A 72,089-nucleotide genomic window follows, 5' to 3' on the forward strand; every position below is an offset into this window, starting at 1 on the left:
AAACAGGAAAATATTTTGCTGCTGGGGATTTGGGGATTTGTGTGCTCAGGAAGGGCTGGAGGGGGTGGTTTTTTATGCAGCATGGAAACACTCCCAGCAATTCTTGCTCCCACTGAGTTTGTGTCATCCTCACTCTGTCTAGAAACAAGTAACACGTGGCTTCCTAGGCACAGAAATGGTGGCAAATCTATAATTGCTTTGATTAAGCTGTTCTGTAGTATTAGGACCACCCAAAAGATGGCACTAAAAAACCTTTAGTCCTGCTCACAGGCACTCCCCCCCGCCCCCCAAATTTGCTAATAATACTCAGAAATAGCTCACTAGCTTAATTCTGTAATTTTGTGTGCAAAAGTAGGAATCGTTTTAGATAATTCTATGTTACACCAACAGGAAAACTGGGGAGACTTTTATGTAAGCAGGTAAACTTTGCACTGCAAATATGACTGCCCTGGGCCCACATGAAAGCATCCATGTCTTTGTAAACATGACAATGTGACATTTGGTGAGCTGTGAAAATGGGTTAAAATTACCCAGGAATTAGGCACTGCACCTTAAAATATTTGTTTCTTTAGAAGCTGTACATTGACCTTTATAAATCTGTGGTTATTGGGCCCAAGATATTTTTATTTATGTGTGTGCATTATGAAGCCATCCTACCAAAGGCGTGGAGCTACATGGAAGGACAGGTGTTAGCAAGGGGCTGACTGTCACTCCCTTTTTGAATGGGTGGGGCTGATTATTTAGATTTTTAAATTTGCTTATTTTCTGCAGTAGGAAGAACAAAACATGTTTTTGCTAGTCACTTTTCATTTTATGATGTAATATTTGAAGGAGTAAAAAAACCACCCCTTTCATATTTATAACCTCTAAACATTCAGAAGTGGCCTCTAATTTATACCAAACCATAAAGATGAGAGTGTTCACAGAAAATGCTAGAGGAGGAATCCTCACATCCTGTGGGAGTAATTTTCTACAATTACTGCAGTTTCATGATTTTAATCAAATACATGTTAATAATAAATGATACAAATGAAAGAACACTGAGCACCACCTTTGCTTGGAGCAGAAATCATTTGGGTAGCAAAAGAAGTTGAGAGATCCAACACCTTCCACAAATATTTGACTCCGCTTTTTATGAGGCTCCTCTTTTGAATGTGGTTGCCTGTAAAACTACAGCTAAAGTAGGAGGATGAAAAGAAGCTTCCCAGGAACCAGACACAAAAATTTGCACTGGGTGCTCCAAAGCTTGTCCCCTCCATGAGTTCAGTAATTCACTCACTTCTGCCTTTTTTACTGCCTAACTATTTGGTTGTAATCAAAATAAGAAGTTTGGATGTTGGGGTTTTCTTCAGGGGATGAACTGGAGCACATTCAAGAGAACTGAGTGCCACCTGCAGAAAAACTGCACAGGCATGAAAGCAGCAGCTGGCTCAATTACATTTATTCACCATGGAGTAAAGAAGGCAAAAGAGGAGAGACAGTGGAAATACACACACAGCAAATGGGTGAGGAGCTGGGTTCCCTTTGTGCTGGTAGCACAGCAACAAGAGTTCCTCACCGAGAGATTCTGCACAATGCAGAGCAGTCAAAGCCTCTGTGTGTTTCATGGCCACATTTTGGATCTCACAGTCCCAGCTCCTTGAAAATAAAGGCTTGCCAATATTGGATGTGCAATAGGGATACTGAGTTCCAATAACCACAGCAAATATGTAATTCAATTTTGTGTATCAAGGCCAGGTGAAGCAAATACTTGTGCATCTCTCCAAGGCCTTCCTAATTTGATTTTAAACAACTTCATATTTTAATTATTAAAAAAAATCTGAAAATAAGTCACAGCATAAAAATTAGGTCACTCTGCAGGAATATATTTTGTGCAGGGGAAGGTGAGCAAAGCATTTTTCTGACAATCATTGCAACCTTCACATTCTGAGGGGATCTGAATGCACTGCAGATATTTTCTATAGCAGAGAGGAGGTACAGTTTCTTACTTTGGGCTCGAAGATAACTTTGCAGTGAAGTAAGAGCTGGAGGACGTCAAGGGGAGGGATGATAGGGAGGGAGAGAGGCTGAATTGGAACATTACTAATTCTCACAATGGTAGCTCAGTGAAAAAAAATGCTGCAGAACAAACCTGCCTTCATCCAGTCAATTTTTGGAAAGAATTATGGCCATTTGGAACTGAGTTCTTACTTGAAAACTCTTTGGAAACAGGATACTGCTCCCAAGCACTTTGAGCCCTTTGAGACCTGGAAGGAGATTCATCTCACTCGGCCTCAGACATCTGCATTGTGCCTGTCTGCATCTGACCCCCATGTCCCTTTGTCACTGGAAAGGAGCACCCATTGGGAATGTGCAGTCCAGCTGACCCACTATGGACATCCACTGCAGGCTGAAAAGAAGGGCAGTGAGTGAAGTTCCCATTCTCTCCCTGCTGAATCCAAAAGGTACCTATAAACACTGTTGAGAGGCACATCCAAAAGTCCTGGGAGAAATCCCTTCCCCAGTGTCAAAATATTTTTTTTAACATTCTTGGAAGTCCATTAAACTGTTGCAACTATTTTATATATTCAGGCTTTAAAAAATAAATAAGAGGAGCAGCGTAATGCAGCCTTGGCAGACAGCATGCCACTGGAATAAATTATGACAGCAGTGTTTGTCTTCACAGATCTACTCTCAGAAAAGTCAGCCATTGTTCCACAATGCAGCTTGTAGAGCAATCTGAGCCCAGGGATGGGTTTGTGTGATCAAAGGAAGATTTTTTTATCTATAAGGGCATAGACCACTGGGGAGAAGCAAGAGCCTGTGAGTCACTGTTCATTTGATCCTAAGGTCAGGGGCAAAAGCCACAAGCATTGTACCTCTTAGGCGTCTGCTTCTCAGTCCCGTTTGATATATTCAGTGCTGTTTAATATCTTTATTGATGATCTGGATGAGGGGATTGACTGCAGCCTCAGTCAGTTGCAGAAGAAACCAAGTTGGGCAGTTCTGGGCCCTGTACTGCAAGAGGGACATGGAGAGGCTGGAGCCCAGAACAGCTGAGGGAGCTGGGAAGGGGCTCAGCCTGGAGAAAAGGAGCTGGGAAGGGTCTGGAGCCCCAGGAACAGCTGAAGAAGCTGGGAAGGGGCTCAGCCTGGAGAAAAGGAGCTGGGAAGGGTCTGGAGCCCCAGGAACAGCTGAGGGAGCTGGGAAGGGGCTCAGCCTGGAGAAAAGGAGGCTCAGGGGGGGACCTTGTGGCTCTGCACAGCTCCTGACAGGAGGGGACAGCCAGGGAGGGTCAGGCTCTGCTCCCAGGGAACAGGGACAGGAGGAGAGGGAATGGCCTCAGGCTGCTCCAGGTTGGACATCAGCAGGAATTTCCTCATGGAAAGGGTGCTCAGGCCTTGGAAGGGGCTGCCCAGAGAGGTTTGGAGTCCCCATCCCTGGAGGTGTCCAAGGAAGGCACTCAGTGCTCCAATCTGGTGACAAGGTGGGCATCAGACACAACTTGGACTCAAAGGCCCTGGAGGTCTTTTCCACCTCAGTGATTCTGGGATTCTCTGTCAATTAGCAAAGGTACCTGGTTTGACTAATTAAAGGTTCTGTAGGCAGGGCCAGTGCTCCTGTCTGCAGTGTGGAGCTGCTTCTGTGAATGCAGCTGCAAGAGGTGGCTGGAATGAAAAAATAACTGCGAATGTAAACCTGATGCTGAAAGCAGCTGTAAAAAATCCTGGTAACAGAGGAACAGTTGTTTTATATCACTATTTTGGAGCCTAGAAGCCCACGGTACATTCCTGGCTGTGGTTCTGCTCACTGTGTGACTTAAACCAGGATAATTATGACTTTTATGTCTTCCAGTTGCTTCAGCAGGGAAACAGGGGGAAGATATCTTCTGGTGCCTATTTGTCACCACTTCATTTGACCTGTGCAAGCCTAGACAAATTCTGAAATCTTGCAGCTCAGCTTCACAGTTAAGGGGAACTTGGGGATAATTCATTAGGATTAGGCTTTGAATGGCAGCACTATCTTTTAGCTAGGCTAGGCCTGGATCAACCCAGCATAACTCACCTGGGAAAAAATCCAAGTAATGAATTAATAAGTCAATCCTTGGAAATGCAAACATCAATTATTTCATGGCATCGTATGTATGAGCTTTGCCTTCTCATTTCTTCTGGTTCTCCTATTGCTGCAATGTGTAGCTGAAACTGGAAGTAAAGCTGATAATACTGACCTCAAATTTTGGATTGGACCTGTGTCTCTGCTGTTACCTTCCCTTCTATTTCCCATTGTTTCCAGCTTGTGTACTGTATGTGTGTTTGGGTGCCCACACTGTGCTTCTGCCATTTGTTTGCAAAACATCTCATTGGCTGAAGCTACTGTGGTGGAAATCATTAATGACCCCAATACGTGCAATGCCTAATTAGACCTGGAACCCATGCCTTATCTTCTCACAGGCAGCCAAAAATCTCCAAGGGACTTGAATCATGATGGTTGTGGTGCATTTTGAGAAAACTTCAAAGTTCAGTCCATATTAGAGAGTTCTTGCTTTATAAGCAGCTGCTCATTCTCAATTCCCTCCATTTTTAACATTCTTGTAAATTTAAATTCATTTGCTACACAGGGGCTTGAAAGAACAGCGCATTGAACTGTTTGCTCCAGTGCTCTGTTACAATGTTTTCCCATAATAAGAGGGCATGAAAACATCCAGCTATCTGCTGGAAAATGTACTAATTATGTTCTGAGTGGTGAAAGGTCTCAGCCCACAAAGCAAGGGACAGAAAAGCAAAATCCACATAGCTCTGCATTGGAATTACACCTAGAGGGGAAAAATAATAGTTATTAATACAGCCTATAGAAGCAATTGTAAAGATTTTCTAAAACCATGTTGTCAAACAAGAAGTTTAAGACTTACTTTGTGTCAAGACGAGGAAGAACTGCCCACAGAAACAGAGTTATGGGACTAGCAAAGAATAGGAACATTTTATTTTCAAATTCATACAGCAAACTTTGATCCTTGTGCAGGAAATACCCCAGACTTGAGAAATCCTGCCACTGACCTCGGAGGTAGAATAAAACTAGGGGAAAAGGGGAAAAAACCCACCAATTTTTTAATTAGTATTATGCCAAGACTTTTAAGAGTTTGAATTCCAAATGTGTTCTAAGAAAGGAAAACATTTTCTTTCATTGAACAGCCCTGGGGGTTCGCTACTCTTTTCTCCCCCTAAACCCTCCCTAAGAGGTGTTCTTATTTCTTGCCTCTTGCATGTATGTGTAAAAACACAAAGTCATTTGTAAGGAGTTCACTTAATTCCTCACTCTTAGCTCACATTCGTTACACATTTTGTTTGGCAGAAGGGAAGGGAAGAGTGTGCTCCAGCCAGGGAATGCTGCTGTCCACTGAAAAATGTGTTTGGATGGAGGAGCTCTTTTTCATGGATGGATTGTGGCTTTTGGCAGCAGAGGTGACAGGAAGCAGTTGCCATAACTACTATACCATTAAAACAAAAAAAAAAAAAAAAAAAAAAAAGAAAAAAGTCTTTAAGCAAAGAGCCTTTCTTGAAATGATGGTTTTACTACCAATCCTGGTAGAATCCATCAGTTCAGTATGATGGGTGGCAGGATCCTGAATGTGGTCTCCTGAGAGTATGCTCAGGATATGCTTTTAGGGCTAAATTCAGGCTTTGGCTTGTAAGGTACATAGTAGAGGAAAATACACAGACAGCCAGAAAGCTGAACATAATCTGCCTTGCGTGGGATTTCATGTTTTGGCTGGAGCCACACTCTGGTGTTAAATAGCAGAGTGAAAAAAGAGTATGTTTTTCAAAAGCTTTAAGGATGGGATTTACAAATTCACTGGAATGACATAGAAATAAAATTTACATTTTTAACTCTAAATGTAATTGTAGACATAATTTAATATTTATCTCTATTCAAGTGATGGATACTACCCAGATAAAAAGCCCAGATATAGTTGATAAACACTACAAACAACTGGAGTAGAACCCAAGGATGGTTTATACTGGGTCAAACCCAGCTGAAGGCTTTTCATCCTCAGCATTACACCACACATTATTGTCACTGGCAAATTACTCTGGCACTATTTGCATGCTGCTGGAATCTGAAAACATTTCACACTGCTAAAATAACCTCTGTCTGTTGCCATATAGACACCAATGTAGTTTTTGTGGTCCTCCAGCTACTTCCCTGCAGTGCTTTGAGCTGTGTCCCAAATGGTTTACACCACAGGACCAAGTCAGGTGAATTGGCCTCACAGCCCTGCTCAAGGACTGGCTCCCAGGCAGGATTTATCCCTTCATCCTCACAAATTTCTGGGTTCAGGACAGAAATTGTCCCTCAAGGGGCCTTTTGCAACCCTTGGTCATGATGCACCTCCAGCAGGGAGCCTCACCCCAGTCCCAGGCCTTTTCTTTTAACTCTTGGGGTTAGTCTTATTAATCAAGCTGATGCTTGAATCCTGTCTCTGAGGTGCATCATCCTGGCCTGAGCAGGTGTACAAAGAAATTCTATTTTTCCCTGCTAAACCTTTGCTCTGAAAGCCACTGTTACATTGAGAGGTACATCAGCAGTGACTGACTCACTCCCACCCCTTCAGGATTGTAATGTATACAGCAGCTACCATTGCTTCCATGCAGGAGTAGGAGCCTCCTGGAATATGTAATTAAATAAATGAACTGGGCTTTAAAAAGGCTTAAAATGTTAGACCCGTCTGGGCTGCAGGTTTTTAGTAACAATATCCATGTTCTCATAAAAAATGGGCTATGAATTCTTCAGCTACTGCTTCTAATGGAAATCCATATTTATCCTTTTGGAATCAAAATTTGTTTTCCTTATGTTTATCTGTTACATTTAAGCCTGTATGAAATGATCTTAAGCCATCTGGGCTCCCTTCTTAGTTAATTTTCCGTCCTTGCTGTATCTAATTGAAAATTAAAGTGTTTTTTCTTCTGTTGCTGCTCTATTCTCTTATTTTAGCTGTTCTGCTTTATATTTTAAAGCTTAGCCCAAGATATTGAGTTCTGTGAGATCTAAATTAACTCTCTGAGTTTTCCAAAGGTTTTGGACACTGCCTTGTTATGGCTTACATCCAGATTCAAGAGAGAAGAGATACAGTTCATGGATACTGTTCCTTCTTAGAGCTTTCCCCTTCTTTTTCTCTTTTGTAGTTGCAAATGAGAAGTAACTACACCTCCTAATTTCTTTTTTTTTTCTGATGTGGTTTTTTCCCCCCTAATCTACTTGGTATTAGACATCCTCTTTTCCATATTTCTAGAAACCTGACCAGCTCTGAAAGCAAACCAGGTGATGATTTAAATACACATTATGAATGCAGCCAAAGGAAATGGCTCCAGGGCTAGAAGATGTGGGCTCTGGGGAGAGGAGCTTGAGTCTGGGGCCATAGTGGGAAAGCCTTGAGCAGGCTGAGGCAGGCAGAGACCTTCTGGAGGCAAAGCCCTTCCACAGCAACATCACAACTTGCCTTAGGTTCTGGCTTCATCCCAGCCTGGCCTATTTTGGGGGAAAAAATAGCCAAAAATGCACAACAAACTCATCCCAAAATACAAAATACTCTGATGGAGTGGGAAGCAAAGCATCCTTTTCTTCTTTCTTCTGTTCTCTGAAGGAAAAGTTCTTCATGTACAATTCTTCAGAGTTTGATTTGATCCCAACAAAGGGGTGGTGTTGTGATGGAGATTTTTTATTCCCTGTGTGCATAGAGAGGCTGAGGTTTCCACAGCCAGGTCCTGCCGCTTCCCTTCTCCCTTTGAAACCAAGCTGAGGAGCATTACAGCGTGCCTGTGCAGCCAAGTCTGCCTGTGTATTTTGGCATCTGAATGCCAGACTGGCTGGTAATTTCCCCTTAAATCCTTTCATAGCTCAAATTCCTGTCGAAACAACCTCTATCTCTGCTTAGCCATACGGAGCCTGTCTCGGCTCTGCCGCTCCCATCATCCCTCACAAGCAATGCCATTGCACGTTGCTTTCCTTCCTCCGTGTGCAGCCTGTATTTAAAATGAAATATTGGCCCCAAACCCCCCTCTGGATGGCTGTCAGATCTTAGCATGCCACATAAATATCAGTGAGAAAACATTCCTCCCAGCCCACACAGAATGTGCCCAGTGCTGTTTGTTCTGGACTAAACCCGGCCTAGCGCAGCGAGGCCTTCGGCAAAGGCCCAGTTCCAGTGGGCAGGGCCGGCCTCAGATCGACCACTTTAAAGTGCTCTCGGAAAGTTTCCAGTGTAATTTCTGCTCCCCTTTAGTTACAGACCACCTTTAGTAGGTAGCTAGACCTGTTTGTTGGGTAGCTGCCATCTCGGCCCTTGCATGGGTGGCCTGCTGCCAGCTCTCAACTATTTCAAGATGTGAGCTCCCCGATGCTCTGGGGCACGGCAGGACCATCATGGTGATGCCTTGAGAGGTTACCTGGAACGCAGGCTGGACAGTGTTAAAGAAATAAAGTAGGGATTTATTAAAAAGGCCTTCACAGGATGCACTTTGGGCAGTACAAGAGCCTGGTCATGGCTCTACCCAAGATGGACCTAAGATGGACAATGTGTCACCAGTGTTTACACTTTTTATAAGTTTTGGTCCATTTCCATATAGGGGTTAACTGTCCAATTACAGCTCCAGGTTATGCAGTCCCATCCTCCCAGATTGCTCTCCTCAATTCTCTGTTTGCACTTTTTGGACCTGAAGCTGCAGTGGTGTCCTTAGTTCTGGGGCTGGAAATGGATTGTTTTGTCTGACTGAACTGGGAGGAGAGCTTACTAGCACTTTGTATGAAGTTCAGAATTATAAACCAATGCAGTACAGAGTCTGGAAAATATGAAAGCTCAAACTTAAGGCACAGTGATGTTCCTCTCTGGTCCCTCCATGGTTTTACAGGGTTGCTTTCCAATGGGCCTCCCTGCTGCATTGGCAGTCAGGTGCAATTTGCATGTTTTTTCTCCCCTCAAATGTAGTTTATGTGCACTAACACATGTGTATGGCCCTTACATGGTTACTAGGGCAGAATTCACATCTGCAAACCTCACCAGGGCATTTGGCCTTTGATCATAAGCAAAATGTTCCACAGGCATGGGAGGCATCCCACTGGGAGAGGGCACAGCACCTGTTACCCAGCAGTTAAAGCTCAAAAGGAGTAAGGGCTCTTCACCCCACTTTCTCCCACACCTACGTGTTCCAGAATTTCATCCAACTTCCTTGTCTCACTGTATTTCTTTAGCAACACTTGGAGCAGTCACTATGGTGGCAATGGCCAAAATGGGTGTTTTAATAAGCTCGGCCTTAGATTGCTACAACAAAGCCTTCTTGAGCAGCTGCTTAAGAAAACATCCATGACTTTTCACTTAGATGTGGGTTTTTTCCCCAGAATAATCAAGGGAAAGCAAAGAGATTGCCGCCCTGGCCCTCCAAGCGTGGAAAAGAGTCTTTTTTCCTTGGCTTTTGTTAAATTATTTTTCCCATGCTCTAACTCTTCAACCCTGTCCTTGGGTCAGCTAAAAATGGTGAGTGGTCTAAGTATGATGGATTTATTGCTTTAAACTTCACAGAGTACTGGAGAATGAGGTAACAGCATAAGCAATGTGGAAAGACTTGTACATTTTTTAGTTTGATTACTGGATGTACTTGGAGGTTTCCAAAAGTGATTTTTTATTCTTGAAAAAAAAAGGATTGGTTTGAATACTGAAATTGGATCAAATCCATCTTGCATCCCCACCTAAAATTGAGATTTGGTTCTACAAGTTAAGCATCTTGGGAATAAAGATATCCCTCCTCACATGTAATTACAGATAGTTTCTGAAGAGGTGAAATGTCACGATATGATGAGATGGAAAATGCATTAAGACAGAATGAGTTCATTTTCCTGATACAGAACAGTCCCTGCAAAGTAATTGGATTATGGCAGCGCTGGACATTTGGGGAAGTCTGTAATGCTGTGTCTGCTCCATTTGATTTGTACACCAATGGATTTCCCTTGCCAGTAACGGCTTTCTCTAAGCTACTGCAAACTCGGAAGTGGGAAATGAAAATGGAATTTTGGAGAGACAGGACCTGCCATGATCACAGTGACATTGCAGCTTGTTATGCAAAGCTGTGGAGGAGGCACTGATGTATCCCTGTGGTGTAAAGACTTTTTTGTAAAGAGCTCGGGCTCCTCTGTAGGTACTGACAGCTCTGTGAAGCTGCACTGCCATTATTTAACAGCCTAGGAAGGAAAGATGCTCCTAGGCATATATAAACTGTTTCTGTAAATAAAACAAATTTCATTCACAATTTGTAAAACACAAGAAAGCAAAATCTCCAAGCTAATAAAGGTAAAATCCATAATTCATAATGCCAGCAATCAATAGATTTAAACACACACATGGGGTAAGATTTAGACAAGATGAGTTTGGTTTTACTTTTGGGAAGAGTATCTTTTTGGAAAGCACCAATTTTGGGAACAAGAAAAGCTCCCAGTGTAGTGTTGTGGAATGTGGAAAGGATAAGCGAGAAACCAGCATGGAAAATGAATTATAAGGTTCTATTAGAAAAGTAAATCTTTGTAACAGTGCCTCTGAAGAGCCACACTTCAACTGGAGTATGTGCAGCTCTGTCTCCCCAAAAAACCTCTCACCTTTCTGTGCCACCATCTCAGCATGAAGAGTGCACCAACACCATCCCTTCTGGCAGGTCTTTATTGCTCTGAGATTGCTTTAGATGGATAATTATGAGAAACTCCACCTTCTGTACTTTCCTGCTGTTTCCCAACTCCCCAAAACACTTTAGAACTCCACCCCACCACAACTAAAATGCAGTGTTCACATATAGAAAGAATATTTATGTCTTAGATTTATGTTCAAGATCTTTATGCTCACCTGCCTGCAGTGGGGCACAAAGAGCAAACAGAGGGCCCCAAATATACCATATAAACAAATCTTTTGGACCTATGATACAGTTTGTATTTATTACTTTTACTGAAATCACAGAGTCAAGTGTTTTAAGATAACAACTGGTAAATTATACATATGTAATAGTTTACAAAACAAAATATTGGCCTTCTGTGTGTCATTGTACAGTGTAGACCTTGCACAGTTCAGTTCAAAGGAATTTATATTTTGTGTAACATATTTTTATGTTGTAAACTGGCTGACACAGTGGTGCTCTAAAAATATTAACTCCCTCTGATTAAACATAGACTAGGATGAAAAATAAGTGTTGTGACACATGTTGGTTTCTGAAAGGGTACTGGTATTTCAGCCAGGTGACAAAGTGACTTCCCACAATATGCTGACACCGACAGTGCATAAAGAGGCACATGAAGTAACCTAAGCAAATCCAAACTTTGTGCTTTCCCCTTGGTCTTGCCTGCAATACCTTGCTCATTTCTCTTATCTGATGCTAAGCAGATGACCTGGCAATAGAAGTTAAATTTATTGCTCTACAGAATTATACCCTGTCTCCAACTTACTTAATTCAGCATATTTCCTGTATCTGATGGGATTTTAACAATGCCTGTATGTCTGTCACTATATTTCATAAGATAACCTATTTGCAGATTTCACAGTTCACATGATAAATTGTGTAAACCAGCTACTATAAATAAAGAAAAAACTATGCTGTCACAGTGGTGTAAGTCTGAAGCACCTCCAGCAAAGCCAAATGATGCCATGAAGTAACTCTAAATTTATGTAGGTATTACTAAACCCAGTGTAAGTTTTTTCCCCCTGGGAGTGGGAGTTATGGAGACGTAAGTACTCACATAGACAAGAACACACACAAAATATGCACCTGCACTTAGCCACGGGTGTCTGATCATGATCTACGCCAGGCAGGTGTTTGTGGAGAGGATTTTACTGTCCTCACACTGACTCTGAGCCTCCACACACAACTGCCAAGGCAAAAGATGCTGTGAGTTTTGTCCTGTGACTCACAGAGTACAGAGCAGTGGGATGGTGTCGGGATGTCTGGTGTGGTGTGGGGAGGAGCTCTTACACCACTCACCTGTGTTTAGGGCTTTTCAAACTTTATCACTGAAAACTTGTGCTTGTGGTTAAACCTTCTAAACGCCAAAGCCCCTTTTGGGGTGCCAGCTGAGGACCCAATAATCTCTCTTACACTGAGATAATGAGGGATAATTACACACAATGCTGGTGTGTGTAATAAACCAGAAGTATCTGCATTTGCAATGTTGTTTGAAACAAGAATTGAACTAGCTTTACTCTACAAGTTAATATAAGGGCACCCATAGGAAAAAAAGCCCTTGAAAATGTTGAACGTGGCAAGTATGAATGCAGTGAAGCACTCTGGCAGCTCTTTAAAAATCAAATGACTTCATGAAAAAAAGGAAAAAGTCTCCAAATCACGTAACTTTTATTTTCCCCTGAAAATTCCAGCCTATGCCCAGAGAATCCAGTTTTGCCTCCTGCTATAGGCTCCACTTCCTCAGTGACAACAGCATGGCACGAGGAGAAACACTCACCTGAACTTACTGCTCTAAGTCCACAATTAATGATAAACCCTGTTAAAAGCCTATCCTTAAAATCATCAAAGCCCAGCCTTGCGTTTTGGATTAGGCCTTGAGAGGAAGCATCACTGGCCATCCCTAATTCCTCTAAAGCCTTGTGGCTGATGGGCCTTGGGCAGTGCCTGGGTGGCAGAAGAGAGGCTGAGCTGGAATTTAATTCAGGTGAACACTGGAGCAAGGTGACTTCCAGCAGTGTGGAAGTGTTTATGTGCAGGCTGTGGTACTGCCCTTGCAGAGCCATTTGTGTTGGTCAATGAACTGACTGCAGAAAAGCTGGAGGTTTGTCCACATCACATTTTCCCCCTCACACTGCACCCAATTCTAGTTCCCTTGAGGTCTGCACAAGCTGAACTGGAAGAAAAACAGGTATTATTCTCATGGAAACATGTTTTGCTGTTTGGTTTTTTTTTTTTTTAATCTAACTGCCCGTTGTGGTGCAAAGATCTGAAATACAATTAAGTAAAACATTGCAAAGCCTTCCAATTTGGGCTTTTGACTTTTTATAGCCATATATACATATTTATATATGTATATAAACAGTGATAACATAGAAAAACCAGCTTTTTTAATGGTTCAGTCCTCATAAACCATATGTTTATCAAGCTATTTTATAGAGACACCCAGGAGTTTTCTCTTTAGTGTTGTCACTTAAACCTAAGAAGCTGCATGAGTGAAAAGTGCTGGCAACTCAGAGGAACTTCACTCCCATGGAGAAAATTCCCAGTTACTGGAATTCTGCTACAATTAAAGCAAGGGGTAGGATCAGCTTTGGGGGTCAATCACTGAGGCCTCCAGCATGAACTGCGTGTGCCTTTGAGACACCAATCTGTTTTGTGAATTCTTCAGGAGCCACTACAGGGCTTTTTTGGTCTGCAGACCTTTGGGACTTGCTTGTTGAGAGCTTTTTAAAGTGTACCAAGGACCTTGGAGCACAAGGTGTCATCCAATTAAAAAGCTACAACTTCTCGAAGGAAAAGGTGGCAGCAGAAGAAGAATATACATCTACACATGTGTGTATACATATATACTCCTGTTCCATGCAGAAAGTCTTCTAAATAAAATCATACAAAAAATGACCAGTGCCATATATTATGTAAACTCACAAGGTGTAGTTTCAACACAAACCCGAAGCATAAATTAAAAGAGAATCAGAAAGAGAGACAGAGATGATAGCAAAACATTTTAAATATAGAATTTGCACAATTGGTACTTTGTTAAATAAGAATAAATAAATTCATTACATCTGTTCACATACCAGTTGTAAAAACAATAAATTATTTTATTTTTTTTCAGTGCTGTGTTGCTTTTTTTTTTAAACAGTTGCTATTAATCCACAAGATTATTCCCTCTTCCCCTTGTGATAAAACTGTTTCCACAGGAGGGCAGCTAAACTTAATTTCTTGTACACAGTCAAACCAAAGATGCCAGGCTTTTTCCTAATGAGAATATCCTACTTGAAAAGCAGATGCTGAAGACCCCACTGATGCTCTGGGGTCCAAATTCACCCATGGGCACTGGAAGTGTGTCCCAAAGTCAGAGTGAATTTAAAACTGAGATTGTTCCTGGCTGTGCCATGAGCAGAATTCCAGGTTTCCATCCCCTCGGTGCATTTCATGAATCCAGCTGTGCAACACTGGGCAGAAATGTAAACAATGATGTCACAGTGTGAGTGACATGGGATTCAGCTGAGAACAGACCTTGCACCAATTCTTCATCCATCAGGTACATGAGACAGCCTTGCCACAGGCAAGGTTTGGAACTCAACTCTGATTTAGGAGCACCTGAAAAAGCAAGGCTTATCCTTTATCTTACATTTTTCATGTCCTGCCTTGGTCTGTCCCCTTGCCCCTCACATCTTTGCTTGTGTTAATTTGCTTCATTGCTACACTGGTGAAAATCACTGAAGTGGTTGGTTTGTTCTCATATTTATTTCTAAGTAAACTCTTTTATTTTTAAAAGATATTCCTGATCTAAGGAAGCTCTGAATTTATACCCGCATATGGCATGCCTAGAGAGCATCCAAAAGCTTTACTCAGCCTGCTGAATATATAAAAAATTATTACCATGATGCAAACACAAATACTTGCACATTCTGTCTCTATTATGACAGAACACAAACACCACTTAATGCAGCAGCTGTATGCTGAGACAAATGTTGTCTGTGCTGAGACACATTCAATCTCCTGATCTTTTTCCTCTCATGATGGTTTCTATTTGTTATGGACTTTTTGGAGAGGTTCTACAACGTGTAATACATACATAAGCATCAAAATTAGATTGCTTGGAAGGAAAAACAAGGCATTTCAAAGTGATCTTATTTTAACAGGCAGAGGAGGCATAAATGTTTACTTTTTAACATTCTGCAAATCATCTGAGCCTTGATCTCAGTTCTTAGATTGGGATCAAGAATAAATGGGGACTATTCATCAAGATGCACAGTTTTGCACAGGATCTACTCCTGAACAGAAGGCCACACCATTTTTGAAAGCTGATTAATAACATTTGTTGGCAATCCATTTAACAGAGGAGGAGGCCCTGCCCTTGGTACTGTTTATTTAAAACAGGGTAAAAAACCAGATCCTTCTCCAGATTTCACAGTTGTAGATGTAGCAACTCTATGCTGTTTTGAAATCATCACATGATTTTTTAGAGTTCACACAAACATGCCACAGTTGCAAAAACATGTTTGTGTCAGCCTGGAGGCAGACCTGCCCTTCTTGCTCCACACTCCAGCGAGTTTTCCCTGCTGATTTCATGCCTGGGATTTTCAGAAGAGCCTGAAGTGTTTCAGTGCTCAAGTACCACTGACTTACAAGTAAGGCTTGTCTGAAAATCCTCCTGCAGTCTCCTGCTCTCCTGTGCAGTTTAACAAAGGCATAAAAGGTGGGGTTCTACTTTTATCAGTGGTTTTTTTACCATTTCTTTTGGTACCTGTTATCTGAGGGTCTAATTCAAAGCCTGCTGATATTAAAGAGAGCAATTTTACCAGGGTTGCTCTCAGGCCTCCACCTGCACAAGGTGAAATGCCCAGCCTCAGTCACAGAACTTCCACAAGACAATAACAGGATTCAGGAATTGCTGCCAAGGAAAACTGTTACCAGCTACTGCCTGTGCTGTGGAAACAGTCTTATTGATATTGGACAAGTCCTCCACATCCTGATGTGGTTTGACTTCCTAGTGACCCCTCTTCCTCCCAAATGTGGTAGATATACAAAACATGAATGCCTTCTATAGCTTTAAAAAAAATCCCAAAACACACACAGAACAATTAAAAAAAAAAAAGACAAATAGTTACAAACTTTTGCTGGTAAGATGAATACCAGAGTTAGACACACGATGGACAAAACAGTGATAAAATATTAACTGCTTGCTGTGTTTTTTTGACCTTGAGAGCCTCTTGAAAAGATGTTGGTACATTACACATTGTTAAATTCAAGGCAGAAGCCATAGAGAAAATACCAGAGAAAGCAGCTGAACACAGCCTCAGAATATCTGAGTTAGAAAACACTTGATTACCTCACCTGTAAGTTTTGGTTCTCTAACTAGTTCTCTACAAAGCACAGTATGCCTTTGTTTCACGGAGAGGAGCAGCTCAAGCAGCTCTTGCTCAGTGACAATAAGGAGCCAGGCTGTGACACAGCTGGAACCAGGGAGTTTTACAAGCACAGTGTACACAAACTCCTCCTGCAGCCAGCTCCTCCTTTGGTGCATGCCTGGCACACACACACGAGGAGGAGCTGCTGATGCTCCTGCTGCTGGAGCAATGGGGGGTTCCCTGCTCTGCAAGCTGCTGCAAGGCTCCTCCTGAGAATTTTGGGGTGGAAACACAGGATTTGTCAGATATTAATGATATAGTGTCAGGAAATTCCTACCGTGAAAACGTATTTCCTTTTGTCAAAACCAAAAGGTATCACTTTTTAAAACCAGCAGCAAGCTCTTCATTTTCCAGTAAAACATCTGTGGCCCTTTCTGAAGGATGGACCAAGTCCACAAGGGCTGCAGATATACTTTGGTCAATCATTTTGCTTATGTAGTTTGTCTTTTGATTTCTTTAATAGAAGGAAGTGATATAAAGTGATATACCAACTGAAAGATATTTACAAAACAGTATAAAATAAGCTACTGTGGGATCATGGGGACATGTGACATTTCCTAAGGACATACTGTAGTAGAGGTAGGTGAAAAAAGGGGAGATGATTCTGTAACCTTCAAATATCCCAGGATCCTCCATTCACTAGTTTTTCTTCCTTTGCATTATTTTATTTTACGTTTTTGCAGACACAGAGGGCTTATAACAACTTTAACCTTACTTTCTTTGACGTATTAAGACCACCCTACCATTATTTAAAGCAGTGCACATCTTCATTTGGTCCAAACAGGCAGATTCTGCCCATAATTAGACTGAACACAAGTACTTTGAAGCCTTTGCTTCTGTCTGTGTGGGCAGACCTGACACCAGTATGCCGACAGCGGCTTACTCAAACCTCTTGGAGAGCGGCTCAGCACCACCACAGGTTAGCACTTTTTCAGCAAGCACTGTTTGAAGGCTGAGGGTCTCTGGGAGAGTAGACATCCCTTGGCCAGTTTCCCGTGCCCATCCTTGCACTGCACAGTCCTGGTGTGCCAGCCCGTGTCGCACGTTCGAGAGCAGGAGAGCCACGGCCCCGTCACCCAGCGGGGCTGCGCGGCCGGCGCCGTCACTTTGCCACCGCCGCTGCTGGGGACAGAGTTTGGCAGCTGGCCCTGTTTCTTTGGCACGAAGAAGCTGTAGCGCACGTCCACGGGCTGCGTGGGGTCGGTGGCCAGGATCTGCACGATCAGGATCTCCTTGGTGGCCGAGTGGCCCATGGCGTGCAGGAAGTCGTCCTTGTGGCTCCAGCCGCTGTAGTTCATGACGGTGCCGTTGATGTCGATGATGGTTTCCGAGGTGGAGATCATGTACTTGCCGTTGACCAGGTACTCCCCGTTCTTCTTCTTCAGGGCCAGGTAGGCCGTGAACCTGCTCTGGTCCTTGTTCTTGAACTGCCGCACCTTGATGTGGGTGGCCCCTTCCGGGATCTTCACCACGTCCGTGTAGCCCTTGCTGGAGGAAGGGAAAGAAGGAAGAGTCTCACTGCAACGCCTCACAAAGTCACTGGCATGACAGAATCACAGCACCAAGCAGGCTGGAACAGATCTTTCAGTCCAACCTACGGACAACAACATCTTGCTTCATTTCAGTTCAGGCCACCTGGATTTTCCCTAAGATTAATTTAACCAGGTTCCACTCTTGGCCTGCTGTGTTGTTCTTCATGTTCCCCAAGAAGTTTCTACTGCACTTCTTGCAGATTTCTTAATCTTTAGCTTTAGGGACAGTTTGACGTGGGTCAGATACCAGAGGAATGAAAAATAACAGATAGCTTATAGATTTCAGCAAAGGGTGGGAGATATGAAATACGATGCACGCGCTGCCTGCCAAGGAAAAGATAATGAGATATGCATTGGTTACAGCTGTTTCTTGCTGTCTTTGCTATAATGATGATTAAGGAAAGCACGAACAGGGGAACAGCTGGGTAGAGGTACCTTGGGAACGTTTAAAAATAGTCTTGATCACTGAGGAAAAATTTGTTTACTTTGAAATTTATAAAGCCAAAGACTAATCGTCAAGTGTCTAATAAGAGGGGCACCCAAAGGCTTCATTTGTGCCACCATGGAATTCTCTATTAGTTATGAACTATCTCAACTGGGATTTAGAAAAAGAGATTAAACTCTTTTACCAAAAGTGACAAGCATTTAGAACTTGCAAGTGTGCTGGAATTTATCGCTATCTCAAGCATGTTATTTTAACTTTACTGACACATAGAAAACAATTTAAAGGCTTTACATAGCTGTAAGCTACCAGCTGGACACTGGAGATGTGTTTTCATTCCTTAACCCGTGACAAAGCCATCCTGAAAGTACCTCATATCTGAAAGGTTTAATGAGAAAATACATGAACAGTACATAAAAGTGATGGCATCTCCTTTGGGATTGTTTAAAGAACAGACTGCTAATTTTGAGAATTTTTGGCTGCACAAGTAGAGACTGCAGATACTACAAATGAAACATTTGTGCTGATCCCCTGCTATTTCCAGCAATTATGGGACAATGACTTAAGACTCCATTGATTTAGCACCTCCATAAAGCTGGAGCAATATGGTGTAAATCCCAGGCTGGGGACTCTGCTCTACAGCATTGCACAAATATTTTTACATGAGAGTTGCCAGAATAACTCAGTTCAAACATGTAATTAAAGTTACAAAATCATTTATTCAAAACCTACAATCAGTCCTGGAGAATTCAAGCTGTCTGCACGGAGAGCTCTAATGCTCCATGTGCACAGAGAAGCATGTGCAGATTATTTCCCCTCTTTCCCAAATTCTGATAATTTGGCTTTACAGCTTTTTAAACAAAAATCCTAGGAAGCAGGTTTCCCAGAAGATTCTGGTTTGCCTGCTTTAAAATAAAAAAATCACAAACAAATGTTGTCATGGCAATTGTCTGCAATGGGAAATATTAGTTTTGCCTTGTACATTTAAATTTCCCTGTACATTTCATGTACAGATTGTTGAAGTTTATAGTGGACAGCAACAAGGGAGCTGTCATTTTTCAGTGGAGGAAAGATGATTTTCCTACCAGCACTGCCCTTTCAAACAAAACAGTAAAAACAGTTTACAGACAATTAAGATTTCACTATTTTAATCAGGCGTTTATTTTAACGTCAATTACTCGCAGAGAAGAATTGCCCCAAACAACTTTTCCAGTAAAAATAAATCAGCAGTCCCAAATCCAATCAAAATCATATTAGAACACAAATTTACCCTCTGGCCAATCTCATGACAATTAAAGGCATGATTTGAGGAGTAAGATGGTAACTTCACTGGGATAATTATAATACATCTCTCAATTTCCAAGTGTATCTGTGGTACAAATCTGGCCTCTCTGAAATTCATGGAGCCCCTCTAACACTTTTTCTAGAGCTTGATTATTGCCAAATCACATGAAATACATCTCCCACTGTCAACTTCACTTAGACATTCCCAGACATCCCAGTATTTAAAAATTGGAAAAGATTTGGTTTATATAAATACTAATTTGGTTGGAAAGCCATTCTTTTTAGCAGAGATGTTTTGGCATCGTTAGGTGAGCAATCATTGGTTTACCAAGAAGAAGATTAGTTCTGTTTATTTTTAGAATAAGTTCACTCTCCAAGCCATTTTTGACTGCTATTAATCAGTCTGTTGAAATGTATAGAAAGAAAAGATCATTTCAGGAGTCAGATTTCTACTTCTGGTAGCTTTCAACATGCTATGTAAGAATTTGGAAGTTAAAAAATCAAGTTCATGTATAAAAGATGCTTAACACAGTCACCAATTCTGAATAGAAATTGTCAACTAAAAGTTTTTATGTGTAGATCAGTCCTTTGAGATCTTGGAATACGTATAAATGATGATTTAAAAATCCAAATTTTTCTATGAATTTTAAGAATTGAAGAAGGAAAAAAATTAGTTGACAGAAAGGACTTACTTGAGATTGGTCTATCAGTACTGGCCCCAGCATGGTGAGGGAAAACCATGGCAGGAATTCCTTTTATTTTACTTATATTAAATTACAGTTAGAATGTGAACTCTGAGAGAAAAATGGCTCGTGGATAAATGCCATAAATATTTTGACTTTAAAAAATCCATCTGGAGATTAATATTATGCCAATGGACATGAAGGGATACGAAGGGATATAGTCATGAGTAAGCCTATGATACTTCTCATATCTATTTACCTGAACTCCACACATACTCAGTAGTGAGAAAAGGGAATTTTTGGGTATAATCTCTCTCAGCTGTTAAGGAAGGCGTTTACAGCTGTCTGCTTCGCTGCACTTCTAATACAAAGAATGTTTGTCACAAAATCAGGTGGGATGTCCTCAGTGCCACTCAAAACAGATGAAATTAAAAAGCACAGAAACAAGTGGGAAATGCAAAATTTCAGAGACATGCAGATAATTCTGATCCCAACAACTTTTTGATTCACCTCTCTGTTCCTTTTCGCCTGTCCTCTAGGAACCACAATCCATCTGACACTGCAAGATTTGCAAGTGGCATGACATGCTATTCCTGCTTCACTGGCACATGAAGTGCGTGCAGTGTTTTGCCAGTTGATGCTTTGCCAATTTCAGGATAATGCCAGGAGCCAGCTATGCACATCTGGAAACTGCAATAAGCTACAGGCAGTGTGGTTTTTCCCCATGTGAAAGCAAATTGCACTTAGAGACAGAAAGCAAGCAGCACGTGGCAGAGTAACCACTTGCACAACAAGATGCACTTGCTGTTGAGATCAGTACCTCTTTTTGGTGAAGGTTCCCATGACTTTTGTGCAGCTGGAATTGTCTCCTCCACACACCCCACACTTGTCATACTGGAGCTTGGATCCGATGATGCCATCGCAGCCCGTTCGGATGCACTTCCCTCGCACGCAGACCGAGTTGCTGTAGGGTCGACACTCGGTGCCATCAGTGACCTGTGCAAGCAAATAAAACTTGGTTCAGACTGCCACAGAGATTTGTAGGTTTGGATCCTCCTGACAAAACCCAGTTCCTTATTGAAGTCACCAACTCAGAGCAGGTTGCCTCCCCTGACAGATCACACTGACCTTCTCTAATATTGATGGTAAAAAAGCAGATGAAATGTAGCAAAAGGACAAAAGCAAGGACAGCTAACTTTCAGTTTAGAACAAACTGACCACAAGTCACATCTGTGCCACTAATTATCATATGCTAATTGGGTCTTTAGGAGTTACTCACGACTCCTTAAACATAGTTCAGGGTTAGACCTACTCTTTTCTCTTTTACCTCCAGAAAACCCCATAATGACAGAAAACTCCAGGCAGAAAGCCCTTTATCCGCTACTGAAAATAAACTAGTGTAGAGGGGCCCATAATTTTCATGCATTCACATACTGAGATACGGAAAAACTTATCTCATTTTCTGGCCTTAAGGTACAACCACTGGATCAAACCATTAGACCTGATCACACAGTTAAATATTTGCATCACATGATTAACCTTCTTTTCCCTGGTTGTAGGGAAAGATTTCTAAAATATGGGACACTTCTACGCTGGAGCATGAAACCCTGACTGGAGCTGCCATTACCTTCTGAGAAAATACCACATAATAACCGGTTCCTTTGGCTCGGCAGGTGAGCTTGCAGACGTCTCCAGGCAGTACTCCAGCATACTTGGGGACCCATTCCACAAAAGTTTTGACCCCCTTTGCATCAGACTGATAGCCATTCCTTGCTTCACACTGCTCTTGTCGGAAGGATTTAGCTGTGGAATTATTCACATCATTAGTGGCTATTTCAGACCATGCTGCAAATATCATTATGTCCATCTATTATTCCAATTTCTTTCATACATCATTTTTAAGTTACGTCACACCACTTCTTTACTTAGAACTGGCCTTCCAATCCCTCTACTGTTTAAGCTTGGAAATCTCCCAATGGCATAACAAGCAGTAAAGACCTAAAGTTTGAATGATTCATTTTAGAGAACTGACATTTTTAGCTTTCTCTATGGCATCCAGGGCGAGGCGTGGATGAAGAATTAGAATACTGTAGTAATGCTGAACGTCTTGCCTTGATAAATACAATCTGGGGAGGCTACAGTGAGCCCTTGCTGTGTGGTTTCAGGGCAGATAATCAGTGTTTAGTGTCTGTGGAGGGAGGGAAGGCTGGAGCAGGGGGCACTCACCGTTGGCAGGGCAGGGGGTGACGTTGCAGGAGCGGTAGATGGCCCGCTTGCCTGTGCAGTATCTCCCGTTGTTCCTGGGGGCTGGGTTGTTGCAGTGGCGATAGGCAAACTGCACTCCCCCCCCACAGGTACGGGAGCACTGTCCCCAGGGGCCCCAGGATCCCCAGTTGCCATGGCTTGAAGCCTGAAAAACAGCATGGAACAGCAGGAGCTGAATTCGTCATCTAAACATGAATGAAGCTGTTACCTCAAAGTCACTGCTAATGTTTTCCTCAACTGAAGGCAATTCCTTCAGTTGGCCATTCAGGGAAAACAGGTCTTAGGAATCTTCTTTCTCCTAGCAAAGTTCATTTCTATCTTTTATTTGCACACTGATGACATCTCATTTGCACTGCGGGTGCAAAGTCAATGCTGGGCCTTGCTCCACACAGCTGCCTTCAGCCTCTTCACAGAACACACCCACAGTTTCATGGGCTGCTCTCTTATTTTATGCTATGCCTACCAAAAAGGCCCCTTAAACTGGCTCCAAGGGGTTCATCTTCCAGAATAAACCCATACTGCTTATCTGAGATTAATTAAATCCAGCTATTGCAATGTGTAGGTATTGCTTGGAATTACTGGCAAGAGATGGAGCTGTCAACTCTGCTCCATTGGCTATAGTATTGCAATATCATGTAAAAGCATAGAAATCCATAAAAAAGGGTACAGAAATCCATTTTAAAAGTGTTAAAAATGCTCTATCTTGATTTGAATGGCTCCCATAGTTTGCAAATATTTTCACAAAGCTCTACAAGTCGTCATCTCTTCTGTGGGTGTAACAGAAGGGGCTACTGTCTATCCAGAGAATTTTTAAGCATCTGAACTGTGCAGCTGACAGCTTTCACGAGCCTGGGGATTCTTCAGATGTATGAAGTAGAGAGGGGTTCTCTGTCACTGGAAACACAAACTTTTCTGATCCAGAATTTATATTCTGGATTAATTTCATCTGCCCTTTTCTTCATTAGAATTAGGGACCTGAGGCCTTTCCAGATAAGGGCTGTAAGTTAAATGTGGAGATGAGATTTATCTTGCTTTCTGTGCCAGGTCAGAAAGCCATGACTTACTGAATGGGAAAATCACTACGTCCAGTTTTCCAGGAACAACGGCTTTCCTTAAGGAAGAAAATACACTTCCTGAACCTCAGCTGCTATTTTCCTACATCCTTCACCAACAATACCCCAATTACATGCTAAAAAAACAAGGCAGGTTTCAGTCTGACCAGCCGCTCTGAGGGATCACCTTTTCCAATTCCCCTTGGGGTAACTTACAGAGTAGTACTTCTTCTTGGTTTTGTCCACGCATTTCCCTTGGAGGCAGATCCTTCCTTTGCCACAGGGGGTTCCCTCGACGGCGGGCAGCTTCTTGGTGAGGCAGACCATCTGTCCCTGGCGCACCACGGCGCACCAGAGGCGCGAGCACACGTCCATGCCGGGGCACACGGTGTACTCGGCGCCGAACGCCAGCTTGCACTGCCGGATGGCGTCGTACGTCTGCCCCGGCAGCTCCTCGGGGCCCACAATGTGCTTCCTGGGCTGGTCCAGCAGGCAGTTCCCTACAGGAGCAAGACAAGGTGTTCTTTACTCACTTTTGACTGTTCTTTTCCCTGCAGTGCTGCATTATTGTTTTGCAACAGTGAGCCTCCTTCAAGGGATGATGATGTGAAAATTCGGAGGTGGTAGCATGTTTTCACAAGGTCAAACTGCTGCCACTGTGTTCTGACCCTGTTGCTGAGCTGCCTGTTCCCAGCTTGAGGTGTAAATGAGTTTTACCCAGGTCCTTTTGGCCTGTCAATGCTTTACACAAGACCAGGAACACATTCCGTGCTATTTATTGGTTTGCGATTTAAGGAGCGAGCTGGACTCATGTAAGCAAGACTCAAAGTAAGCACAGTTGTAATTTGAGTTTTAAATCAGGATGTCAGAAAGGGATGCCAGAAAAATCAAAAAGCACAGACTTGTAGCCGATGAGGCCCAAAAACCCAAACAAAACAGATTGAAAAATCAAAATTTCTACCAGGCTAAAGGAAAAATATAAGCTGGGTATCAAAACTAATGTTGCCACTAAAGCTGGACTGCACTTTTCTTCTAAGGAGTGATACTTGGCTGATTATGGAACTAGTTTGAAAAGGGTCATGCAATTTATACAAAAACCCATAAATAACAGGAAGATAAAATTGCATGAATGTAGAGATTTGTATTTGTGTTTTAAAGTCTGCAGTGGTCAAGATTTGTCTGGCACACTCTAAAAATGAGAATTCAAATTTTTGTTCTAGGTATCTTCTGATAGCTGGGGTTTCTTTTACTATTGAAAACCTCACTTGTTGACATGCAGAACTATTTATTCAGTGTAACCTCTTTTACACTTCATGAAAGGCATATGTGGTCTGGGCAAGCTTCACTCATCCTCGGCCAAAATAACTCACCACAATTTACCTCACTTTGGAACCCACACCAGAGTTCTTCACTTGCATCATGGCTGAAAAAAGCCTATCTATAAAACCCTCACTATTTACACAAAATGGAATAGAATTTCAAGTTATGGCAGGGAGTTTAAGCAAACCAAATACCCCATTTCTCAATAGCTTGAGTTTTCCTTCCAAAACACACACTTACTGCAACTGTTCTGCTCTTCTAAAGACTAATGCCAATTAGCCAAATTAGACAAAAATTCTTTCTGTGTGATGACTTGCAACCAAAAACTATCTTGTTAAACCTGTTCCATTTGCTGACCCTGATTTACCCTAGCCTTTTATTTAATCTGGATTATGTTGAAATTTTAATGCAGACAAGGTGTGCCAATGCTAGCTGTCATGACGTAAAGATAATTAAAAATACCCCTGGTTGTTGTAGTGTAAAATATTAGAGATGTGATGAGGAGTAAGGTTTTTCTTGGAGTTTCTGGACATAATTTCCATAAGTTCTGGCAAAAATACACTTTGTAAAAGTAAACAGCAGTGGAAATCCTCTTTCATATACCTTGTGAGGAGGGAGGAAGCCACTGAAATGTGAGGGCAGTGATGGGAAGGCTGTAGCATGTCAATATTCAGTATTATACACTGCTTTTGTACCTATGCCTAAGTTTATCAAACTCCCAAGCAGAGCTGTTTTTCAGTATTTTAAAACACCATAATAACACTTCATTTTGACTGGAAGTACAAATTTAGAGAAGGAAAGAAGAGTCTAATCCTTGCATATACTCATCTGTCAATCATTTCAGTTTCACAAGCTCACAGAGCAAATATAGCATTTTCCCCCTCCAGAACACAGGGGAATGAGATCCAAACTTCTCCTTAACTGAGGGAAGTTGTGCAATCTCTACAAAGCCAGGTGCTCCAGCTGATCTCATACAATAAATTCAAAACTGAAGGCCCCTAAGGATTTCCCACAGGAAAAAACCCCATCTTTATATGGGTAGACTATAACAGTGTCTGAGTTTGGACAGGGTGCAGTGAACTGCAGGTGTTTTTACCACCAGCTGGTCCAACCTCCTGCTTGTCATGGCCCCTGGTGGGAGGGCAGAGAGGGCTTCAATTCTCCATTACATTTCAACATCCAGAGCATACACATACTGCTATTCCCATTTTTTTTTGTCCTGAGCACCAAAGAACATCTTTGTGTCCTGGAATAGAGCAACATTGTTGGCTGATGACAGTGCTAATTAAGCCATCTCATTATCTCTCTCAATGCCATGTGTAATATATCTTGGGGGAAAAAAAAGAAGGCGGAACAAGATCTGTGCAGGAAGCAGATAAGCAGGATATAAATTAATTAAAATACAAACAGTCCTTGTTCCAGGTTGCACAGAGCACTGGAACTGAACACACCAAGTCCCAAGCAACCATCCCACAGCCTGGTGGTTGGCATGACAATACAGGCAATTAGTACCTTTGGAAAGGCTTTGCTAAAAGCAGATGGATATAAATGTCACTCTCCTCTGGACACAAACTGAGCCTTTTCTTCCTAAATGTCAGACTGTTGTCTGGGGTCATCTCACGAGTGTAAAAAAAATGGTGATACCATGACAGAGCTGTTTATTGTTCTCAGAGCAGGCCCCAGGAGACAGGGAATCAGCACCTTTGATCCTCCCCAGCCCCCTGGCTGACCTTGGACAAGACATTTCCATTGGGATTTACTCAGCTGACTTCATGTAACGCTGGTGTCTGCAGTGCACTCAGCTGTCAGGTGTTTCACTGCTGAGCAAAATCAGTTTATGGTGTCATTCAGCACCACTCATGTCCCCAGGGCTGCTGAGGCCACTGATTGTCAGATCAAGTTTTCAAACAATTTGAAGTCAAATTATTGACTTTCACTTCAACTTAATGGAAGTTTCTATTCTGTTAGGCCAGATCTCTGATTAAAAAAAAAATTAACTGGGAAATTATAAATTTCTACAGAAAAGAAGACTGTTACTTAGAAAAGGTCTCTGAATGGCTGATCCCTCAAGAAAAAGAGATTCCTTAAATATGCATTTGAAATCACACCAATAGCATCAGCAATACAATTAAATCTCAGAGGACTACAGACCTACATGAAGAGAGGTTCAAATTTGCTATGAATAATTTCATCATATGAATAACTCTTGAAGACCACACACCTAAATGATAGCTATTCATGAACTGAGGAGAAAACAGTTCCTTACATTCTCTGAGAGGTCATTCATGGATGGTTGGAGAGTTACCTCAGTAACTCAAAAGGGAAAGTTCTCTTCATTTGTGGAAATTAATTTGGTAATATTAAATCAATGCCAGAGCAATATGGATCATAAAATAGGATAGTACAGATTAATGGATCTAATAAAATGGAGAGAAAAAATTAAGTCATTCAGAGAAAAATATTTCAGAGAGCACTGAAATCAGCCAACAAAATATTTAAAAGCAAATCTTTACATTCAGCAGACACACCATACATTTATCCATAAGCATTTTGGTTACCATAACAACTTGATCATTCACTCAATTATGTCATTTTTATCTCAGCATTTTGGAATTTGAATGGTTTGTTTAATAACTGCAGTTGCTTTGGGAGCACAGTGAAGACTTTAAAATTCATTAAAGAGTGAAGTCGAAGATTATGCTTTTTCATTTCTACTTTTGGAAAATGAAATTTTTGTCCTTATTCCCAGAGGGGTAAATGCCATATTTAGCAAATAAGCTGCCATAAAATGTTCTTATTAAAAAATACAAATTGACAGTAAAAAGTACCATGTAGCTGACACAGGGAGTGATAACACATACCATGGCCATCATCAAAGAATTCTGTGATAGTTGCTGAAGTGCACTTGGACCAGGGTTTTGAAGCATCAATGCTGGTCAGAATGGAGGACATCAGGCGCTTGTCCTCCATGGAGCCAAAGTTCTCCTCACAGAACTTGGAGTCATCATGGGAAAGCCCAAGCAAGTGCCCTGTGGAAATGAAACAAATAAATAAAATTATATGACTATCCAGAGTTTACCAGCTGGAGCTCACAGTCATGTGAGGGAAGGGAACTGTAATCATTTATATTTATCAACAATTGATTTCTTACTGTTTTTCCAAATCACCTTCAGCAAGAAAAACTTCGTGAAAATGTTCTGCAGCTGTCTAGAAAGGTGCTACATCTTTTTAAACAGCTAAAAATAAAAGTATTTATGATGCAACTAAACAAAGGGTAGAAGAATGAATGGGAATAAAGCTGCAGAGAGCTGAAGCCTGAACTTATTGCTCAAAATGTTCAGCCTAAGCCAGAAGTTGATTAATAAGATACGCAAGGCTAAACCAAGAGTCCTATAACAATAAGGACAAGACCGCCCATTAAAGCCACTGCAGAAAACAAAAAAGCCTGATGCCCTGAAAGGGACTCATTCTGCAAGATTTGGCCTTTTCTTTTTTCAGGTAAGTGAAACCATTTCTGTTTGGCAATACTTCCTATATAAGGCCAGATAAAGCTGTTTTTATGCTGTTTTTATGCTGCACTGAGACACTGAATATCAGGAGGTACATGTCAAGTTTCAATCTGATACAGCACTGCATACAAAGACTTGCTCTGAAGAGATGACAACAGCTTTGTTCCACTCCAGACAAATGCTGGTGTTGAGCAAAACAATTCACTGCTAAGATTATTATTTCAAGCTGACAGATTCCTATGACAGAGTAACCAAATAATCAGTGCACCACTTCTAACCTACAGAGCAAATTCTCTAGAAGTGGGCTGAGCATTTAACACATTGTATTTACACTGTATTTACTGATCCAAGACTGCTCACAGTTGTAGAAATTACCTCACTGCAGAATGTTTGTGAAATAAAGCAATGAGGGTCTCTCAGTGGACAAGGAGTTTAATTTTTAAGTCTTTGCCTTGGAACTGAACAGCCCTGGGTGAATAAAAAAAGCTGGAGCATTGATCCAAAGAGTTTGGCTGAATAACATCCCATGGCACTCAGCACTGGTTCAGTGTGGGATATGAATGATAGTTGGGTGCACACCAGCAACTCCAGGATGTAATTTTTCAGAGTGCTCAGCATCTTATAGCACCATTCAGACCTACCCAGAGCTCTGTGACACGGAGCTTTCAGTCCTGCAGGGCAGAACTGCAGTTTGTCACAGCCTCTGGTACCACTCTATCCATTAGACCTTTTTCTGACTTGGAGATGGGGCAATTGAGAGGTATTTTAAAAACTTTTATTTCATGTTCAGTCTCATGTGAAGGGTGAGACAATACAGATGTTATAATTCACACTATCACAATCAGAGGCCAACTATTTCCTAATTACAATATACTATAAGTGTTTCTTGGCCTATCAGCTTTTGTCACACCGTGCTGTAAATGCCTTAAAATCAATCATCTAAAATTACCCCTCGTGGGTCCTACTACAGTGCATCTTTCATAGTTCTAATTCCCTGAAGTATCCAGTCTTATTTGTAAGGCTACCCTTTGAAACTTGTTTCTAGTTCAATTTCCATCTTCTATCAGAAGGTAGTTTCCACCCTCTGTCAGACTTTAAAAACTCTCTACAAATTCACTTCCCACACCACTCTGCAGCACTTCACCCAAGTAAGATGCAGTTTTGTTCTCCAGACAAATCCTTTTATTGCATAACTGTACTTCACTCTTCATGACTGTTCATTTTCTGCTAAGGACATCCCATGGAAGTACATAACTAAACAATACAGTGCACATATTCACAGCCTGTTAATGCTCCTGCAGCTTGGGCTGCTCTTGAGTTTCTCTTTCTGTTTTTCTCCTTCAGAGAGACAAATAAAAAATAGCCTTTGGATATGAGGAAGCTTGCAGGTAAACGTCAAGCTCTTCACTTTGAGCAGAGACACTGAGGATTTCTTAGTAACACTGTTGCAATTTAGCCTCCCTCCTCAGAAAAAGCCTGGACAGCCTCAATGGAGAATTTCAGAGTAAATAAATAAAATGAAATGCTTCTCAGGCCACTGTTCAGCACAGAACATTTCATCCCAAATACTTTGGCAAAAGCAGAGGAATCTGAAACAGGGTCATCTCCTGGAAAGTGTCAGGCTACTGAATTCACCTTTAATGAGAGAGCAGCATAACTTCTCTGCTTTACAGTGATAAATGGGGTGAGCTGAGGACACACCTCATTAGCAGTGTCTGCTTTGTCATATTAAATCAGGCCATTGTTCCAGTGCATGACAAGAACCAAGTCACTTACTTGGCAGACTTCAGCCTCTTGGAGGAGAAACTTCCCAAAGTATTTGTGAATCTCCCTCGTTATGTTTAAAATTTTCAAAAATAATTGAAAAAAACCCATTGTGACAAGAAAAGAAGCAGTAAGTAGTGAATAATTTCTAAAAAACATAATTCTGATTGTCAGTGTTTGGGCTTCTAAATTAGCCCCCAGTGATGTTAGTGAGGACAATAGCATTAAATATATGGATTTTAGATCTCCATACTGATTTGCCAGTTAATTTTGTATGCACATGTCCTGGGGTGACAAACACTTAGATTCACTTACAAACACTGTGAATGCAACTCACAACAAGGATTTAATGGAGCTAAAATTCCTAATTCTTACCACAACCTAAATTTCTCCCTGTTCTAACTTTGCCTTTTAAGGCACTCCATTTAATCAGAAGTGATTAAAGCATATTACAAACTCCCAATGATGCTGCAATCTGGTTTTGCATTTCATTGAAAAGAATCAAAGTTCAAAATACCACAGGGCTGTGTAATCTCTAAACACTGCCTGGCTAAGTTTTGCTCCTTTTAGCAGAGAAGTGAGAACAGCAAAGTCCTTTAACACCTGTACCCTTCATCCTTTTGCATCCAAAAATTAAGGGAGGGACACTTCCTTTCCTACTTCAAGAAGTCTCTCCCCACCACCCCTCACATGCATAACCCTGCTGATGTGATTACATGGCATTAGGGTGGTTTCTGGCATTTTCTGGTGGGGTGCTTGCCTTCCAAATTGGAAAGGCTTGATCCTTCAAGTGACCCTGCATGGAAGCAGAGCTCTGGAGAAAGCTCTGGGCAGAAGTGAAGACTCGAGGAATACAAATCTTACACAGAAGGCTTTTGAAAACAATGCCAATTTTAGCCCCAGCCGATTTTGTACCAGTATGAACGTCAAACTGGGCTATTGAAGAAAAAGAAAGGCTCCCAGCAGCTGTGTAAAATGATGACTGATTGAGAATGGGTTCGTAGATTATCTGCTGTTTTCTACTTAATGAAGCATCTTACTGGTGCTGACAGTTCCCACTGAGTGAAAATGACATAATACCATTTTACCAGCAGGATGGTGTTTAGTTAAGTTATGCTGTAGGAATGCACAAAATGGTGAAGGAAACAGATGGAGGGGAGGCAGGGCTTGCCCTCTTGTAGCCAAGGAGGAGGTGGCCTGCTTGTAAATTCATCTCCAACTCCAAAAAGACCAACGACCCAAATGGAGTGACATCCTCCCCTCACAGCTTTCCCTGCTGAAGGCCAACACCTACTACAGCCCAGCTGGAAATAATACCTGCAAAGGGTTCAAAAATGATCCCTACAGCTTGCAGGAATGGGGGGTATATCCCTAATACAAGGTAGGAATACTTCAGAGAAATTGTGACAAGTCAGTTAAAACTTTCATCCTCTCTAAGGATCAGGACACAAGAGCCCTGCAGGGAAAGCAGGACTGAACCAGAGCTGTGCTGGACGTGTGGTGAAGCAGATCTCTTATTCCCAGGAACACTGGGAAGCAAACCAGAATCACAGAATATCCTGAGCTAGAAGGAACCCACAAGGATCACCCAAGTTCAGCTCCTGGCCCTGCCCAGGACAGCCCCAAGAATGCCACCCTGTGCCTGGGAGCATTGTCCAAATGCTTCTTGGAGTCTGGATAGTTCTGGTTTTTTCTTAATACACAGTTCTAGACTATCTGCAGAGGTTCTCTGAGTGAACAGCATGCATAATTACTGTCATACATTTCTCACTGGCATTTCAAGCATTAGAAACAAGAAAACAGAAAATATCCACAACGTACAGCAAGCCAACTCCAGGCTTTGCTAAAGCACGAACCAAGCCGGGTCTCCTGGAAAAAAGCCACCTGCTTATGGACAAGGATTTGGGCAGCATGTCAAAAAGCAGCTCATGCACTCCCTCTGACCACAGGAGACATGCAAGGTGACACAGCAGGCTGAAAATGCTGCAGGCATTGTAATCTGTTTTCTCAGAGGAGCTCAGCTCGGATGAAGCACGTCTTTGCCAGTGAGGTCATGCCTTTCACCCCATTTCCAGCTGGGACAACTGGGGAGCAAAAGAAGTTCAAGAGATTTGCCCCAGGTTCCCCTGTGAGTCAGTGGCTCTCATGGGCTCAGGGTTCAGGAAGCTCCTGGCTCAGCATTCCTTGGGCTAATAATCACCAGCCCAGACCTTCTGCTGCAGCCTCCTGCTCTCCCCTTGGCTGAACAAAGATTGCACGTGGGAACTCTGTCAAAATAAAACCATTTCTTCTGGCATGGGCTGTTTTTCTAACTCCTCTGAGTTTCTGACTCCTTCTTAAGAACTTCATGGTGCTATCACTCAGGAATCCTCTTGAAGTCATGATGGGCCTAAGTAATAACAATTAATAAAGCTGGTGGTTTTTTTAATAAACAGAAGTGATTTGAATTACACAAGCTTACAAAAAAAATTGCATAGAATATAAAACTAGACATTCCTCTTCTTTTTTATTCTTGAACTTTACTTCCAGTTTTCTTTTCTTTGACTGCTATCAGCCACTTATGAAAGAAAAAGAACTTAAAAAATCACTCTCTCTTTTAAATCTCCAGCCCAGAGGCAGTTTTTAATATTTCTGGCTTAAAAGAGTTCTTGAGACTCAATGAAACAATAGTCTGGAGTACAGCTTCTTCTCAGGAGCAGACATTAAAAAAAAAAAGCCCCAATCAGACATTTACCCACCACTGCTGCAGACTTTACACAAAACAAACCAGTGCTGAGCTGGCTTGTTGTAACAGACTTGAAGGAGATCACAGACCCATCAGCCCTGTCAGACAGGCAATTCCCAGGCAAGGCTCTGCCCAGGCAATCAGAGACCACTGTGTCCACACAGACTTAAATAATCAGTACAAAGATGTGGCCTTGGAGGTCCACACTGCACTAATTAATGGGGCATGCAGAAGAGAAATATTCATTTTAATGAAGAAGCAGGAGATGGTGACGCCTATTTCACACCTGTTCAACTCAGAGCAGCTTGGCAAGAACATAACTCACAGCAGCTCATGGTAAATGAATGGATCTGTGGCAGTACACAGTGCAAGAATGTAAAAAATTGCATTGTCTGCTGCACCAGAAGTCTCCCCCCACAGAAACTACATTATTGCATTGCTATTATCTACCTGCCAAGGAGGAAAGCAATCCCTACTTGACCCTGCAGTCTGGAAGGCTGGAGGCCCAGGCTGAACACTGAACTTCTTTCAGGATCATAAAACCAGAAATCACTTAGGTTGGTTGGAAAAAACCATTGAGCACAACCATAAACCGAACACTGCCAAATCCACCACTAAACCACGTCCATAACATATTTTTTGATAATGACTGCTGTGAAATATTAGGCAAAACACAGAGTTTTACAGTTTGCTTTAAGCACCATGTCTGTGACAGGTGGAGCAATGATATATTTTATATAACATTACAAGGTAATAAAAACATTGCTGGGCAAGCCAAGAATTTTTATTCAAAATTTTAACCAGCAACCTTTTAGACAGCTGATGTTTGCTTTTTGAGACATCAGCTTAATTTTCTGCCCCACCTTCAGCTCTTGTGAAGGCTTAGCTTTGTCTGCCCACCTTTCCTCATAATCAAAAGGGGTATGTTCATGAAGGCTTAATTTGAGAGCTTTTGCAAGCAGAAATTAAGACAGAACTTTGAAAAAAAAAAGGTTCAAAGAGGAGAAATCAAGCAATTTTCCTGATGTATGTCAGCAGAGAAGAGTTAAATGAGTGTACTCTTTGTTTTTCTTTTGCTGTTTTAAGAAAGCAAATCTGCCTAATTATGATTACCTGGGTATTTGCCTAAACTTCATCTGTCATGAAGGAAACCTAATATGAGACTCAAGCTCCACTGTTTTTCTCATGTGGCTGTGAGACTCTGTGCCCTTGGCAATGTATCCCCCTTGAAATGAAAGGCTCCAGGAGATTTGTAGCTGTCAGGTCTGAAGTTTGTCTTTATCTGCTTTATCTTGACAGCCTGGAAATCAAAGGGCTGCATGTTCAGCAGAACATGGCAAAGGAAAGATTGCTGTCTTTAGTTACTTTAGAGCGTACACAAAATGAGCACATGTGGCAAAACAAGGGGTGGGAGGATTTCTTGACTCTTCTACGGACATCAAAAGACTCCTTTAAGTATCACACACATTGTTCCCAGTTTCATTTGTTATTGAAGGAGTCAGAATCAGAGTTTGCTGTAAGTTAGACATGGTATTCCTTCCTCAGTGGCCTGCAGCTCAAACACATCTCAGGCTCTGAATGAACGGCTCCAACCCACTCAGAGTTCATGGTATTCTGATGTATTTCAGTGAACCACCTGAACAGAGATGCCAGGAGCAATACCTCACTTCTAAAATAGCTTTTTTACAGAAAATTATGCTCTCTAATACATTTTGCCGACAGTACTCATGACACTTGTGTCCTCAGTGGTGACAGAGGCCACAGAATTATGCCATGCTGGAAGAGATTTGGTATCAAACCTGTTATGTAATATATGAAGAAATTTCTTGGCTGTGAGGGCAGCGAGGCCCTGGCATAGAAAAGCTGTGGCTGCCCCATCCCTGGAAGTGTCCAAGGCCAGCTTGAAGCAACCTGGAATAGTGGAAGACATCCCTGGCTATGGCAGGGGTGAAACTGGATAATTTTAAGGCCCCTTCCAGCCCAAACCATTCCATGATTTTTGAGTTTTAGTTTCTGTGCAGCCCCTTGGTTTCAGGCACTACACAGCCCAGCTGTGGAGGATGTTGTGATAACTCCTCGTAACCACAGAAAATGATGCTGAGCAGAGACCTTGAAAAGGCATCCTGTGCATCCCTGTGCCCTGGGGTAGGATCAGCATCCCCTGAGCCACAGCTGCTTCAGCCAGATGGCTCCTGTGAACCTCCACAATCGCAGCCTCCCCAAGCACTTCACTCCTGCCCTCAACTGTCCTGCTCAGATGATTTTGGCCAATGCTTAAAGCAAATCTCCCCTGCTGCGATTTCAGGCCATTACCCCTTGTGCTGTCCCAGGTGGACATGGGGAATGATTTATTATGCAAATTTTTGCAGCAATTTTTTTAGTGTATTTGAAGGCTGCTTTTATCCCACCCTTTGGCCTTGCCTCCCCAAAAGTCACATGTGAAAGATAAAAGGCAACTAATGAACAAAGGTTTAATTAGTTCCACGCAGCAATGCTAAAGCTATAGCCTAAAAATAAAATACTTGGAAAGAACATCAGTAAACCATATTACTCAGGAGGACAGAAGGAGTAACTGCATGCCAGAGTGTTTGTGTAACAGAGGAGTAGGAACATTGCAAAAGGTCAAATGAACATTATCACTGAGAAAAAAAAGGCTGTATTGCCTCTTTTTAAAAAATTAAGTTTCTTAAGATTGATGGAAAGAACAAAGATAAATATAATTTAAAATGTTAGACCCATGTAACTCCCACTGGGTTGAACTGGAGCTTTGCCTGCCTGAAGGCTGCAGGAAGGATGGTTTCGTACTGAAGGACCGGATCAAAACTCAGGAGACTCTAGATCAAAACTCAGGTTTAATTCTTGGCTCTCCCTGGGATTCCCTTTGTGATTCGGGGAAATTTCCTATAGCTAAAACAAGCAGCTCCTCTTAGATCCCCTTGAACTATTCTCATTTTGCTTTTGTAGATGGCAAACTGTTTAGGGTGGTGGTAAGGCTGTGCCAAAGCACAGTGGGACTCCAGCACAAACTTCTGACCATGACTGCACCTCAAAACACAGCACCAGGCTGCAAAACATGGAAACATCCCATCACAAAATATGTCAACTGTGATTCCAACTGACTGACTGTGCCTGTTGCTGATGATGGATCATGCTGATCTTCACTTGTTTATAATTCAGCACTGTCAAAGTAACAAATCTCTGATGCAAAGGTCCAGAGTATTAAGAGTGCAAATCTCATTGGTTTTGCTTCCTGATGGTTGTTTTAATAAGGGACACACAGAGAAGCAATGTAGTGCTGCCCTATGAAAAACATTAAATAACTGTTGAGATTATGAGCAATCTCAGGTTCTTTACTGCTCTCTCCACATGTCCCAAACAGGCAGGGGAGTGCATGAAGCAAGGAAACATCATCTGATGCAGACAATAGCCTGCTGACAACAAAGGCTTGGAGAATGCCTATACACTGTGCCTAAGCTCAGACAGCTCTGCAGAGATGTGGAGGTGTAGTTGAAGGAGGTGCTAGAAGTAAAATAAAGCATCCATATGCCACAACACGGTGATGACTTCAGGCAAGATTCCAGGGGTTATTTTTGAGAAAATGAAGCTACTGCTGTCCCACTGACAACAGCATGCCCCCTGCTAGAAAACAACCAGATATGGATTGACTGTAGGTGGCTGGATGTCTTGGCAGGCTGTGATTTCAAAGTAACATTTATGATACTAGCACTGCTCCCCCTGTATTCTGAAAAGAAACTGGATTACTACCTTCAAAGTTACAAGGTTTCTTTCCAGGTTGTTGTTGCATTATTCTCCTTTTTTTCCATTTGACATTGGAGACAACCTATTACTGATTTTTCTACATACAAGTAGGACAAGATTCAGGTCCTACCTTATAAAACTTTATATAAAGATCTCCACCTCTTATTGCCAGCTAATCATTTATACCAAGAATTTGGTCCCATCTATTCTTTCCTGTGCTCTCCTTTACAGGCCTGTGGAGGTTTTGCCTGTTGCTGCTCATTCATTCACTCCCCCTCAAAAAACACTGGTCAAAATCCATCTATTTAATCTGGAAGAAATAAAACAAACATCTCCCACGTGATGTGGCAGAAACCCTGGCAGCAGAAGCAGCAGGTTTGTTCTGCAGCAAAGCTGCTTTTTGGCTTCCTGTGCACCAATCCAACCTGAGCCCCTGGGCTGTGCATCCTCCTGTTGGGTTGAGCTGCAGCTCAATTTGCTTTGGTTGCCTTCCAGAGAAAGAAACTGAGCCTGGAAAATGCTCTTGGATCCTTCCGAGGGGAAGAAGGAGCATTCAGATCCCCTGGAAGTCACAGTGAGGACACTCTGAGGATCAAGTCCATGCTAAAGATGCTGCATCTGCTCCCCATGCACAAAAATCCCCGAGAGTGACTCTGCTTCAGCCAGTGGCTCACCTTGACCTTCCAAGTGAAAGAAAATAACATCTCAGGCTCAGAGCATCCCCTCTGACTGAGGAACTGAGCCACTGTAAAATTAAAGTTACACCCTGCCCACAGGACAGGGGGAACTTGGAGACTTCTGGATTGCAGGAAGAAATCTGGTCTCCAAATAAAATACAGCAAGGTTTCCCCAAAGTGCTTAACTAAAGGGTATCCATGCCACACTTTTGTTTTTCATCCTTTTTTGACCTTTGATTTAATTTAAGTACTCAACCAATTTTAGTGTGTTTTCCTCTCAGCTTCTCCCACTTCAGGCCACACACACAAAGATCATTCTGTGACTTGACACCCCTCCTTTCTTAAAATCTTCTGGTGAGGAGGGAAAAAAAAGAGGATGTTATTTTAAACAGCCTCAAACTAGAGGTTTTATGTCCATTAGGGTTCTTATTTATTCATTTCAATTCATGCCTTTTTTACATTGAAAATTATAGTTTTTAGAGATTCCTGTAAATGCCTAGGTATGTAAATGGCCTTTCTCCAAAATGTGCTTCTAGATCACTAAAAATAATTCACTTTTGCTTATATTTTCTCTGTGTGGAATTCAAGGTAACAATGTGAACGCTTGCTGCTCATCCCTTTCATTTTTAATCTACCTTAAAGTATATTTATTGCTGATAAAATGGCAGGAAAGACAATGCTCTCCTCTTCACACACCAGATCCACCAACAAGAGGGTTCCTCACCAAACCCTATCCATGACCCTCAGCAGAGACATCCCTTCTGGGTGCAAGGGACACTAACAGCGTCCCCAGCACTCTGGCTGGGAATGACGGGCTAAGTTTGCCATTTAACCCATCCCAGATTTGTGATGGCTCACTCACAGCATCCACATCCACATCCACAACCCATGTGAATCTGTCTTTCTACATTGCTGTAGCTCTCTCTAAATACACTGAATTAGTGATTCCAGAGGACTTTTTCTTTTGTTGTGACATTACTGCTTACTAAAAAAAAATTCCTGCTTTGGGGACTCATCCTGCCACAGTATTTCATGTTTTCATGCAATGCCTGATCCCTTCTCCAGCCACCACTGATCCAATTCCTTTGCAGAGCCATAAGAGAAGGGTTAGGATCACTTGTCACTGAAGAGTCAGGTCATTTTCCATCCTTGATGACCTCTGTTTCCTCAGCCATATGTATAAGGCACCCAGGTCTCAGGCTCTACCTGCAAGCTCCTTGAAAATGGAACCACTGCAATGATACTCCCAAAGCAAACTTTACTTTGGTTTGGCATGAGGTACAAGGCAATTCAGCAGCTGGCTCTCTCTGAAAGTTCTCCTTTCCTTGTTATTTCCTTCCAAGAATATTTTTTTTAAAAAGAAAGAAAGAAAAAAAGAACATTCTCCACTTTCAAATTGCTGTTCACTCCCCAAAGTGAACAGTCCTTATAGCAAATGTATTTCCAGTGAACAGTTCACAAAACATCAGCAAATTAAACATGATCAAGATGGCAGCATCTCTCTTGAAGGGGTATATCATGACATAGTAAGTAATAACTCATATCCCAGAACACTAACTTTCTTCTGGCACTAATTCTATCTTAAACTTTTCTGAAGGGTACATACAAGACTTCTAATTCAATTGCTGTCCTCTGAGGTGGAAACCGAAACAAAGCTAAACAGGTTTTGTGACCAAACCTTTATCACCTAAATACTATTTCACTTATTACAGGATTTAAAATGAATTTCTGTACACTTACAGAGATACTGGAATTATGTTGGGTTTTCACCTCAAAAGCTTTTCTCTGCAGCTAATACAAGGAAAAAATCTTCCTAACAACAGCGCATGCAACAAGTTGAAAAATGTGACTTATTTTCCAATAAATAAGTGCATGCAAACTACAACAGATGGGCCAAAAGCTTTCTCAGGAGGGCCATGCACTGACATCTCTGGGCAGTAGCAGCAGCCTTTGAATTTTCACTTCAACTGCTGCTTAGAAAGGCCACTGTCAGGGAGGAAACACCTACTGTGTGCCTTCCCCTGCCTTCTGATCCCTTATTAGTTAACCCTGAAGTGCATATGTACACAGCCCTAATCCCCAGGCAGGGCTCTGGGCCGGGGGAAATCTGGAATTAATTGCGGGGTATTTTGGTTCCTAATGCAGCTGTTGGGAGTGTTTGGCTTGGCAGGGGAACAGAAAAGGCACTGCATACCAATTTCGTGAGCCACCGTAAAAGCTGCGTGGAGGCCGTCGTCTTCAATCACCGCGCAGCTGCGCTCGGGGGAGCAGATGGTCCCAACGTCTGCCATTCCCAGGGTATCACAGGAATGATGCCCACATAAATCCTGCCCAGGAAAGGGAAAAGAAAATCAAAAAAAAGGAAAAAAAAATCGTTACAATGAATTTTTACACCCAGCAGTAACAACCGGTTAAAGGCGCCTTTGCCAATGGCAGGTCCCGGATGAAAATATCAGTGTAAGTTCCAGCTAAAGATGTTAAAAGCACAGCAAGGCAATCCCTGGTAAGGCCAGTGGGAGTACTTCCATGGACTTAACAGGTTTTGGATACGTTCTGCAGCTAATTGTTGTCAGTTGTTGCAGCCAATTGTTGTTAGTTAAATTTGTATCTGTATTAGTGGAAATTGTATTTCTGCGATGCTCACACTTGCATTGAGGTAGGCACCGAAAATATGCTGTGGAAGCATTTCCTCATTGACAATAAAACCAGAAAATTGTCTTTATTTACAGAAGGTAACCAAAGCCCAGAGAAAGCTTCAGCTTCCTGATCAGTCCTTGAACCAGAGATCACCTTGCTCTTCTGAAACCAATCCTATATTCTCATTTAACAGAAATGAGATTGCTACATGTAAAACCTCATTCCACATCTGTCAAGCAGTACAATTACTAATGTCTTACCCAATACTATACCAAGTATTAAGCAATTCTCAGAGACTGCTGAGAGTCAGAGAAAGTGCAAAATCCCAACAACTTAACCACTTCTCCCACATGTACATATGAGGTGTCTCCAAAAACCACACAGGTAGCATCAGGTTTTGTCTTTCACCTTTGGTCAGACATTGTTTTTTTATCACCAGCAGCAATTCCTCCATGCTTCGGCTGAAGCAGAGGGAAAAATATTAGTGTGCATGTGCATATATACACACATTCTTTGGATGAGAAGGAAAAGTAGGAGCCATGCTATTTGGAACACTTCAACATTTCATTGTGGTTGAATGAAATTGTCATTTTTAAGCCATGACAAATGTTATTATCAAAATGATCAAAGAGCGCTTTTTTCCCTTCATTTTCAAGATTCTCTTCTTCCTTCAGATCTCTTTCTACAAGGACTTCCTTTTATGAAGCCTTTCATAATTAATCCACCTGCATAACAGACACCTTATATGAGGCTTCAGAGCAGCAGTGTTCACTGATTATGACAGGTCAGGCAAACCTGGAAAAGCACAGGATTCAAATCCCACTGAAGTCAAAGAAAACCACACCTAGTGCACAGATACTATGACAGAGCATCTCCTTACAAACACACACACACAAAAAAAAAGAAAAAGGTGAGTTTTTTTCCCAACAAAGAAAAATTTCAAGCTAAAAATACAAAGGAGTATTACATATATGGAGGAGAAATTTCAGGCTCAGTTCTGGCTTCCAGGAACTATCAGTGGGACAAGAAGACACCTTCTTAAGCTTGATGTTTAGGTTGGATATTTAGGAAGAATTTCTTCACAGAGAGGGTGATTAGATACTGGAAGGGGCTGCCCAGAGAGGTGGTAGAGTCCCATCCCTTGAGTTGTTTAAGGAAACACTGGATGTGGCACTCAAGTGCCATAGTCTAGTACAAGGTGGTTGGACTCAATGATCTCAGAGGTCATTTCCAACATGATTGATCCTGTGATTCTGTGATGGAGCAATGGGACCTGAATCCACACAAGCAGCTGAACTGAAATTCTTACACAAGTACCAAAAAGCACATAAATCAGACAGAAAGTAGCTTACTGGAGGAGGGATAGACACCTTGAGTGCCAAAACAGTATAAACTGCATTAATTCTGTTTTGTCTCTGCATGCAGATTTTATGTCACTCGGTCTTTTCCGGTATTTGGGTGTCATTATTACATTGGTACTGACATCAGTGCTGCTCCCAGCGTGGCACAATGGTATCAGCACCCAGATGCCTCATGGCAGTCAGGATTTACTCCCATTTGCACACAAGAAGCAGCTACAATGGGAATTTACACCAGCAGCCACAGCCAGACTTCACAATGATTCACCAGGTTTGATGACACAAATGTAACTTAAAAAATATAATTTTTCTAAGCAGGCAATCTTGTAAATTTCCACAGAGCTAATTCTGATGGGAGCATGGAATATTAGGGCAGAGATGGTACCATAATCTTACCTCAGTATTTCAAAATCTGTGCTCAGGATTGCATTACAATGTCTTCCCTACATATCAGGGCTGGTCCTAGAAAATCCCACAGCAGGAAAGACATGATTCTGCAAACTGCTGATATGCCAATCACCTAGCTCTTCCAACTCCCCACGGACAGCTGGCAAACAGGTGTCCTCAGATGACGAGGGACCAGCTATCCCCAGAAAGGAGAAGAGTGCCCACCCTGGGGTCAGAAAGCGGTGGCAGTGCTCCAGCAGAGCCCTGGTCCCTCAGTAGCCCCGTGGCCACCTCCCTGTGGCCCCCCAGCAGCCGGTGTGGGAGTCCTGCAGGCACTGCCAAATCCCAGCTGGGAAGCAGCAGAGGGGCTTGTAAAGGATTCTGGAAACAAGGACAGGAAATGTTTTCTGGCATCAGCTCCTTTGTCAGAAGCTGTTATGGGGATGTCTGTGGGTTGCCCATCTGCTGCTAGAGCAGAGCATGCCACGGCCGTGCTTTGGGCAGAGCATGGATTGAGCATCCTGGTTTTCCCTGCCAATTCCAGACCTTGGTGACCGCCTGAGGATGCTCATATGCAGCTAAGGCTGACGTTATCAATAATCATTTAGGCAAGTTACTGAGGGCTCCTTTATGTTGTCATTGTCTTATTCACTTCTCTGCTTCTCCTGCCTCTATGATTTGAGCTGGAATGTATTTCTGTTCCTAGAACTGCAGCCTATCAAGTGGCATCTCTGGGGCAAATATTCTGAAAAGTTTGCTTTTGGGTCAGTTCACCAATACCAGCTTCCAAACAGCTTGATTGCAAGTGATGTTACTGAAAATCATGCCTGCTTAGCCATCAAACACTGGCTATGGATTATACATAACCAGAATCAATAGTTGGATTTGTTTTTTGCTTTCCTGGGCAGTCCTGGAAGGCAGTCTGTTACTTTCATGAAGTAAACTTTTTGGGAGTACAGTAGGTTTTATTTCTCTGGAAAATATTTTAACTTTTTGTTAAAAACAGGCTTCAATGTAATGATGCAATCTTAAAAAATCTGTGTGGGTAGCCTCAACTTGTCATAGTTGAAAAAAAACCCAACTTTTCGTAGCTCCTCCAGCTAAAGCACAAGGAAAGAGGTGACTCGTGATACATAAAATCAGTTTCCAACGATTATTTTACTCTGGGGTTTTTTGCTTCTACTAGAAAGTAAATCAGCTACTCATATCTGGATGCTCAATTGCCTTGAAACAGTGGCAGAAGAGTTAAATAATGTTTTTTGCTATTTCTAAAGAAGGAAAGCAGCATGGCCCTTGATCTGCTTTACAGTAGTTTCAAAACAGAAGAATGACGAGGAAATGCATTTGCTATGCAGGAGGCAAGAGATGCTAAGCTTTGGCAAAGGAACGGCTTAGTAAAACTAAGCTGTACATCACAAGTCTAGTAGTTAATTAGACAGCTCATTAGAGGCCAAGTTTTCTTGGCATTCTGAATCCATCAGGAGCAGCTGGCTGGCTGCCATGTGTACATGGCCTTGTTGTGAAGGGAGGTAACTGTCACCATGCCCTGGCTGGAGCAGGGAGTTCATTTCACCTGAAAAGTGTTCTACAGTAGGTTCCAAAACAAGAATAAACTGTTTAGTGAAACCTGGTATTAGGTCAGAGCCCGCTGACCAGATCCAAACCACAATGTGAGCTCCAATGTGGACACTTTGGTGGGATTTAAGGGCAGAAGAACATGTCCTCAGGTCTTCTGAGTTATCTACCCCTAACAGGGCTTGCAGTTTGGGATCCTGCAGGGCCCCGAAGTGCCACAGTTCTACAGTCCGGAACAGCTGGGCACTTTGCTTACTGGGGTTCAGATGTTTCATTCAGATGTTTCAGATGTTTCTCCACCTTTGGCCCTGAGGGAAGCCAAGCCCACAGAGCTTCTCAGATCAGAATGAGAAGAAGCCACAGGATGAGGCTTTGTGCAGTTCAAGCTGCACATCACCTTCTTGTAAAGCACAGTTAAAACCTCTACAGTTCTGTTCACTTCTTCTTCTGGTCCTCTTGCAGCAGCTCCTCAGCTCAAGCCTTTTCCCAGTAAGAACATGATCCAGCTACAAATTCCTTCCAGGGATGAGGCCAACTAGAAGCATCTTTTTTAGGAGAGCACTTTATGGTCTACACCAGGCTCCTGCCAGCACACGGGGAGCTGTGGCTCCTCCTGGAGCAGCCCCTGAAGCCAAGGTTTCCCTAGCCCAGGCTGCAGCTGAAGTGCAGTCAGGGAAAGGACCCAATTTTTGGTCCCTATTGCTCATCCTTCTTCCTTCCCACTGAACAGCCTGTGGTAAATCACAGAAACAGTTCCTCTCCGTGCTTGAGGAACCCAGACCACCTTGCTCCAGGCACTGCACTCCACTCAGCGGCTTCAGGTCACGATTCCCCTCGTTCTCACCATATGAATTACTCACTAAACAGTGACAGACCTTTGGTCAGAGGGGTGGAAAGTTTCCTTAACACCTGGAACAGCTTACAACCTCCTGGTTAAGGACCTCTCCTGGGAGGTGGGCGATACAGACCCAAAATCCCTGCAGCAGAGGAAGGAATTAAGCACGACTTTCCGATTTCCTGCAGCAGCAGCGCTCCCACCGCAGGCCTGGGCAGGAGGGTGGGGTGAGGCGGTGTCAGGAACACACACATCCACCCCTCCTTCAGCTCCTCTGCAAAGTGGGTGACCTTTCATTGATGTCACAGCAGCCTGGAATGGCACACACGGTTTCAAATGCAATGTTCACACGAGCAGAAAGGATCCTGGGTGAGGAAAGGCTTGCTGGGTTACTGCTCTGTCCTCCCCTGGCCACGTTTGGAGAGGGTGGCCAAAGCCTGGTTACCTTCTGAGGAAAACCACTATGGTGATACCTGCCAAACCCAAATGTATTTCCCCAGCAGTTTAGCTTCAAAATTGAGGTCATTTGCTTTTGGGGTTCGTATCATAAATATGAGCCTGGGGCTTGAGCATTTGGGAAAAAAAAACCAGCAGTTATACAAACTAGAGGTTATTTTAAAATACTGACAAAATGCAAATAAAGCATTTAGGATCTGCATGGGGAGAAGTTTCAGTTATGAAACTGGTGCCTGATGACCAAGTAAAAATGTGTGATTTAACCTGCCTAAGCCCACAGTTCCTTTGTGGGGAAACTCCACACCATCTCTCCAGACCAGGGTGAATCAAACTTCTCCTCTATCAGTTATGTCCCACTTTGTTTTCCCTAGGGACATTATTTAAATGTGCAACAAAGTTGGTGAAAACACTATGAAACTGGTATACACATCACACTACAATTTCTTCAGAGTAATAATAATTAACAGTGAAATCTATTCTATTGACCATTGGTACAGTGACTTGTTTTACTGCTAGGGGATAGTAATTGTTGGAAGATGATAACAAAGAAAAGAGAAAAAAAAAAAAAGAAAGAAGTAGAGCCAAAGAAAGCATGTGCTCCATGCAGTGAAATTATCATCTACAGAGCTGAGATAATACAAAGCTTGCTGTTAAATTTCAACAGCACTGCCAGATGGACAGTTAACCTAAATCAAACACACCAGCCCCATATAATTACTGCGTAGAAAAAGGCAGGACAGTGGCCTTTGGCTCTAGCACGAACCCTCTGCTCGAGCCAGGCATGATGGTACTATCACAGATGATGCTAACAAGCACTTAGGAAAGGATTTTTTCCTTGCTCCTAATGTCTGTATCTACTATGAGAAACATCTATTTTAATCTTCAGATGATTCAGAACAGGGGGGAAAGGAAGAGAGCTGGATTTTGTCCAAATGCATTCAATAGTTTGCTTGAAATTTAACTAAGGGCCACTAATGAAATAGACTGGATGGATTCTAGAGGATAATTGCAGAGCAGGCTGGACCACAGAAAAAGAACAGTGTGAGTTCAACTGCAGTATGCAAGTCCCATCTAATCTGCTTTGCTACTGTGGCAAATAATCTTGCAAGTGTTTTGTTGCACCCATAAAAATGTGAAGATGATCTGCTTCCAGCTCCTGCAAACTGTTCACTATAAAAAAGGCTGAAACAGAATAAACTAAATTTGCTGTTGACTTCACTGCTGTGGACAACAAGTGATGTAATCTCCAGAGAAAGAGGGCTTTGCAAGTTCTTCCTCCTCCCCACCACATGGCCAATACTCTAAGGGGTGGAGGAGACTCACCTGGCCACCAGAAATGCATCCTTGCACCACCATATTCCATGGAGGATGCTCCAGGATTTATGTGGCCCAAAGATTTACAGCTGCTGCCAAGGACTCAACCACAAATTAGTCTAAGAGCAGGGGACCCATGTGCTCTCACAGGCTCTATGGTAAAGCTGCCTTGAGGAAATTTAGAAATATCAGAAAATTATCACGTTCACTTACTGTCAAGTCAGACCTCTGCCACGCTTCATCCTGTTCCTCGTGGGTCAAAATGACAGATTGTAACCACTGGGAAAATACACTTCTCATTATCAGATTTAAAAAATCACTGTGGAACCCAACTAAATTTCTGCAATATTTAGTGACAGATGATTTCTGTGTCCACTTAAGGTTTTCACAATGGCCAGACATGTAACTCTAGTGATTCTTGCATTTACAGAGTAAACAGAGGACCCACTGCAGCTAATGGACCCTTGCCATCACTGATAAGCAACACAAAGCCTAAAAACAGCTTTAAGATATTCCCTGTATCACCCCAAACTGAATTCATGTTCCTATTAATTTACTGTGATCTGCAGAATAATTGCTTTAAAGCCCTTATCCAAATTAAATACAGATTATGACCAGAAGTAAGTGGCTGTTTTAACTCAGAATCAGTGAATTTCCTTCTAATTTTTTTTACATAGGAAGTACTTCCTAGTATCAATGATGATGATGATGACAACCATAATTTGAACTTATATAATATAATGTGAACCACCACTAATTTAATAACAAAGGAGAGCTGCCAATGCACTCTCAGTCCACCAGTGGTTACTAATTTATCTTTAAAGATGTAAAGACAACCAGAGGATGAAGGAACACTGCTGAATTCTGCCGCGATTCTTCCTTCATATGGGAACTCAAATAAAGCCCTCTTTTGGTGTAAAAAAATACCATCCAATCAAATGTCACTCTGGAACAAAGATAATTATTATTTAGGGATTTGTATGGCATCAGCCATGCACAATGCAGATTCTATCTACACAAAGCCAATTCCATACAGCTGAGGCCATGCATTCAGCTGACAAACGATCTGCAAATATTATTCTGTTGACAACACGAAGCTCAAGATGGCCTCAGTTAGTAAACAAGGATGGAAAATGTACCTCACACGTTTGCCCAGCGCCTGAAACCCAAGGCACTTAGAAAGAGACATCTGGATGTTCAAAAATCAGCATGACGGTATTCAGAGCCCATCAAAACACGCAGCCACGGCTCGGCGTCTTGTAGCTTAGCAACCAACTTCATCCATCCAAAACAGAGTTGTAAAAGTGGCGCTCTCCTGCCAACTGCTGCCACTCTCATTGAAAAGCTAAACTGGAAAAAATCTCTCCCTCAGTTCAAAGCGGGGCTGTTTTCTCCAGGAAACATCTCCACTGCTTTTTCATCCTTTAACCCTTTTCGTGTTTACATTCCACGGGGAGCAAATAGATTCATGTTGACATTTCAAGGGTAAGCATATAAAAATCGTGTGGGCTCACACACACTCTCTGCAAAGAACATCATGAACACATGTAGCAAGAAACTCCAGTCTGGTTCTTAATTCAGTCAAACACTGCCAAACAATGTCCGTGTGCACAGAGCAAAGCATTAAAGCAGATTAAGTTGTCCTGAACTGCATCGAGCAGCTAATCCCAGAGTTAAAGCTGTTAAAATGTAAACCAAGAAAGCACAAGCCTGCGCTTTTCTTCTCATGAAGCAGCCCTGAGCAGCAGCGCAAGCAACATTTGCATCTCAAGAGTGCAAGGAGACCACAGGAACCGTGGTGATTTGTTTATTCTATGCACTACTTACAGCCCAGAGAGGTAATTCTGTGCATTGCTCGTGAGTCTTTGAAAGCGGATTACTGATTAGCAGCACCCTCTTATTCTGGCAGGAGGGTGTCCATGCAAAGAATTGCAGCTAAGCATCTGTAAAGCAACTGCACTTTAAAGTCACATCCTATCTCACTCCAAATTAACTTAATAATTGACTTTAAGGTTCACGGTCGCCACCCTAAGCGTTTCAGAATTGTCATATAGCCCAGGGAAATAAGCGGGAATAGTGGCAGAGAGAAACACTCTTCAGAGAGAGATGATGGATTCTGGCCCAAGCTTAATAAGCCATTGGAAAAGATGTTTACAGCAAACCCAAAGACACTCTGACCCAGTCTAGGTAGCCTGCTTTCGTTCAGGTTATAGCGATAAAAAATTGAAAGCCTGCAAATTGCACTGATGGGGTTTAAACTGCTAAAAAGGGCTCCTGTTGTACAAGTGATGCCCGACACAGAACCTAATGTTTCAACTATTTACAGCTATAAAAGCAAGCCAGGCGCTTTTTTTCTCCCTTCTGGAGCAACTCCTTCCACAAACCATCCAAAGCATCCTTTTTGGCAGGCTCCTACGATGTAGCAAAGCCGGAGAACTCAAATGAACGGAAAGTCATGCAGTTATTTTTTTCTTACTTGGGGAAAGGGAAAAAAAGAAAACACCAAACCCAAACCGCTGAAGGGATATTCTTACAGAACTTCATTGCATAAACTCGGCCACATGTCTACCAGAGCAATGTCCCTTAACGACCTCTGGCAATGTAATTAATCAACAACCCAGCGTGGAGCAACAAGGCAGGGCTCTGCATGGGCAACACAAGCAGATCCAACCCACAGCTGATGAGGGCACCCGGTTGGGGGACAGGACAGGGACTGCAGCCCCTTGCCACCACCCAGCCCAAGTCACCCAGCTTGTGCAGCCCTGTTTACCTGCGGTCTGCACTTACGTCCTACACCTGAACCACAAGCGCTGCTGGCTTCCAGAGCGGTGGAGCTATCCCTGCTGGAAATAGCGTCCCGATGCGCTCCACAAGCAAGACATCTGTGCTCTTAAGGTGCTCTCCATCACCTTCCCTAGCAGGTTTGTTTGGGGGCTAATTTAGCCTAGGAAGTGCTATCGGCCCTTCCCGACTGGACCACCTCTGCAGACATCTCACAGGGACAGACAGGACAAAGTCTGAAGCAAAGGGACGTCAGCCTGAGTCCCATGATCAAAGCTCCCACCTCTCCACCGGGCTGGGGTCCCAGCACTGCACTGGTGAACCCACGGCGGGGTGACAGCACAGGGCAGGGGACACACACAGATCTCGAGCCCTCTGCCATGCCCGGCAGTGGGTGCCGGTCCCCGAGAGGCTGCACTGCCCGATGGACGAGCCGGATCCACGAGTGGGGAGGCAACCACTGGGCAAAGCCAAGCAGGGTGGCCGGAGGTCCGGCAGCCCGGCCACCCCAGGCTCAAGGGACACCTCTCGCTGTCGTGGCCATGCCCATGGCCGGGGCCATGCCTACCTCGCGGGTGAAGAGGATGGCGGCATCGTAGTGCTCCTCGTGGTCGTCGTCGAGACGGTTGTGCTGGTGCTGCCACTTGCAGAAGTTCTTGAGCGTGGTGGCGGCGTTCCTGTTGACCTCCAGCCCCTTCTCCTTGTCGCCCAGCGCCACCACCTTCACCACGGCCAGCCGCACGTGGTTCTCCAGGCTGGCGTGCGCGTAGAGCCGGGAGGCGATGGAGGCCAGCGTGAGCAGGTAGTGCTGCAGCCCCTTGCCGTACTTGCGCACCATGGAGGCGTCGGCCACCAGCAGCAGCTCCACCTGCCGGGCCCGGGACACGGAGCGCCGCCGCCGCCGCCGCCGCCCGTCCCCGCCCGCCGGCCTGGCGGGGTCGCGGGTCTCGCAGCTGGTGCGGGCCGGCACCGTCTCGAAGCTGAAGCTCTCCCTGCGGAAGACGTGGGGGGCGCGGGCCGGGCCCTCGCCGTAGATCCGCGCCGCGGCCTCTCCGTGCGGAGCGCGGCGCGCCGGGCGCACGGTGTAGCGGGAGCGGCCCACGGCGAAGAAGCCGTCGAGGCCGCCGCAGAGGTTGAAGACGGCGAGCGAGCGCGGGCTGCCGTCCACCGTGCCGCGGTAGTGGCAGCGCGGCCCGTCGCGCTCCAGGTCGAGCAGGAAGCGCTGTCCCCCGGCGTAGAGCACGTAGCCCGCCCTGCCGCCCCCGCGTAGGTCGGGTCGAGGCGCCGCACGGCCCGCGGGGCGGCCCGGGGGCGGGGGGCCGGGCGGGCGGCGCGCCGGGCTCGGCAGGTGCGGGCGGCGGCGGCGCGGCGCGGCCGGCACGGGCGGCCAGCAGCAGCCACAGCAGCGCCGGCAGCATCCTCGCCCCGGCGCGGGGCAGCGGGGCGGCGGGAATGGTAATTGTGGTGGTGATAATGATGGGAATAACGGGAGGCGGCCGGCGGAGCGCGGCAGCGGGGTTAAGGGATGGGGAGAAAAGGAGAGGTGTGAGGAAGGGAAAAAAAAAAAAAAAAGGAACGACAAGAAAAAAATAAGGAAAAAAAAAAAGTTCTCCCTCCCGAAGTCAAGTGTGAGTGGGAGAGAAAAAAATGTCAACAAAAGCCGCTCGCGTGTGAACTTTGTGTTTCTCTGCAGGGAAGAGCCAGGAGCACATGGAAAGGGAGAGAGGGGGAGAGAGAGAGAGAGAGGCAAAAAAAAAATTCCCAAATCGCTGCTGCCGGGGAGGCAAAGTGAGGAGAGAGGAAAAGGAGGAGAGACGGCTCGGAGCCGGCAAGTAGAGAAGTTTGAGCACTTCCCACTCCCCTTCCACTTCTCTGCTGTAGTCACCGAATCATCACCAGCAGCAGCTGCAGCAGGGGCAGGTCTGCTGCGACTCGGCACTTTCTCGGGCTCCGGTGGGCTCCTTTCCTTCTTTTGCCCTCTTTTGTTTTGAAGAGAAGGAGGAGAAGAGGAGAGAAGAAATTCAGGCACCCAAAACCGCCTCGATCGTCTCCGGTGAGATGGTTAAAAAGAAAAAAAAAAAAAAAAAAAAGAAAAAAAAGCCCAAGGAGCGGAAAACGTCCTGGATTTCTGTAAAAGCCCCCTCCCTGTATCTTTCTTGTTGTTGTTGTTGTTATCCCCAGTCTGTCGATGTGAACAAGAGGAGAAGGGAGAGAAATGTGAAGATGAGAGGAGGTGGAACAATGAATTTATAGCGGAATGCCATCCTGCAATGGCAATTTCAACAATTCGTCACTGCAGGCTGCCTCTTAAAGGGAGAGCTTCAAAACCACCACTCCCACACTTCCTTCTCATTTAATCAGACAGAAGGAGAAACTTGAGGGGAGGCGGAAAGGGGGAGGGGGGGCGGCTTCGGGGGGAGGACAAAACCAGCGAGAGTGAGCGGGAGAGAGGGAAGCGGGAGAGGAGAGGAGCCGGAGGAAGCGGGGCCACGGCACGGAGAGAGACCGGCAGGAGAGAGATGTTTTTGTGTGTGTCTGTGTGTGATGTGTGTGTGAGAGAGAGAGAGAAACGCGAGGTTGCCCCGCACCGCTGGCAGCCGCAGCAGGGGCTCGGGATGTGCCCGCGGCCGGAGCCGCGCTTGCCTCGCGTCCTGCCGGGGCTGCGGCTCGCAGAGCTCGGGGAGGACGAGGAGGAGGAGAAGAGGTCTGTGCCTGGCTCCGGAGCCAGCGAGGGAGCGGCCGCGGCTCTGCCGGGCTGACGGAGCCCCCGGGTCCTGCCGTGTCCTCGCTCGGCCCCGGGCAGCGCCGAACTTCCCGTCTTTGTGTGCGCCCAGGCTGTCATGAAGTGCCGCAAGCTGTCACCCACCGGGGCGGGCTGTGGTCCCCCGAGCCCGGCGGCACAGTGGGCGGGGAGGAGGCGATGCTGGCTCTGACCTTCGGGATGACTTCGGACCCTTGGGTCATCCTCCCGCTCACCTCGTCCCCTCGTCTGCCACCCCCACCCCCTGCTCGGGGCTCCAGCAGGGACAGGTGACCGCAGTCACCTTTGCATCTTAGCACTGCCAATGGAATGGGTGGAGATGGCAAATGCCCCGTTCCCTGGGCTGGAACGGCTCTGGGAAGGTGAGAGCAAGGGGTCCCCTGAGGATTCCGACTGATTTCCCCCTGCTGATGTCCAGACCCCACACCAACAAACAAAAGTGCTTATTTATCCCGTGTTTTCTCTGCATGTCCCAGGAACAGGTGCTCTGCAGGGATGCAGGTCTCCAACCTCATGCTCACCTGCAAGCAGCAAATAAACCTCTGACCGCTCTGGAAGATAATGATGTGCACACCTGTAATGCTTGGCAGGGTCAGGATGGGTGGTGGGATGCACAGACCTGCCCCTGTAGCTTCCAGGGAAGCTTGCTTTGCAAGTCCACCATTTCTCTAAGGAACAGCTTAACTGAAGGCACAAAAACTTCAAAAATTAATATTCCCATGTAAATGATTGCATTAACATAACCCTGAGGTTGTGCTTATGAAATGTTTAACTCACCAAAGTTTTGCAAGTGTTCATTCTTCTTTTTCCATTTTTCCGGAAATGGTGATGCCTGTGAACTACAGTTTGCTTCTCAACCTCCTGGTATTTCTTTTTCTACATTTCAGTGTTCTGTCATTCCCAAAAATTCTTCACTGGAGTCAGTAAGTTTTAAAATTAATAAGAGGTAGGTATTAGGAAGGTCACATTAACTTTTTGGGCGCTGGGCCAGGACTATTCAACATTCTAAAATTTAAACATTTTCTCAGTTACTTAAACTCGTTATAAAGTTAAAGCAGCAGAAAAAAATTAAAGAGAGAGAGAAGACATATTTTGATTGAAAAAAGAACCTGTAATTTTCTTGGATGGGTTCTACTTTTCCTTTGAGCCTAATGCATGTCTGCTCAGCACCAACAATATTTTTATTGACTTCACTGGGACCTGATCAAGCCCTGGATTTGCAAATATGTCTGGGTCCAAACTCCCAGCTACCCCTGGGAGAGGTGCTAGAGATGAGATCTGGGATAAGGAATGCATTTTGGATAACAACCTCAGCACATCTCATTAAAGGAGTGTTAGTTTGTCAATGAAAAGGGATATGGTGCACAGGAGGCCAGTGTAATGTTCTCCCAGGCTGCAGCCTAATTCCAACTGTCCGGCCATATAACCTTGGAAAAACAGGAATGCCTAGAAAGGCTGGTGATAATTAAATGGTGTGTCCCACTGCTCATCTCTGCCGTTGTCTTTGATTTCCCAAGTGACCAAAGGAGTTGGCTGGGCTGCCCTGTTACACCAACCAAGGATCCAGGCTTTCCAGGAAGGTACAAATTATTGTGTGCAAATAACCCCACAGATTAGGAAATCTGTCCTGTTTACATCTCTAAGCTGCAATAACTCAGCACAGCAGTGCAGTAATGGAAAGATGGGTCAGTCATGCCTCGTGCAATGAGAGGGAACATCTTTTAGTCTGAGAGCCTGGAGGTGCAAGGATAAATCACTGGAATGAATCATCTCTTTCCTCGCAGTTTTGCCCTCTTAGCCTCTTTTTACAGTTAGAGCACTGCCTTTAAACAAGAAATCCTGTTAGCATGTCCCAAGTTGTGGATGACACTAAATCCTTGTCAAGCAGTTCTGACCTGGAAATTTCAAGGCTGACCTTTCCCAACTGAGAGACAGAGAGCCACAAATCCTCAATTAGCTTTGAGGCACAACACAAGTCTTGTACACTTTGGATCAAATTCAATCCTGATGAAAGAAGATGCAATCCTCTGGAGTCTCTGGGAGCTACAAGCTGCTGTCATTAAAGTTGTGTTTCACCCCCTGGGTTTGTCTGTGAAACCCTTTAGGATCCTGCAGATAACAGCCTGGGTAGCTGTTCAGGGGATTCCTGATCCTATAGTGTTTTAGTCACATAAAGAAACTTTGCTCTAAGCATTACAAACACTCATGTGAAGGAGCAGCTTGAGAGATTTGGAGGTACTGGAAAAGTTGTTAATGATTTTATCCAGGTGTCCATCCAGGTTTTTGTAAAAAGGTCCTGTTTTACATCACCTCCTTTCCAATGCTCAGACACATTAGAAGGAGTTAGAAAACCATGAATCCAAGATCTGCCTACAGCTCCCTGACAAGCAGTCAAGGCCTAGCAGGGATGTCCCACCCAGCAGCACCTGTCTCTCACCATTAATTGAACTCCTCCTTCTTGGAAATTAAAATAATGCTGTTCAGTTTTCATTGTTCTGGTGTTAGGACTGTCTGGCATTTCTAAGTCATTGCACAGGGAAGATGGCAATTACTGTGGGAAGTAACATTTGTTCTCTAAAATTACAAGAAGGCTGAAGCCAACCCAAGAAATTTGCCTGCCCAACACATTCTAAATACCAAAAAAATGAGCGTTTGATAGACTTGTGATCAACATAGGGCTGTAGCTGGGAATAGACACAAGTTTGGTATGGTCCTATTCAAAAACCTACCTGTAGGAACACAATTCTTAACATAGGACAGCTTTGTCCCTCCTGAGACTCAAAAGCCTCTCTTCTGATAACTTCATAGAAAATTTAATATGATGATGATCAGAGGGATGGAGCAACTCTGCTAATAAGGAAAGGCTGAGAAAGATGGGATTGTTCAGCCTGGAGAGAAAATACTTTGGGGTGCCCTAAAGAAGCCTTCCAGTCCCTGAAGGGAACTTAGAGGAAAGATGGAGGCAGCAAGATTATTTATAACAGCCTGTAACTACAGGACAACAGTGAACAGCTTCAAATCAAAAGTGAGGATGTTTATATTTGATATTAGGAAAAAAAAAATATATATTCTGAGAGTGGCAGGGCACTTGAGCAGGTTTCCCAGAGAAACTGTGGGTTCCTCATCCCTGGAAGTGACTGGGGCCATGGTTTGTTGGTCTTGTCAGAAGTTTTAACAATGCAAACATGATGATTACAGTGCTCAAGTCTGCTCATCTTAAAGGTTCCCTTCAGTGATGCATTAAAACCACTGAAGAAAGTTATTTCTAAATTGCTCACTAGTAAATAAAATACTAAGTAATTTTGCAAAGAATTTTTAAAGATTAATATTTTAGGCTAGTCTTCTGGAAAGGACTAGATATTCCAGCATTTGGAATAAGTTATACAGCCTTTAACCCCCACCCTAGGACAGCAACATGTGCTACATTGCCCCTTTTTTGGACTGTGTGTCTTTCTGTGGCTTGGATGCTGTGAAAGCCCACTGAGATGGAGACCTCCTGGCAGCTGTTTTGAGGGACTTCAGCTTGCTTGTTGATACTGAAATGGATTTGTGGTTGATAAATAAGAACACACCACCATTATTGGTGCATCCTTGCTGCCAGATGGTTTGGGAGCCAGGTGCTCCTGGAGACTGAGGTAACTTCTGCATCCTTGCCCTCTCCCATTTCCCAGCTGGCATTTGTAAGGAGTCCAGGACAAAGTTTTTCCAGGCCTTCAATTATTTATTTAGAGGTCAAGTAACAGCTACCTCAGGAAAACAATCAGAAAGTATTTTCACAAGGAAGACACAGCTGTTGCTCAGTTCCCTGGCTGGCATTAGCCAGGTTGCACCTTTGTGCCCCTCACAAGCCACCTCTGCATTTGTCCACCACCCCTAGCAGTTGAAACTGGCCAGGCTCTTCAGTTGAAACAAAATAATGAACTTAAAGCAGTCATCTTTGGTCAGGAATACAAGTGGTTTTGGTGGGAATAACTGTGGCTTTAAGGCAAAATGTTTTAATTGCTTCTTGATGGTCAATGACACCTTCAAGGGAGCAAAGAAGACACCTTTGTTTGGGGGTTGTGTTTTTGTAAGTGGCATGTGCAAGCAGTGGGTCAAGGCTATCATAGTTCCAGTAGGCTGAAAATTTTGTATTTAACATCAGCTTCATTTTTCTGTCAGAGCTGACTGAGGAGGCAGCTGTGAGGGGTGTGGAGTTTAAATGGGTTGGGCACTTTTGAACTACTGTATTGTTTTACTGTAATAACACAAGAATATTGTGAATTTGTGGGTACAGTATCAAATTAAAATAGGAAATTGTCTGAGGCCTGGCTAGAAGTCAAATTGTTGATGTATCATGGAGGAGAAAAAGAGATTTCTGCAAGATTAAACATGAATAAAAATATATCATGTAATAAAAGTACACAACTTACATGTATCCAGGGGAGGGGTGAGCTGATGGCTCAAAAGAAGCAGTGGGATTGTCCAGTCAGGAGGAGAAGGAGGTGCAAATGACAAATTGTATTTCTTACATTTTCAGGCACTAACCTGGAAAATAGGCTGGAATGAGGTCCTAACCTTCCAACAACTGCTGCAAGAAATGGACTCACATAAGCCATAACACAAGTGAATAATTGTGACCATTGAACATACCATGAATTTTATTTAAAAACACGTGTTGGGTGGAGGCAGTGCTCTGCAGGAAGTATCACATGTTAGTAGAGTAAGCATCAGACCTTTCTCCTTTTTCATTTTCTGAACAGCAGCAAGATAATCAGAGGAAGGGTAAAATGTTAAACTTTGCTTGTAAAAAAAATGACACTTGTTATAAAAATACATTTTAAGGGTGCAAGAAATGCATGTGATGTATTCTACAGCTGTTCCTTCAGAGGAGTAGAAGGCCTGAAAAACTCTCGAGTGTAGTTTATATGAGGAGCAGCAGACATTTAATTAATCTCAGTCTTAGAATTTTACAGCCAATATGTGGTCTCTGAACATCTCTGCTCTAGTTAGCAGAACATCTGTAGTAGAAAAACAGAGTTCAAATAAATCTGTGTTCTCTTGCACCCTCCAAACCTTAGCACTTTTTGTCATTATTTCTTTAAATATTTTTCCAAAGATGTGTGTGTTCAGCTTCTCTCTGTCCTACCAGCCCTTCTTTTGCACATAGCCTGGATATAGATCCTGTATTCTGAAATAGCTAGATCTGAAATTCTGGGGCAATTATAATAAAATAAATGCCTCAAATATTTTATTTTTTTTAAATTATTTTCTTTTTCAGTCAAGTTCTCAGTTGCTGCAAATTGGGATGGTTCCATGTGGGCAAATTGTTAGAGGCATAGCTTTATGAATTTGCACGTCTATAAATGATATTCCAGGAGTGGAGGTGGAATATCTTTTTCCATGTCATCTGAGGCATAAACCAGAAAATGTACTTCCCTAGACTTCAAAGTTGAAACTGTAAGAGTGATTAAAGGGAAATTTAAAACAAACATTCTCTTGCCAGATCTCACCTGGCATTAACACACACGCTCCACCACTTCAGAGATCGAGTTCTGGTTGCTTTGAGCACCGATTTTTCCATCTCAGTCCTTGTTGCCCTGAAACTGGGGGAAAGAAGGGCTTTGCAGGTCCTGTGAGGAAGGAGGGAATGCTCTCAGGTGGCACCACTGCCTGGCCCAGATCTCCATCTGGCTTGTCCTCACTCCAAAGAGAAATCTTTGCTGTGACAGGGAAAGGTGGAGAACCCAGAGCTTGCTCTCCCAGCATTAATCCCCAAGCAGGAGCATTTTGGGAGCTCTTGCTGTCTAAGAGGGCTTGGAGGTGCTCCCAGGGTGCTTCTGGGGTAGGATCATGGTCCTGCTTTTGGAGGGATTCTCCCGTCACCTCCACTGGCTGTGCTTTGGTTTGCACCACAGAGGGGTCACAGGGGATTCCTCTGGGCTGAAACTCAACCAAAAATAAGTTCCCATGGGCACACAGGGAATAGAGAGAGCTGGACCAAATAAATCCTCCCAAAGGGGCACTGAGTGGGTGCCACGTCCTAAGCCAGCTCTTCCACGTCCAGATCTCCCACCCAGCTGCACTCCTTCCTGGAGCAGCCAGTCCTGCTGCTTCAGAGGAACACTGTCGGCTGAGCCCTGCACAAGGTTCCTTTTCAAAGGTTTTAGACATTGTGCAGGCTGAGATGTTCCATCTGTAAGACAGGGATGCAGCTTTTGGGATATATTTTCCTGTCTCTAGCAGTGGAGAGCATCCATTTAATGATTAGCACAGGCATGTTAATGATCAGCACATACATTTTAAGGTTTAGCACATATCCTGCAGCACACTCACTTCCCTCAGAAGGGCTGGGAGGTCCTTGTGACATTTAAATGCTATTTTAGTCTTATCGTGAGGGCTTAAATGGGTCTCAAGTGATGCATTAGGCTCAGGCTGGCGTAAGGGCGCAATTCACCCCAAAAGAAAAGCCCAAACACAAGTCTCATCACAGCTGCAATATTCATTTCTGGAAGGCTCCCAGCAGGTCTTATCCAAGCCACTACAGACAGGCAGTTTGAGTTTTTCCAGTTCCTAATGATTACACAGTATCCTGGAGTCAGTTGGACAACTTCCACCGAGAGTGAAACTCTTTGTATTTAATATCCCCCGAAAATAAAAGTGGTATAAGAGAAGGGCCTCAGTCTTTTTCTTCTTTATTGCTGCTGTTGAAAAGGTTTAGCCCACAGGGATTGGAGCACTGGGCAAAAATACAAAATATGCAGTACATCCTGTTACACCAAAGCAGGCAGATCCTCTCCCGTAACAACCAGACCGGTACAATGGGAGACTTTGTCTGGTTTTCCTGACCATACAGCCTGCATGGGCTGTCATTAGGGTTTCCATTTCAGGAAGTTAAATGGTGGAAATTGATAAATATCACGACTCCTTTTTCACCATTGTTCCGGGAGGGTGTGTGTTTGAAAGGGATGGGGGAGCTCTATTACCTGATCCTGCAGTGGAAGCATTCCTGCTACAGGAAATTATTTCCCTCCTTACTGGACACCCAGAATATCATCAAATATGAGTCTTGGAAATCTTCAGCAGCCACGATGCAAAGAAATGAAAACAGAAATAAATAAATGCAGTGTTTAACAGATTTGATATGTGGGCAGAGCACGGAACAGGTTGATCTTGAGTGGATGTGAACAGCTGATCCTTTTAAAACCCATCTATCCTGACCTTCAGCAGCAGAAAAACCTGAGGTCCAGTAGACAAAAACACTCTTCCACTCTACATCATGCTCCAAAACCTTTTGTAGCCTGAAATGGATTTACAAAGGAATATAAAAACACCCAGCCCACCTTTCAGGGCGTTCAAACAGGGCAAGAAACTTTCCACCCAAACCAAACTTATGCTCTCCTGTGTAGTCTGAGCTTCAGGGATTTCATCATAGCCTCAAGGCTGTTTCCCAAATCACCTATTCTCTCTCTTCCCTGCTCTCTTGCCTGCAATATTTTCAGATTTTTTTTCTCCCAGGGGAACGTTTTGCAACGTTCATGTCATGGTCTAGATCATAACCACACCAGCAACCTTATTTCCTTCCTGATGTTTACTGGGGTTTATGTGCTCCAATATGAACTGACAAATGTGTGTACTCAATCCCTTGCCAGCGAACAGCACGACTTTCCATGGTTCATAAAAACTCACCCATCCCCAGTGCAGCAGAACCATTCTCCTCTGCTCAGAGCAGGAGTTCACCACTTGCAAACATGGAAACCATATGGTGACATGTTTTAAGAGAAAACTTAACCAAGAATGTCCCACCCGTGACCTTTCCCAACAAAAACCTCCCCTTCCCATGCTGGAACTCCCTCCAGTACAGGCACCTGCTGTCCCACAAGGTGCCAGCTGCTGTGGTGTGAGGAAGATGAGTGTTACCACTATGTTTGTGCCATGTGTTCGCACCCAAAACACTCAGATTGAGCCACTTGACTCATTAAAACTTGGTATTTTCAGGGAAGAAATGAGAGCTTTTGGAAAGGTGTTCCAATGCTTATTAACCTTAACTGGTAAAAAATGGCATCCATCTGAAATCCTTTTAGCTGCAGTGCCCAGACATCACACCTTATTAAACATTTTCCTGCCAGGCTGAAGAGTCGGCTACTTCTGTTCTCCTAGTTAGTCAAATTATAGATAATAGCTCATCACTCTGACCCTTTCCTTGTGAGGCTTAAGCACAGCAAGGACCTTGTGCTGATGCAAAGAACAATTTTTCAATATTTCAGTCTGTGTTTTGGCCTCCTTCAGCTAATCGAAAATATCTCTAAGCTGTGGATATTGCTGCTGGACAAAGCTATTTTTTTTTATTGCTGCAACTTGGCTTCCATAACTCTGCTGGGCAGAGACCACACCAGGAACTCATTACCTGAGGAACAGCAGCAGCTCCTCCCTTTGCTTTTGCACAGCCCCTGCTTCTCTGGAGAGAATGTTCCTCTTCTAAGATCATGGTTTACAGCCTTTGTTTCCAGACTTCTGCTGGAAGTCTGCTCTGCTCCAGACTTCATCATCAGGATCCTAAATTCTTCATGCCAGTGTCCAGCCCATTTTAAAGCTTAGACTGCCTCCAAAGCTGATTTTATGACTTATGTGACTCTGATTTTGTACTTCAGTCACCAGTGGTGTCCCTCAGGGCTCTGTATTGGGACAGATTAAATAACAGGAAGGAATTCTGCCCTGTGAAGGTGGGGAGGCCCTGGCACTGGGTGCCCAGAGGCGTTGTGGCTGCCCCTGGAAGTGTCCAAGGCCAGCTTGGATGAAACTCTGAGAAACCTGGGATGGTAAAAGATGTCCCTATCCACAACAGGGGGGCTGGAACTAGATGATCTTTAAGGTCCCTTCCAACCAAGGTCATTTTATGACTCCATGATTCTCTTATCTGCAGGCTACTGATAAAATGATTAAAGTGTGTTGTGCTGAGAATTGTGTATTTTGCTATAGAGAAGGAAAGCCTTGTTTGATGCTGTCTCTTCACAATCACATGCTGAGGTCTCTCAGTTTCCAATCCAATCAACATTTGCTGCATATTTTCTACTCCTCAGCCAATCCTCATGAACAACCCTGAGCAACCACAGCGTAATGAGGGTGAATAAGAGTTCTTGGTTGTACAGTCACTTCCTCCCTAGCCCCTGTGAGCTGCAGCCTTTGCCTCCCAGGCCCAGGGCTGCTGTGCAGGACGTGGCTGTGGGGGTCCCTCAGAGTGAAGTCAGCCTTCCTGAGTGCCACTGACAAAGACATGACCTCACTGCAGCCCTGTTTTGGCTGCTTGGACACGTTTCCACTTATAGGGCTCCCTCCTGCACTTCACAGAGACATAAAAACCCCCTGTCCTTTCCTGTTTGCATCTTCTGAAGAGCTCATTTTGGTAAATTCTAATTGCAGGGCTTTTTGTCTTAGAGCAGTCTGTCTGCAGTTTTGTGTAGATGAGGTCAGAGCAATTTTGTAGTGAAGAGCATTGTAGCAGTCTCACATCCTCACTCCCCCATCAGCGGGATCAGGGAGGGAATTGGAAGAATAAAAGCTGGAAAACTCATAGGTCAATATAAAGACAGTTCAGTGGGGAAAGCAAAGGCTGCACACAAGCAGAGCAAAACAAGGAATTAATTCACTTTTTCCCATGGGCAGGTGCTCAGCATCCCCAGGAGAGCAGGGATCCCCATCACACCTAACAGTGATTTGGGAACACAAACCCCATCACTCGAAGTGTTCCCTCTTCCTCCTTCTTCCCTACCCTTCATATCCTGAGCAGGAGTCACTGGGATGTCCCTGTGGTCAGCTGGGGTCACCTGTCCTGGCTGTGTCCCTGCACCCCCAACCTCCTCCCCAGGAGCACGAAAAGCAGGAAAGGCCTTGGCTCTGTGTGAGCCCTGCTCAGCAATAACAAACCCAACTCTGTATGATCAGACCCAAAACACAACCCCACTGGGGAAAAAATTACCTCTACCCCAGCTGAAACCAGCACAAGGAGAAAACATTTAGTGGGTGAGGAAAATCTGCAAGTCCTTGACAAAAAGCCTCACTGCACATCACTGGGCACAAGCTGTACTTGTCCTTGGAAGCAAATGCTGAGTGAGGTGCAATATTTGATTGGTTTTGGTGGTTTTTTTGATCTGTGTGCTCATTTACAGAGATAAGGAGTAGTCCCCATTCCAAGCAGCCAAGGAATGCTGCAAGAATGCAGCACTCATGCACATATGGAAACGAATGGCTGCACCAAATGCAAGGCCCATCAGGCTGTCTGCTGCCTGCAGTGTAACCCCTGTGGCCCTCTCTCCTCCCTCATTTGCTTCACCCTGATTTAACAAGCACCTGGAATGCTTCAGCTGGGATGTTCCTGCTGTTCCTGCACTGCAGGCCCACAGGACTCCCCCACATTCTTCTCTTGACACAGTGACTCCAATGGGGCACGGGCAGAATTCCAAAACAAAGCCAGCAGATGCTGTGGGTCCCTAAAAGCCACATGAAGTTGGTTTTCCGATGGTTTTCATTATGTTGTGGTGTGAGTGCCCTGCATTCACATGGCTTTATGGATTTTAGCAAGCTCTGCCCTTAGTTTGAGTTTCAGGCCCTTCCTGCAGATTTGAGGGCACTCTGTGTGCATGTAAGGGGGGATTTGATTTCATTTTTTAATGTTGGAAAGCAAAACACTCTCTTTCTCGTTTACTTGCTGTGCTACCAGGAAAACACTGGGAGAGTTATTGGTCAATACCTCTTAGAGTAAAAGTTAGTAATGTTTCCCAGTAATAAATGTTGTGGCAAAGACATGAATTCCTTTCAAGTTCTGAATCAGATTCTTTTTTTCCCCTCCAAACCATCCCTCAGATCTGAGGCACTCTGAAAAGAAGGGTTTTCATACTGAACCCAGAACTCAGAACTCTCTGTATTGTTAATGGGACTGTCGAGGTGCTGTTTTCACAAGATGCGATTCAGAGAGCTCAGCCACCCACACAGGCAACTGCAACCACAAGAGGCAACACTTCAGAGCATCCTATCTGAGAACCCATCTAGAGGACATTTCAGACAGACCTGAGGCTCCTCTGCTCCTGCTTGGAAGTGCCTGGACACCAGCCAGCTCTAATTTAGAAGTCCTGCAGACATGTTAGCTCCGTTCTGTGCTTGAGCTAACGTATCAAAGCCCTTGCAATCATCTGCCTTGAGATTGATGCCTTGTAGGTAAAGCTCAGTCCTCAGGTGATCCTGGGTTTTGTTCCTTGGTGGATGTCAGAGGAATTTTGCCTCGCAATAAAGGCACTCAGGGGAGGAGGGATTTTCCTGCTTTCTGCCATGCCATACCCATTGATTAGGCCCAGCAGATTTTTCTGCGGCTGGTTTCAGGGAACCTCTTTGGATCCTGTTGAACGTGAAGCAGGTTTTTAACAACCTCCACCAGCTCTCTCTGCCTTGCTTTGCACCCACTCAGGCCTAGCCAAAACCCAGCCCTCAGCCACAGCCTGTAGGACTCCTTTCCTAATGCTTTGCAGATAAAAAAAAATAACTTGAATCAGAAGAAAACCAGGCAGAAACCCCCTGCCTGCAGTCACGTGTCACACCCAAACCAAAACCAAGGGTTCTTGGCTCTCCATCCCAGCAGACAACAAGTTTGCACCTGAATCCTTTGGAAGCAAAAATCTTTTCAGGAAAAAGGCATCTGGCCCAAAACGTAGCATGGATTCCTTTGTTTAGCTTAGCTGAATCCCATGGTTTTGCATTTTCATCCCTCAATCCTCCCTAGCAGAGGAACAAATCTCCGGTAATTTGAACACATGTATGCTGAGCGCTGGCTCCCGACTCGGGTAACTTGTTCCATATTCTCAGCACCATTTGCATTTAAACAGTTCTGCCACGATTCCCCTGTGCACAGAAACAGATGGGCAAACAAAGCAAAGGACAACCCTGCCTCGCTGCACCTGAGTTTTGGGTTGAAATCTATGCAAACTTGGGGACTAATCAGGTCGTTTTCAAATAAGGGAAATTCCTGCAAAACGTTTTTTTTTTTTTTCCTACTTCTTCAAACAAAATGCAACGTGAAACCACTCCAGATTACAGCATGTAAATGGATGTGGAGATAAGATAGGCTTTGTTTTGTTTGAGACTCAGAAAGCTAACTTTATGTAAAACTCCTTGTTGTTGGCAGCCTACTTTCTTTGCTGGGATGTGATTTAAAGTCATCATTTACCAGCTTTTTTCACAACACTTTGATGGGAGTAGGAGGAAGGTGGTAGTGGGAAGTCTTTCCATGGGAGGTTTGCTGAATAGTTATGAAAATGTTGGATTCAAAGCCCTGTGGAGGACAACCTCTCTGCTTGTTTCTTCATTCTCTGAAAAATCAGCCCCACGGCTGACCGTGTCTTTCTCATCATATTGATACTGTAGGTACTTTTGATAAAAAAACCACTCAAAAATGAAACCAGAAAGAAAGAAACTCTATTCTGTTAAAGGATGCTCTCCAAAAGGCTGAGTTTTAATCTGAGACAACTGGTATTTTACTGACTCGGGCAGCAATGCTTAATGATTGTTAACACTATTTAGTGACTGTGAATGTTCAACCTATATTTGCTTTGCTTTCTGTTTTGTCTCTGACTCCCTTCACTAAAGGCTGAAAAGCTCCTGAAAAGCTGGGAAATAGTTTTGCAAAGTTTTTGCTAAAGAGCTGGGAGATCTCTGTGATGTTGAGTGAGTTTGTTGTGCTCTGCCCTTTCCAGCTTTTCTACCTCCAGGAGTAAGAATTGCTGATTGTTGGAAAGCAAGAGACCAACTACTGAACAATAACTTCACAAAAATAAATAAATTGCCTCCAGCTTAATGTCTACCTTCGTGATTTCTAGGTTTTTTGTTTGTTTGTTGGGTTTAAGGGCTGGTTCCTCTTCTGGCTTTTCAGCATGACAGCAATAAAAGTTTGTCAGTTAAAAATAAATACAGATTTGGTACCTGAAAAGATTCACTGCTGCTTAGATAAATTTAAAAGAGTGAAACTCTTGATGAGAGATTTTCTGGAAAATCAGCCAAGTCTCCAAGCTGAAGTCACACAGCAAAGTGGTCTTGAAATGTCCAGTGCCTCTTGTGTACAGAAAATTTTGGTTTTCGGCTTATTCTGGATGAGCTGGATATGGCAGATCCTTATCCAAATGCCATAAGCATCCAAACTTGCAGGGAGCTGGAGCATCTACAAATGACCTCCAGGAATTGTGAAATGGCAGAAAACCATCCCCACAGGTTCCCACACTTGCATTCCAGAGAAGTGCCTGAGGCCGTTCCTAAATCCTAAATGCCCTTGGAAGTCACTGACAAATGGCTGTGGAGTTTTGTAAAACCCCTAAATAATTTAGGAACAGGTTTGGTAATCCCTTGAAATGGCATGCTTTGGAAAACCCCAGCAATGTGGATTTATCATTACAAATGAGAGACAAACCTGTGAAAAGGAGAGTCTGTTTTGTTGTCCTGGAAGATCTCAGCTATCACATTTTATCTTCTCCCGCATCTCTGCCTCAATTTGTTCCAAATCCTGGAACAAAAGAACACTTTGGTGACCGAGCCATTCAAGAACAGTTTTCTTACAGATCAAATGACATGTCTGAAAGCATCTTGAACCTATTAATATTATTGCTCTGATACTGAAAAGCTTCTCTTTCATGCATCTGATATTAGGACAGTGCTGACAGATCTGCAGCCTCACCCTGAAGAAGTAAGATTTCACCAACCATTAATCCTACATGACACAATTTTATTTTTATCATTCTGTTTGCCTAAACAAAAGCAAACTTGCCTAGTTTTTCCTTTGCTGCTGTTAGTTGTACAAATATTTACTGACTCACCTAAGCCATGGTTTCCACTCAAACAGTTTTTACCCAACTGAATGAGGTAATTTAAAAGGTCAATTACAATTAAAAAGAATTCTCACACACATCAAAATGTAAGCTTTAGTTTTGGTGGAGGGGAGGGTAATTTGCTACCATCAGTCTTGAGCTAGGCTTTATTTTATAATGCAGTAAATGTTACTACCCATCAACTCCAACCAATTCAAATGACATTGCTGTATGATCAGGTTTATGAGGGTTTTCTGTGTTTTGCTGGAGGCGTGGACTTGTATCCAGGTTCCCAAAGAGTGGAAAAATGCAATCCCCTCAGTCCAGAGATGCCACAGGGTGCAGCAGTCTTTGTGTGAGCCAGGAGCAGCCAGGGAACTGGAGACACAGGAGGAAGGAATGAGGGAGGCATTCACTGTGCAGGCTGCCTGAGAGCCCACCAGCACAAGGGACCTCTCTTTGGAAGGATTCTTTCCTCCTTTTCCCTCATTTCAGTCTTGGTTTAAAGAAATAGGATCAAAAGCTAGAATGCCATTAGTCCTAGCTTTGTTAGAAGGAGGCCAGCAATAAATCTTGTTTCCTTCTAGGCTCTGCTTTCTATTTTGGTGATGTGAAGAATGGGATCTGAATACACATGGACCCATTATTTATCCTCATTTTCTTTCCTATTTTTCCTCTACAGTTTTAGTGTAAATGCAGCCCTGATTGTCTGTTTCTAAGGCCTTGACAAATGGGAGCAGCCCACATCCTTAGCAAGGCCAGGAATGCTGCTGTGACATTTTCCAAGCCTTCTCCAGGTAGGATATTCCCTGAAGTGCAGTGGAGTCATCCAGCTGTCCTCAGTGGTTTGGAGCTCAGACCCAAGGTGTGTGGTGGAATGTACAGGAGAGATCTGGATCAAATTCCTCTTCAGTGTCTGTTTTATAGAGGAAGGAACTGCTTAGTGGGGCTTCCCAGCCCAGGTCTCAGTGCTCAACCATATCATCAGCCAAAAAGGGGAGAGTTATGAAGAGCCTCTGACTGCTCTTTTCAAAAGAAATGCCTTTCTCAGGCCTCTGAACTAGAAGCATCTGTTCTTATTTATGCAATTTTTCATATACAAGAGGACATCATACATCTTCATTCTGGAGAGATTATTTCTGATTGGAAAAAAAAAAAACACCAAAACAAGCAAAACCCAACCCAAACCAACCAAACCTAAAACAAAACCAAAACCAAACCCAAACCAAACAACATTTGATAGGAAAATACAAATCTCACACCTTGAAAATATCTCCAGAGAAGGTGAGACTGCCTCCTGGGTGAGATGTTTTCACCCAGGCTGGCCCTGCTTCAGCAAAGCACTCAAGTGCCTCCATAAGCTCTGTTCACTCCAGTGGGAAGCCTGGATTTTGAGTGGATTTTGTGGAACAGCTGCCAAGCAAACTCACAGTGCATCCTGGTGCAGGGAGGAACCTGATTAAAGCTGTTGTAAGAGACCGCTGGAGAAAGCCAAGTGCTCTGCACAACAACAACTTTTATTGATCCCATAAAACTCAGGAACACTCTTCTTAGCCAGCCACCTATTTTTGCATGCTATTTACAAAAAATGAACCCTGCTTTTGATGTATTTAAATCCAAAGAGCAATCTTGCAATCAGTTCCAGCATTTAGGGTGCTCCATGAAAGAAACATCAGTGCTCTCCCCACCTGTGCAGCTACAGAAAACTCCTCTCTCATTTGGAGCTAGATAAGAGTGATCCATGGTGACGGACAGAGGAGAATTTATCCAGGAGGCACAAACTGAAACACAGAAGGATTCACCTGAATATGGGGAAAATCTTTACTCTGAGGGTGACAGAGCACTTGGAACAGGCTGCCCAGAGAAACTGGAGTCTGCTCCTCTGGAGATTTTCCAAACCTGCCTGGATCCTCTGTGAGCTGCTCTGGATGAACCTGCTTTAGCAGGGGAGCTGGACTGGGTGAGCTCCAGCAGTCTGTGAGTCTGTGAATCACTGCAAGTTCTAAAGCTGTGCTGCTCTTTGGGCAGTATCCAGACACGTGTGATTTTCAATTTGGCGCTATGGAGACAAACATGGTTTTAGCAGGGAGAGACACAGGATGGTGGAGAGAAAAAGAAGCAAGTAGGGAAGCAGCCCCATTCTGGAATGCCACCCACTTAATCCATTGTTATTGCCTGTATACTTCTATTTATTCATTAGTAGCTCAGCTCTCAGCTCAGTTTCATTGCTCCTGTCCTGGTTGTCTTGTTCCTTGTCCTGACAGATTCCAACTTCAGCTGAAATCAGACCCCAGAGGAAATGAGTTGGGTTTATGCCTGTGTAGAAGGGTTGCTCAAGCAGGATATCTGTTTATTAAAGCACTGTCTGGCAATTCTCAGAGGGTGTCTATAACTTGTAAACCTTTAATACAAAATGAGATTCAAAATGCAATCAAGAATACAATGGGGTTTGCAAGTTCCTGCAGTTATCCCCCTCCAATCCTATAATCCATCCTTCCGTGGTGACTTGCATGGTTCTGGCCTCATTCTACAGCCCTGTTCACAGGGAAATACAGATATTCACATTATTAACTGTTTCAAATCAATATATTTTATTCCATGGTATATAGATTTCAGAATCAGAGCTTCTGAGGAAAAGATGGTATTGTTTGCAGACAAAAGAGCAAAGTGTTCCTTGTGCTCAAATGACCTAATAGGACATTCACTATTCATTTCTCTCAGGTGGGGAAAGCATATTTTGTATAATTTTTCTAAATGGAGAAGAAAAACTTCAAAAAAATGTTCACTTTAATTTAGAGGCATAAAACAGAGCCTAGGAGAGGTGTGAAGTCATCATCTCGTCCATGTCTCTGTTGAGGACTGGCTTGTAAGAAGAAATAATGAGAGACAAACTTTGTCTGGTGTTAATAAATTATATTAACATAAAATACACTTTACTAGTTGGTGATTAATTCTCACATTTTTAGGTGAAAAGGACTGGTCTGTCACTAGATGTTGGATAAAGGATGTCATCAGCATGTGATTTCTTTAAATATATTTCTTTTAACATACTTTTCCATTTCTGAACCAAGGATAATTCCTGTTGACTGGTAATCCCAGTACAGAAAATTTAAAATGGCTGGGCAATTGTATTTTCATTTATGTTTGATTGATTCTCCTTATTTTATTAAAAAAGTTAGACTCCCTCACACAGCAATGTTATCAGCTCTTCTAAACAGGTAATTTATGAGCCAGCACAGATTACATTTGGGATGAAATAACCATACATCTGTAGTATCTAATAACAAGGCTTTGTTGAAGAAGAAGTAATTTGGAATTAGTAACCTTAAGCACAAATTTGTCTCTGATACCAATAAAACCCTTTTCCCTAGGAAGAGCTAATTCTGTGGCAATCAGCTTCTCTTCTGAGCTTTGAAAGAAAAACAGAGTCTCACTTCCACTCAAGTGAATACTGAAACACAGGATTTTCACCTTCCCACCCGTGCTGATCCAGACTCTGGAATAAATTAAACCCTCAAAATTTTAACTGGGGAGGGCTTGCAGTGTCTGAGGCTGCTTGAAACAACAGATTCTTGGCACCAGACCTTCCTTGAGATGCTCTTTCCATTGTAAAAAGGATTAATAATAACCAAACATGGCTAGTTAATTTCTCCAGAGTCCTTAAATGGTGGAAACAGTGTGTAGATGAGGTAGAACCCCTCACTACTCTCAGCATTCAAAACCCTGCTGGGTATTCCTAGCCTTTGAAAAGTCTGCTTTTAATTATGCACATTGCCTTTCTGCCAGGGAGCAGGTGGAACAGCTTTTGGCTCAACTGGGAGCCCACATCACCTCCTCCCAGCAAAGCCTCTTCAAGAGAATTCTCTTTCTGTATAAAAAAAACTTTAGGTATGCACAGGAGAATTTTCTCCTTCCAGTTAATTGTACTAGAAGTAATTGGGAACCTGCACTTCCCCTCTTGCTCTGCTATCTGCCCAGCAGCCAGCTCTGTGGCTCTGCTGTGCTTTGGAGAAAAAAACCTCTCTCTCTTTGTATCCAGCCTGGCCTGGAACCATAAATTCATAGAATATCTCAGGCTGGAAGGGACCCGTCACAGAGTCCAACACAGGACTGCCTAAAACTAAACCATATGACTACAAAAAAGAAAAAAACATTAAAGAAATGTTAACTGGGAATATCCTGAAGAAAATGTCACGCTAGTTTTCTTTTTATAGCCACATCTCACAAGGTATTCTCTACCCAAGGTATACACACCTGTGTGCTTCACTTTGGGACTGTTCAGCCTGGAGAAGAGAAGCATTGGAGTCACTTAACTGTGGTCTTCCAGAGCCTTAAGGAGCTACAAGAAGGATGGAGAGAGACAATTTACAAGGAAAGGAGTGATAGGATGGGGGGGAATGGCTCCAAACTGAAAGAGAGTGGGTTTAGATGGGATGTTGGGAAGAAATTCCTCCCTATGAGGGTGGGGAGGCCCTGGCCCAGGGTGCCCAGAGTTCTTGGATTCCCCATCCCAGGAACTGTTTAAAGCCAGCTTGGATAGAGCTCTGAGCACCCTGGGATAGTGGAAGGTGTTCCTACCCACGGCACAGGGTTGGAACTGGAGGATCTTTAAGGTCCCGTCCAACCCAACCATTCTGGGATTCCATGACAGGAATTCAAATAGTGAATTAATGAGAAATATCAACATCAAGCTTGACCCAGCAGTCATTCTTATCTCTCCCTTATCTTTCTGTCACTCTTTATTCCAATGGCAAGAATAACTCCTGCACAGCTAACACAGACCTTCTGTTTGTTCTAATTCCTTCTCAACTTCAATTGAATCTGTCAGGGAATCTTTTTCCCCTTTTATGGCAATTTTCCCCCAGGTTTTCCCTGCGTTGTTTATGGCCAGAATGAACACAGCTGCATATGCAGGCATGACTGAAAGTCAGGCATCCAAGCTCCCTGCCTCCTTACTGGGCTGCGTGTGCCAAAGGGCTTTGGTGCACAAGCTGTTTGTTGACAGACATAAGGAGGTGGAGGTTTGAAAATTCTTGCAGATATTGTTACACTGTACCAGGAATATCTGTCAACAATCAGGAGAAATCCTACAGACCCAAGGTATGCACCTCGAAAATGATCCACAGAAACTCCACAGAAACTTTGGTAAAGTTTGGTTAAAGGAGACACAGCTATTTATGGACTGAAAGGATATTATATTTTTAAAGTTCTGATTTGAGAAACAGCCCTAAATGTAATTGCTTTTCTGAATAAGTGTAAATGTAGACAAAACTCCAATCTACTAAAATGAAAACAATCCAATAGCCCCAACCTGCCCTAAGCCTCTCATCCCCTTGGGCTTCATCTACATCTCCTGGGGATGAGAGAGGAGAGACTGTGAAAAGACAGCATGGGCTTGGCACAGCCACAGCTTTAAAAACTCTTGATATTTGTCTTGAAAGTGAAAAGTATAGCCTACTGCCACTCAACAGCTGGATTTTGCTAGGAAAACTATAATCAGCCATCCTACTTTTCTTCTGTTGACTTCATTGCCAGGAGGTTCTCCAGTTCAAGGCTTTGGTTTTGCAAGCAATGTAGGGACAACTCTTGAGGGCAGGGCTATAAAAGTAGCAGATATTCCATGCCACAGACTCATTTTTCATCTGAGAAGAAACTTTCCCCACAGGAGACAAGATTTGTGGTGCTATGAGGTGGTAATTAAGAAAAATGCAGACGGGAACTTGTTATCTATGTAACATACGCAGGAGAACAGCAAAATTAAGTGCAGGGAGAACTGGTTAAAGTAAGAGTGAAGGAGAGCATTTTCAGAGTCCTGAGGTTATTACATTTCTACCACAAACCTTTAAAAAAGCAGGTCCCTAATACACAGATATTAGCATTTCTCAGATCAGATGACCAGCTCCTGCACAGAGATGTCACTGTCAGTTTTCAGGCAAAAAAAATCAAAGTAGGGCTTAAGTGGGGTTTAAGATGGGTCTAAGCTCCTTGCAAAGCCTGAGGAACAGCTGGCATGCAATGTAAGCATTGTTCATCCAGCATGGAACAGCCCTAGGTCTTCTCCCCTTACAGGAACTCCCTCCTGAAGAGCCTGGTAATCCCTGCTGGGGCACTGAGCACCAGGAACAGCACGAGAACCATAAAAAACACCACTGAAACATGCACTGGGGCTGTGGAAATACCCATGTGGGACAGTGAAACCTTGCAAATAGCAAAAAAAACACTCAAAAATGTAGATTAGAATAGTAGGAGTGATCCTAATGCTCTTCAAGGTTCCCTCTGTCTTCAGCACTGTAATGGAATTTCATGTGTCTCTCTAAGACTCCTCCCAAAGCACGTTCCAATGCCATGTTTTTTCACATGTACCCATCTCATGCTTTTAATAATTAGAGAAAATAATTGCACATCTTTGATGTGCAAAACCCGGTTGAAAGTAACTATTTGCACTTGAAACACACCCCAGGAATTCCTCCCCTCTCTCACCCTCTTGTAATGAAACTGTGGCGTGTTAAGAATCATCTAAGAAAAACTCAGGCCACAAATAGTGATAAAATATCTGCTGCTTTCCTTTAATACTATTCTGGTCCTATCAAAGTGCAGCTTAAAATACCTTTTCTTTTTCTTTTTTTTCCCCCTCTCTTGGTTTAAGTCAGAAGTGTAATGGCATTTGAGCTCTTTTTTCAAAGACTTGTAATTGCCCAGATGATAAAGCTGGACGCTGTGGCAAAAGGCATAATGGAAGGAATGTGTTTCACTTCTCACCTGTCTTTCCCAAAATGTGCTGGCAGCCAAGGATGATATTTGAGACCCTTTCAAAAGAATGCTTCTCTTCTCTAATAAAAGGAAGCTTTATTCGGATACTCTTTTTAATTCCAAGGTCCAAAAGAGGCCACGCTCTCAACACCCTCAGAAGCTCAGCTGGATTGAAATGGAAATGTTGGAGCCAGCACATGTGTTGTTACTTCTTTTGACTCCATAATTTAAAAAGAAAAATAAAAAAAATCATTATTACATCTGCTAAAGGGTTCAGCTTTGCCTGGTCCTCGGTGACCCG

At 43.5% G+C, this 72,089-nt stretch overlaps 1 protein-coding gene across 1 annotated transcript; it reads right to left on the minus strand.

Annotated features, from left to right (window-relative positions):
- Positions 1 to 13,753: 13,753 nt before the first annotated feature.
- Positions 13,754 to 49,875, minus strand: ADAMTS5 (ADAM metallopeptidase with thrombospondin type 1 motif 5). Its single transcript, XM_030947836.1, is given in 10 exon segments — positions 13,754 to 17,590; positions 20,864 to 21,039; positions 21,671 to 21,846; positions 22,270 to 22,453; positions 23,577 to 23,860; positions 27,542 to 27,709; positions 39,309 to 39,441; positions 49,026 to 49,723; positions 49,726 to 49,749; positions 49,752 to 49,875. Coding segments are annotated over 10 exon segments (2,535 nt in total). The 3' UTR covers positions 13,754 to 17,022.
- Between the last annotated feature and the right edge of the window lie 22,214 nt (positions 49,876 to 72,089).

Source organism: Camarhynchus parvulus, chromosome 1, assembly GCF_901933205.1.
Source record: "Camarhynchus parvulus chromosome 1, STF_HiC, whole genome shotgun sequence".
In the NCBI taxonomy this organism is placed as follows: Eukaryota; Metazoa; Chordata; class Aves; order Passeriformes; family Thraupidae; genus Camarhynchus; species Camarhynchus parvulus.